The sequence below is a fragment of the Patiria miniata genome, unplaced genomic scaffold (assembly GCF_015706575.1).
Source record: "Patiria miniata isolate m_02_andy unplaced genomic scaffold, ASM1570657v1 HiC_scaffold_10, whole genome shotgun sequence".
NCBI classification, from domain to species: Eukaryota; Metazoa; Echinodermata; class Asteroidea; order Valvatida; family Asterinidae; genus Patiria; species Patiria miniata.
The window spans coordinates 405,725-477,813 of NW_024037048.1; the positions used below are offsets into that span (position 1 = coordinate 405,725).

At 42.1% G+C, this 72,089-nt stretch overlaps 1 protein-coding gene and 1 long non-coding RNA gene across 3 annotated transcripts; both read left to right on the top strand.

The window, feature by feature from the left end:
- Positions 1-24,081: 24,081 nt before the first annotated feature.
- On the top strand, positions 24,082-37,280 carry LOC119734717. The gene is made up of 2 exons (XM_038208259.1): positions 24,082-24,345; positions 35,934-37,280. Exon 2 carries the CDS (start codon positions 36,270-36,272, stop codon positions 36,789-36,791), a length of 522 nt encoding a protein of 173 aa, XP_038064187.1. The 5' UTR covers positions 24,082-24,345; positions 35,934-36,269; the 3' UTR covers positions 36,792-37,280.
- An 8,921-nt stretch (positions 37,281-46,201) lies between these two features.
- On the top strand, positions 46,202-60,184 carry LOC119734727. 2 transcript variants are annotated; one of them, XR_005272108.1, is made up of 4 exons: positions 46,203-46,471; positions 51,579-51,669; positions 54,065-54,235; positions 56,397-60,184. It is a non-coding gene; the product is annotated as an uncharacterized LOC119734727 (long non-coding RNA). The 2 variants fall into 2 exon arrangements; XR_005272107.1 differs by lacking the exon at positions 56,397-60,184 and having other exon boundaries at positions 46,202-46,471; positions 54,065-55,506.
- Positions 60,185-72,089: the final 11,905 nt, after the last annotated feature.

A 72,089-nucleotide genomic window follows, 5' to 3' on the forward strand; every position in this document is an offset into this window, starting at 1 on the left:
GGTTGGTGAATGGAATAAAGCATCAATTTCTTCTAGCTTCCGTACTATGCATGTCCAAACAAATTTTTCAACACGGCCGCTATGACGACTATAACGACTATCACTACTTTTAACAGACAGACGGGCAAGTGGTAGGCATGGCGGGGCCTTTACATTCCATGAAGCGAGGTTACGCAATGGCGTCTTTCCTTCAAGGGCAAAAGTTTGTAAAATGAAAAATCACCTGTATCCAAAATGGGTTTAATGAAACTTCAGCCATTTTTGCCACTTTCTGTCACAGCCATTCAAAGACTGCAGAGCATCGATTCTTTTCCTCAGATTTATTTTTACTAGGAAATTGGAATACATTTTTCGTTGAAAAACATTGTTCAACATAGTTGTATTTGCTATTACTGGGCTCTTTTTCACTCGGTTTTACAAGATTTTGTTCACTACTTTAGGATCGTGGGATTTTGCTTTACTTTTTAGCATCTGCAATTTATCGCCGCCACTGTCAGCTCAATCAGGCAGCCAGCATGAACCGAGGAGATCTTCATCGTATCCAGTCGCTGCCCCGCTTAGCGACACCACCCTGAAAGCGGCCAAGAAGAAGCCGAAGCACACTACCTTATGACCGGCGGTGACCAAACATCGTCATTACCACCGGCACCGTTTCCCCTATCCGGCTTGCAGATTCCGGGAGCTGCACGTCATCTTCTGCAGGAATTGGCTTCACTTCAGCGGACGCAACCCTGTTGTGTCCCAAAAGCATCAGTTTTTTCTGTGGGAACTTAGAGGTTTCCTCGAGGCGTCTTAAGGCGGGAAGGACCGCAGCCGCTCACCTGGCAAATTTGCATCAGGCATTCTCCAGCCCAGCAACTCCAATGGCCTTTCCCTCCGCGTCAGAACTGCTATGCAAGTTTCTGGATTTTCCTCAGCGTTTCCCACCACCCACTCGGCAACTGGCCAACCCGTCCATGATGTGATGTCGACTCCGATGACTGGACTCGTGCTACTAGTACGGCTGCCTCTCTCCCTTGTGCTCATCCAAGCATGGGACAATTTGCACTTCATCCGGTCATCTTTTTGCCGTCTGTTACTGCATCGAGCAGCGTGACCGGAGGAGCCCATGAAGCCTCTAACGCATCTGGAACCGGTCTAGCAACTGGTGGTGAGTTGGGTCAAATCACTACCGTTGTTGCTAATAGTAAGGTTCTGAACCCCCTAATATCACCCAGCACCCTGAAACATCGCCCTCAATTATTTGCCTCCGTCCTACCCCCCCCCCCCCTTCAGGCATCATGTTCCTCAAAATCTGAAAGAAAAAATATGGCAACAGATGATGCTGCCAGTGCAGTTCTCGCGAAGTCGGCCGACGCAAGTAAGGTCGATTACACATTGGCGGTAGAAGGGAGTCAACTAGTGGTAGAGAAACATGGTCCGCAATGAAAATGTGTAGACTCTTTTAGATATGTGGCAATCTTGCTATCACAAACCTTTATAGCACCCTCGGCTTCGCATTGGGTGAGATGTGCCCCTCGTATGTTCAAAACATCATATTCCACATCACAGCAGTCTGTGCTATTAATTTGTTCGATAGTAACAAACAGTATGTACAGTTTGAAAGGCTTTAATATATCATTGGTACCCTCGCTATTTTCACCATGTTTTCACACATGAGTGGGAGCAGCGAACTAGCAGACGATCAGCTGTTTCGAGCATGCGACATGCATTTGAGTGGGCGTTTGATTGTCATGATTGTTGTTTTTACTGCCGTTTATATTTTTTGATTTCTAAATCAAAATCAAAAGAAACAAAGACAGAGGTATAACAAAACAATCTTATGACTGATGTGATGTGGGATATGGCATTTTGAACACCCTCGGGGCATATAGCATGCGCCCCTCGGCCGTTCAAAACGTCATATCCCACATCACAGCAGTCAACAATTATTAACTGTTAACATTATAATATTAATACGTGTATAATAAATACATTTTAAAAAAGCAAATCGTAAGTATAAATTGAAAATAAAATCATTTTATCTTATTTTCCTTCTTTATTACTTAGATGTATGTTGTATTTTGATTTATGTAACAGCTTATTGATGCAACATTAGTGTTTTAATGTAATTGTGTTTCCAATGGAATATCATTATCCGTATTTCTAAGATGTGGAAAATGAAGAATCATTATCATTATCATTACAATGTACATCACACATGGAAATATGTGTATTTAATGATGAAAATAATGTTCAAGTTTACTTACAATGTATGGCAAGTTAGTCGGCGCAACAGATCTTCCTTCATGAAATCTCATGACTCCAAAACTAGAATCTTGTGTGTCATCTAGTGGATCTGGCATAGTAGTGCCTCCAGGTGCCCTGTAAATAAAAGCATAAATGTTGGTGAATGTATAAGTAAAGCTATTATTACCATTGGACTTTATTTTCTAAAAATTTAAAGTAAGTGATAGCTAAACATTCCATTTTTGTTATTTTTTTATACCCCGTAGCCATACTCTATTGACTTCAGGCGGTGGAAAGTTATTTGTTGCTACAGTAAATTTTCCTACCACAGAAGTGTGGTGGGAGTCTACGAGCAATACCTGTAGAGCCACTTCATTTGCATATTCCCCTTACCAGCAGGTTCCATTCGCTAAGAGTTTATACAACAGCACCCTCTATAATGCTACCCACACTGCCCTGCATCACGGGCGCCATGTCAGTTTCCTCTTTCTTGTGCTCTACAGGATTAAGCTCTTGTTATCGAACTAGTGGGGAGGAGGGAGGGATGCTCTACAGGTAAGTATGGCTCGTAGACTCCCACCACACTTCTGTGTTGGGAAAATTCACCGTAGCAACACACGCGTTACTCAATAGAGGTGATCAGAGGTGATCAGTTTTACAGTTTTCCTGCTCGGCTATGAGTTCAACCACATCAACTTCATGCAGATATCCAAGCGTTGTACCTGCCTGAAGTTCAATGTTCTCTGGTGATGTGTTCATAAGTTGGACAAGAATGCCGATGTCTCCTCGGCGGGCATCAATGAGTAAACAGCCTACCACAACGCTGTGACGAAGGCTTGCAGGTTCAATGACTACATACATGGAACTCAGTTTGTGATGATCAGCTATGCCCTCGCTGCATGCTGGAATTGTAGTGTTCTGCTTCAGTGCAATCTCAACTACACGGGGAGGGGCTCCTTGGACTGTCCACTAGACCCAGTTACCAGCAACTCATATGCCTTTGCGTACTTCCAATATGCAATCATAGTGGTACAGAAAGTCATAGCCAAGGATTCCTTCATCGCTGATGGGGGTGACAAATGCATCCCATTGGAAGTGTTGTCCACCAATCATCATGTTGATTGTGGCAACACCTTCAATGTAAGTGAGTTCCCTGTTTGCAGTTACTGCAGTTTTGTGCTTCACGTATCTCAGTCTGCACAAAACGGTTTACGCATGCACGTATTTTTTTTTTAAATGGCGGCCGTACGCGCGCGTATGCGCTCCTAATTATCGGCTCATGAATATTCATTTATTTATCAGCGCAAAAACTCACCGATTAAACTACCCCATATCAGCGATGACATCGCCTCTGACAGTTTCTAAGCACTCCAGTTGGTAAGGAGGTTTCATCAAAATGATAAATACTTTTTAAATTATGAAAATATCATTTTGTAAACCAATTTTATCCAAGTTTGAATTTTGGTATGATTTTGCATGAAAATTTAATTTCTTTCCTGATATCTCATCAAAAAAGGGCATATTTCTCAAAGTGGTTTTTTTTACGGAATTGTAACTTCTGAAGAAAAGTAGTGAACGAGGGTGTAATCTTCATTGTTTTCTATGTGGGAACTGAGCTAATATTTTTTTTTTTTCGTGAATTTTCGTCCTTGAAAATCACATTTTTGGTGACATTTCGACTTGAAAACGCATGTGACACGCATTGAGCATCAAGAAATGCACACCGGGAAGCTGCTAAACGAGTTCCAAAATGCTAAATCTTGCAGCAAAATAGAAGATTCTGTACTGCTTATGGCTCGTCGAAGTCAAGAAACCTCCCATCTCCATTCACACCACGTTATAAAGGACATGGCAGGCATTGCATGCCCGCACTCGTCATGCTCGTGGGAAGAAATCTGACACCATTCGGCGGCATCACGTGGTCGTCGCCGGCCAGCCGTGCCGGGAGTTCGAGCTTGAAACCCCACCACAAACATCGCTTGTGACAGGCACCGCTTTGGAGTCGAGGTTTAGGTGTAATATGCGGGTAAACAGGGATTTGGTTTTGTGCAGTTAATATGAAAACTGGTTCAATTTCAAATTAAATTTTGTGATTATGACTTGGTTATTCCTTCTTTCAATGTATTTTTGTGTCATATGTTTTTTAGACATTTTTATGTTGCGTTTTGCATTTTTTTTTTTATCTTGCTTTATTTCCTTTTCCATTTTTTTTTTTTGCAGCTGTAAATGGAGATGTTTTGATTGTCGTTCCTTCTGATGACGATACAGACCTTGGAATCTACAATGAGACATGATGAAGAACTCTGTGAAGAATAAAATATGGCCAGACTTAAACTGAATTTTAAAAATCCTTTTATTAATATACTTTAAAGATTTTTAATTATTTCAATAATGGAGACTAGACATGTATTAAACAGAAATGTAAACATTAACAAATGGACTCAGAAGAAATCAAAAGTAAGTTTACCGACTTAAAATAAAATTACAAGGCTTCTGCTGACAACCATGTACATGTATCATCAAGCCAATGCAAAACTAGAGACTTTAATTGTTTATTTACCAGTAGATATAAAATATCTCCTGATTAAATTGATATTGCAGCATACATGTAGTGAAAAAAAATTGCAGTATGGTTATAAGACAAAAAATGTTTGGGTCTAGTAACAGCGGCTGTTATATTGGATTCGAAATTAGGATTGCAGCAACTATTTAATTTTTCATTCTAGTGATTGTCTAATTAAAGTGTTTTCTTTACCAATTATTTTTTTGAAAGAACAAAAAGCAAAACACTCAAACTGGTCGGTGTTTAAAACTGAAATTGAAACTTAGGCTTTTCAAAAAGAAAGGGATGGAAAGAGAAAATTCAATGAAATAATTCTAATAACTTAAACGAAGAATAGGTCTACTAAATACCATTGCTACTTTTCATAAATAATGGATTATCTTGTAATTTAACAGTCTACCAGCTGCAACAATAAAAAATTTCACGGAACTGCTTAAACACTCGTGAATCTGCCTATAGCACGCAGGTAAGTTCCTATACAATTACACACAAGCTTCTCATGAAAAGCGTGAAATACGCGAACGAGATCAACGTCTGGTTGAGTGCAAAAAATATTAGCTCAGTTCTCATAAAATGGAAAAATTACAATAATTAATGGACTGCAAGGTCAGCCAAGGCAAATTTGCTGGAAAAAAAACATTTTCGGTATGATAAAGCAGAACTTTGAGGTTGGTTTTTAACGCGCGGAAATTTGTGCGCGTTTTTGCGTAGTGACGTCACAAACGCATGCGTACAGCGTTCTCCCGCGTGATTTCGGGTGGCCATTATCATAATTTATGTGCGCACGCTCAGACCGAGTTGACACAGTGTCATATTTCACTGACGTACGTGGCTTTTGCATGGGGGTTTGAGTTCAGGGCATTTTTCAACAGGGATCTGGCTGAAAAATGCTGAAGAAATGATGGTCACCGCTGCTCTGGTGTTGACTAAAAGTTTGCTGTGTTGGTCGCATATCTGCACTGGCAAAAATACAGACATGCCTTGAAATTGCTGTCTACCCATTCAGATAGTGTTCTGTTTATTTGGACGGACCGGTGCCAGGCCGGACTGCACGGTCCGCGTTAGTTTTCCGTCTGTATGACGACGACCTCCTTGGCCGCTATGTCGGGGCACTCGTTTGCAAAGTGGCAGGGCTTGCCACATAAACAAGTTACATCCATCTGCTGCTTCTTGGCTTCAGCAGGCTTGGCGGATTTCTACTTGTTGGCGAGCTTATCTTTGATCAGTTTAACAATTCCATTTAACCGTCGGTTGAGGTTGTCCTGGAACTGTTTAAACTGCTTTTGGTTGACGAACCCGGGATCAGCCTCAGATGCTGTCTGTACAGTGTTCACACGATGTCATTTTTCTGAGCTCGTGGTGTCACGGAGGCTCAGGGTATTTTCCACCACCACTGTTGCCTCCTCAAGGGACTGGGTATTCGCCATGCCAACAGAAACTGAAAGTTTGTTTGTTTGTTGGTCACAGCATGTATGTGACAGGAATACAACAACATCCAATTTACAAGTCACCCATTTTGTATGTGCACATGGCTAGTTTCCCTGGAGAAGTAGTCTAATTCTCTTGCCAGCAGGCAGAGCAGTCCTTCCTTTAAAGAAAATGCAGGAGAACTATAAATCGCTCTTCTCAAATCTTGGAGGAGAGCAAATGGATTTTCCACGGATAAACAGCGGTGAAACGATGGTAAACATTGTTTTTGTTTTGTTTTGAATATCAGGATTTATTCAAGGGGCTGTTTTTGTATTACTTTTGCATAATAATATGCTCAAGTGGCGTAACTTCTTTCGTTTTTGTAACTGTAAGACAAGGTAAAATTTATGTTTAAAAAAAACTAAATGGAGATTAATAAAAGGTTTGACTGCTGCTTATGCTTTCATTTTTTAATACAGTCGTCAGTTGGTTCATCACTTAATTATACTTGGAAAATGGAGTTAATAAATGGGACATAAACATGATAAAGCAACTGAATATTTGTTTTCAGAATCGTTAAAATTATATGAATATTTTCAGCCTGAACTATTTCCATTGCAGCTACAACAGCTATACAAAAAGGGCCTCAAAATTGACAAAAACTTGCCTTAAGTGTTATCAAAACTAATATACCATGTGCACAATGCTAGTTACGACGAGAAACTGGCTAACAATGTCTGAACTTCGCTTGGTACGAGCGTGAGATGATGCACTGTGTGTTGTGGACAGGCAATGGGCAGGCAATGAGCTTGGTTTTACGGTCGGAGATTTTGGTGAAACACGCTGCATCGATCGTGTCACTTCATATGTACCAGTAGTACTTCCTCGAAATAATTCATGAACACGGGAAATACATACACAGACAATTAAGAGAGATCAAGTTCTGTGAATATAAGCTTGCAAAGATCGTCTTTCTGAGCATCCATGTTTTCTTAGCATTTTTACGATGTCTATTCCATCCGGCCTGCATGCAAAACACTGTACTGCAGTGCACGCGTTGCGCGCCACTATTGGAACCGTGGAAGGGGCAGTACTCGGAGCGGACATCATTGGCTGTGACTCCTGGCGATTTCGCTGAAACATTGGCATCTGTCTGCTCAGCCGTTGATGGGCAGTAGCTGCTCAGAGTTGTTTCAGCTCTTTCTCCGCCTCCACTGAACGAGGCTTCAAAGTTTGAACTGTTGTTTAAGTTCTTGGAGTTCTGCACTTTCGGCATGTAGGCTTGAATACAGGTCGGTGTCATTATCATCATACAAAGACTGTAACCTGCGGGATGCCTTGAAATTGCTGTCTACTCATTCGGATAGTGTTCTGTTCAAGCTGGTAGATCAGTTCAGTGGAGGGGTGCATGAAGTGACTTATATTAAGAGTCATGGTATAGTTCGATGGTGTGTGTAAGTTCATATCCCACTGCTTGCCACCAGTGTGATGTCTCTCTTGGGTGGGAGACATACATGTATAAGATACAATATCTTACACATACTATTCTCTACTTTATTCAGGAATAATTACATCTCTATAGAGGGCGCACTACATACAATGTCTTGACTGGGTTATGAGTGGGAGCTCTGAGTGTGGGTCAGAGCCCACCTCAACAATCTACATCAGAGCCCAGATCTGCTGCATCATACGTGTAGGAGCTCTGTCTAGGTCAGAGCTCAGCTCAACAATAACCAAACTACCGTTTCTGCACGCTCTATATAGAGAATTGGGTGCGCATCTTAGCCAATGAGAGCACTGGATTCTGGTATTCATGAATAATGCATAATTTGTGTACAGAGTACATGGGAGGAATTTCTTTGAGAGATTTGTTCCCCGGCTGACTTAGACATTCTAGTAGAAGTCCGAGAGCAGTGGTTAGCGGGCCAACTACGATCACTCATGGGTGCGTTACGCGGATCGAACTGATCCTCAAGGAAAAGGGAAAGGGAATTTTCTCAGTACAAAGGCTTGTGTACAAGACTTAGTCTCTAGACTAGGTAGGATTCTACACACTAATTCTATGGAATAAAACTATGAGATGAAGGACATAACCTGACCTTTAGCTACCATAGGTCTTGGCCAGTACCGGTAGGTTAGCGGAATCTCGCTGGGGTGTCACTGAGGGGTGAATACACGGGTAGGTTTTAGTGGGCCACATTCGCTAAATGCTCGGGTCAATGTGGGTCGGATGCAGGGGTAAGGTGTGTGGGGGGAATTAGCACCGACTTCGGGGAGGGGAGGATGGAAAATGCAGGCCTCGATCTTTACCGCGGCCACCGCGGCCAATGGCTGCATGCCCTTCCAACTTGGCCGCAATGCCCTTTCAAAAAATACACATGTCGCGGCCAAATTGGCCAGCGTGCCCTTTTGTCATGTTTGTATTTTACCTCTGCATGTCCCGTCATGACAATCATACATCACGGATATTGTGTAGAGGATCAGTGCATACAAACACCATTCAACAAACGTCCAGTCGCGGTGAAAATAATATACGTCTTTTTATGGTTATCGTTGTTGTGTTCGTACGTACACACGCGGGTCATCTTATACACCGTACCCCGGGCCCGGCTCGCAGCCCTTCCCGATCTCCTGGCTACGGCCCAACATACGGCGCGGTGCATCCCATCCCACTATACGATGTACATTATGCACATATGCCAACGCAACAACCGCTAACCGGAGCGTAATTATCATAATACACTAATATATTCAACTACCAGGAAAACCTTGGCGTTGATTGATCAATATTGCAATGTTAATATCACGTGTATTTTCACAATTTATTGTAATGTTCGTTGTATCTTTTTATGGGTTTATCAAATTGATTTTGAGTCACTTTAAATAAATCTCTGACTCGTTCTTTGTCTAATCCAACGACGTTGTAATAACACGCTGCTATTAAAGATCTTTTGACGCATCCGTTTCCCCTCAATGTTTTGTAATCAACAATCGCGTTATATTGATTGATCGTTTCTCGAATGTCCTTGGGAGCTGTTTCTACGTCTATATTGTTGATCAATTGTTTAGTATTAGTCGACTGTTTTTTTTAAAACAGACCGATGGATATATTTTCCGTGTGTATACTCAGCCAAAAAATCCATATATTGTGCTATATGTAATCCACACTTTTTACAATAATACACACTCTGAATCTCTTGAGTGTGATATCATGCTTGCATTGATCTGTTTCGTCCGATGATGTTATTGTCGATAATTTATCTGGCGAGGTACCAAATACCTCGAGATATTCACTCTGGAAAGGATCCATTGATATATTTAATAAAAATGATATTATTTTAAATATTTTTTCAAGTAGTCGTCGGTCTGATTATATTTCTCTCCATTTTATTTAAAAAATAGCTTCTCTACCTCTTAAAAGGTAAAGAAGCTATTTTTATTTTTTGTTTACGCCAAATTTCAAAGTCAAGTTGGTAGACGTCACAAATTTAGACGTCCACTTCCTTTTTAAAAAAATTTGCCACGCCCCTTTTTCCCCTTTAAAAAAAAAAAAATTACACCCCTTTTTAAAATTTAAGCCACACTCCTTTTTTCCCTCGCCTAATTTCTAGCGTAACTCATCGTGTTTCAAGGTCGCGGTGTTCACGCCACAATTTTTTTAAGGTCACGTGGTGGTGGTGACGTCGTCATCATTTATTTCAGAGCGACAGGTCCTGACTTGCCACACCTTTTTCCCATTTTGGTCTCGTACCCCCACATCCCCTACTACTCAGGGAGCAGACAGGTGGCAAATACCTGCAGTGAATGGACACAATGGGTAGCAAAATAGTGAAGTTAAGGAGCCTCCTCCTCCTGGTGCTGGTGTGCCAATTGTCATGCTGCACACTTCACCACCACCACCAATGGATTACAGCGGATAACAATCATGTCAATCAAAACGCAGCCAATCAATCGTCGCAGTGGGCCTTCAGGTTTCTGCAAGGCAAAAACCCCCTACTACAGTAACTCCATGTCCACCTTCAATGTAACATTGGTACCGTGTGGTGTGACATTGAACCTAACCCAGGACCAGATACTGAGCTTTTTCATCGAAGTGACTATCATCCACAGCAATCTGATCTAGCATACAATTTAGCTAAACTCTTAGCTATTGGAGCTGCTTGCCCTAAGCTACCTATCTCTCAACATGCCTGGTCCACTATTAAAGACCTGGGGATTAACTTAAAGCCACCAACACACAGGGGTATTCGTGCTGGTACTTACAAGGCCAAACATCGTCAAAGTCACACACCCAACTTAATTCCAGTCACTACTCCTGATGGTCAGCTCTGTGTACGAGGAGGAAAACGTACCCGCACCTGCAAGATACGTGTAGATCTTGTGATTACTCAACAACCTCATTCACTCATACAGTCCATTACAACAGCAGACTTTATCTCTGACCACTGCACAATCCACTGCCAGCTTGACATGGAGAAACCCAAATACATAAGGCGTCAGGTTACCTATCGCAAAATGAAGGCAATTGACCAGGCCAAGTTTAAACGGACATTACAGCATCTTCTCTCATCACTGACCCAGTCAACCCCCTAATCGATCAGTATAACACCGTTCTCAGTATATTGCTCGACACCCATGCTCCAACCAAAACCAGCACGATCTTGGTCAAACCTAAGGTTCCTTGGTACAATGAGGACACAGCTTCAGCTAAACATCAGCGTCGACAACTTGAATGATGCTGGTGTTTATCTCACCTCCAGGTAGACCGTGATCTTTTCAAAACTCAGCGAGAATTAGTTAAAGCCAAATTCAACAACTACAAGCCAACTATTATTCTGATAAAATACGTGACTGTGAGGGTAATAAAAAAAACTTTTTCCAGGTTATCAACCATCTCATGCACAGGAAAACCACTCTCAGTCTCCCATCATTCCCAAACGCCACAGCAATGATAAACAGCTTCTCTGATTTTTGCAAAGACAAGAGCACCAAAATCAGAGATGACATACCCCTACACGCTGGCCCCCACATTGACCCATTTGAAGCAGATTTTGAGTTTCATCAACTCCCCCTCACAACCTTAACCTCCGCCTCTGACAAGGAAGTGATGAAGGTCATCAAGAACTCACCCACGAAAACCTGCACCCTTGATCCGATTCCAACATCCATGGTGAAGGAATACGTCGATGTGTTGATTAGGCCTATGATGGCAATAATTAACAGATCACTCACTTCTGGCCACTTCCCAGATTGCTTCAAGAGTGCTCTCATCACACCGGTCATAAAGAAACAATCACTTGACCATAATGATCTAAATAATTTTCGCCCAATTTCCAACTATCATTTATGTCGAAGGCTGCTGAAAAGGTGGTTGCTGCCAGGTTGAACGCCCATTCCACAGTGTAGAAACAGCTTTGGTGAAAGTCCACAATGACATCATGCAGGCCATTGACAACAAAAGGGCTGTACTGTTAGTTCTACTTGACCTTTCAGCAGCCTTCGACACCATCGACCATAACATCCTCTTGCATAGATTACAGTATCAATTTAGGGTTCATCAAATTTCTCTAGATTGGTTAAAATTATATTTACATAATTGTTCTCAGTCTGTTCATTTTTCAGGGGAATTATCCAAAGACTCCAAGCTCAGCTATGGTGTGCCACAGGGGTCTGTTTTAGGGCCTTTGCTCTTTACCTTATATATTTCCCCTTGGCCGCATTGCCCCACACCATGGCCTCCATCCCCACTTTTACGCAGATGACACACAGCTTTACGCCACCTTTTCTCCGAGTATACCCGGCGATGATAGCAACACACAAGATATCCATGAAACATGCTTAGACAACAGGTGGATGGCCAGGCGCGGATCCAGGTTTTAAGGATTTTTGTAAAACATACTCTTACTTTTACAATTTTTAAGTTACTGTGTGCTTGAAAGTCGAAAACCATTTTACGTCTTTATATTTTCTTGTTTTTTATTTTGGAAAAGGAATTGTATTGACTTCATTTTGTAAACTGTTGCAACGATGTGTTGTGGCATTTGCTCCGAGGACTAATGCGAGGGCGGATCACGCCTGTCTTACGGCGTGGGGTCCAGGGCCCGCTTAAGGGCCCCGGAAAATTTAGAATTCTAGATGCTCTGTGGTGTATTCTGAGGGGATTCGATCCTGACCCCATTTCCCCTGAGTTATTGAGCAAAACGTTTCAAGATTATAAAGATGTTTTTCATTGGTTTATAATATACTCTTGCGTTTACAAGCCTTTTCAGTTTCTTCTGTTCTTCACTTGTATAACCAAACATATTTTCGTCTGCATAGTTATTTCCGTGCTTATTTTTGAAAAAGAATTGTATCTTGCAAGGATGAGTATAGGGCATCTTTCCGAAGACCAATGCGGAGCGTAATCGGGCCCCGGGAAATTTTGGATTCTAGATGCTCTGTGGTGCAATCTGAGGCAATTCCTGGCCCCTCTTCCCCGGAGTTATTTGAGTAAATTGTTTTAAGATTATAAGATTTTTTCATTGATTAAAATATAATCTTCCTTTTACAAGCCTTCTCAGTTTCTTCTGTTCTTCACTTGATACCATGTATTTTCGTCTGCATGTCTTCGTGCATTATATTTTTTGAAAAAGGAATTGTAAAATCTTGGTTTGTAAACTGGTGTAAGGATGCTTTCTAATGTTTTGTTTCAAGTTGAAATTTTCAGTTTATCAACAAGAAGAAACCGCTTGAACAGGTTAATTGAATTCAAGTTTAGAATTAGTGTAATTTAATCAAACTAAAACAGAGGAGCAATTAACCTGCATTGTAACTTCACAGCTCAGTTTTATCTCATGACTACAGAAATTAATCATACGGTCATCCAAGTTTCTCCCTCTTTTTATTGCATGATGTAAAATGCCCAAACATTTTAAAGAAATGTTCTTTTAATTCAGTCCAGTTTCAATTTCAAGAACAGGGCCTATTACACGTGCATGTATTTGTAAATAAACCATTGGCAGATCGGCGGTGCAGCAAGACAAATTGTGTGAGACACTGCGTCTGGTCTTTACATTATAATAGACATTGGGTCTTTCGGCGCCATGATTGCAATTTCCACATGGTACAATTTTGAAGGTGGATTCGTCATTTAGTTATGTAAAAAAAAATTACAGTAAATAATTGTTGATGATAACGTTGAGAAATAGACATCGGGAATAGGTGTAGGCACGGATGCCGGCCCGCGTCGCCACCCGCGAACTACGATCAAATTTATCTCGCTTGCCATTCAAAAAGCAACACACTTGTGATTGGTTATGTACAGTGTACACAGGGATATCAGAGTGAACAAATGCTAAAATGGACCACAATTTGAGCTATGATTGTACCTTTTTCCAGTACTTTAGCATACCGCACACAGAAGGAACCCTTCACGTACACCCCTGTGGTCAAGCATAGTGTGACCCGTGAAGCGAAATGTTCATGGTTTATCTCAAGGTCGAAGCGCACAGCCCTGCGGTGAGCTTCGTATACTAGTTGGTGGGGATTTTATCAGTCTCGTTATGCTTACAATTTCCCTCAAACAAATTGATACGGTGCGAGACACTCCAAACACTCCCACTAGCTATCACGCAATCGGGTCCACAAGTCAAACCACCAAAGAGACTTGATCGGTGAACAGTTGTGCGAACATTATCAGTTTATCACCATCAATGTTTTTTTATTGTTACTCTTATTATTATTATATTGTTTAATTTCATGTATATTGAACAGTGTTAGACTTAATGTTTTGCAGATGACTAACACTAAACACATGTAAAACCAAACTTCTTCCTCTTTTTTAAGCTGCACAAGTCATGCAAAGATTGTATTATAAATTATTTCCTACATTTTTTTTTTTTGGCAGTAGAAACCGATTTTTTTTTTTCCCCTGGTTATTTAAAAAAGCTTTAGAGACAGATTCATATAGAACCAGAGAGCACTTTGTATTCTGGTTAACAGCTGATTGTTATTAGGTGTTGGGCCTTGAGCCCAAAACCTATTGTTATTGTAAGGATTTACTATTTTTTTTTTTTTTTAGTTCTCCTCAGCAAATTTATTTCCGGAACTTTTTGTCAAAATGGAAACATATATGAAATTCAATTGTCAATGTATGAATGCACAACCCACTGGAGATGTGCTTTTTTTGCAATTACGTCATCATGACGTCATCATTGGTCATGTGACGACACTTCAAAAATTAATAAATTTAATCTTTGAAATTCAATATAAAATCAACCATTGGAGACAGGAACTTGAATTTTGCGGGAATCGACATTATAATACATGCTTTTTATATTATCTTGTGCGCGTAAAATCACGTGACCCTTCCTTCCGGTCGAAACCGGAAGTGCCTAATAATTTGAAAGTGGAAAAAGATATGAACTTACTTTTAATGATTTTCGTGTCTGCCTGGAGTGAAATTTCAAAAAAAATAATGGGTGACGCCTTGAAGTGTTGAAGCGCCCTCTAGCGGCAGGTTAAAAAACGTCAAAAACGCATTTTCACTTGATGTCTGTGGCGAAGTTTGCGGTAATCGCTTCAAAATTAATGTACATGATGACCATAATGCAGACAACACATGTGCGCAAACAAAAATGATTACGTCATCAGACCGGAAGTTACAATAAAAATCCTTTAAACCTTAAAAAATTGCTAAGAAATCCACCGTGAGCAAGATTTGGCTATATATAGCACAGTTAACATAGCTCTTAAACTTTCTGGTAATAACGTCACAATGACGTCATCAAGTATCATATTACAGGCAATCAAAAATGTCTAGATTTAATCTTTGAAAATCAATATAAAATCAACCATTACAGATTTGATTTTGTTTCTTATGGCAATCGATACAATATTGCAGGGTCTTCATTTTCAGTGTTAAGTGCAAAATCACGTGACCCTTCCTTCCGGTCGAAACCGGAAGTGCCTTATTATTTGAAATTGGCAGAAGATGCGAACTTGCTTTCAACTATGTGAGTGTCTGCCTAGGCAGTACTGTACACAAATTGTACACATGACGTCATCAAATGTTAGAGCGCCCTCTGGCGGTATGTTGAAAAGTCAAACATGGATTTAAACATGCATTTTGAGTTGATGTGTGTGGCATAGTTTGCGGTAATCCATGGCCCAACACCGTGTGGTTGTTCCTACAACCTCTAGTTGTTTTTGTTTTTTATCTGTTCGAAGTAATGACACACGAGAAATTTACCATTAATTACTTTTCTTCTACAAAGACATTTCGTTACATTTTCAAAGTTATAATCTCTAGATAAGCTTATTCTTTTTTAATTAAGGGGGGATGTAATAGTATCATACCACAGAGGGCGCTAGTCATATTTCCAGATAGTTCTCAAGTTCATGTTGCTGGGCAATATAAGACAGCCGAAGTTATCACCAAAGTTGGAGGTCATCTCGACTCTATGTGAATCCACCAACCATTACAGTGAGCACATTACGGTTGTTGGATTTTTCGGGTGTTGAACATTGTACGGCAACCTTGCATGGCACAACATGAGATAAGGTATTTAGTTTCCCCTAGCTCATATGGGCCACTGATTTTCTGGTAGTTTTCTGGCTGTTAAACTAGGTACTGACAACAGCGTTTACCGATCGCCAAATTGTGCAGGCACTGCACTAGCTTCAGTGTGGCGCTCATATTTCATTACAATATTTTCTGAGATGTACAACCTTCAAGGCCATGTATTATGGGTGCAAGAATTTCACTGCTCCACAACAATCGCAATGCTTAGGCCTCCACAACCACATGGCTGTACTTAGTGCAGTGGATGTTGTGTCTACCTCAGTGTCAAATTTCCAAATCTGGCTGAAGAAAAATAGGGAACCTCTGTTTATACAAATGTATTGGAGGGGCAACTGAAGGACATCGAACATTTGAGGTGTTAATAAATAGCTATTCTCTCTTTTTCTGAAAACCACTTGTTCTTGGTTCTCTAGGAGTGTACATTCAACCAATATGGAACGGTATATTTCCTTCCCAATGGATATGCTCCTAACCGCTCGGGAATCTTTCAATACAGTTCCATCCCTAATGACTTTGATAGTGATCTTCAGTTCAGGGCCATTACGTCACAATATAATCATATACCCAAGCTGTTAACATTTAGATGAAGCGCAATTTACCATTTAGGCTACGGTGCCCTTGAAAATAATTTTTCAAAACATCTTCTACTTTTGACATTATCTACATATACGTAACAGATGAAGTTTCCTGATGTGGATTCCGCATTAAGTCTATTGGATAATTTACCCCAAAGTTAGTGATGTACAACATTTGTAAAACGAGGCGAAATCTCACCTTCTATTCTGTGTGAGCTGAAGTGACACATCTGTCCCTTCAGTGGTTTGCAGTGTCAGCCTGGCTGTAGTAAATCGCATGTACAGATCCCGTACCTCAGCTGTATAAAAGAATGCATAACAAAATAATTAAAACACGAGAAGCTAAATCTATATGAGTATGTTTCAGATACTGGGTCACTAAAGTGTGACAGGCATCTCAAAAATATGAGTACAAAAAACAGTAATTTTTCTGTGTTTATTTTAATCTATGATTTGTTTAGGAAGCACCTTAAAAGTACAGAGATAGTTTCCCAATCCAAAGTACAGTTTTCATAGTTATTTATTTTCTGAAATTCAAATCTAACGTGTGTACCATATGGTGTCCTGTTTGTGCTATAAACAACATTTATGAGGTTGATAACTTGTGATATTTGGTATGCGTTAGCATTAGTCAGGGAGCCCAACACTTGAAATATCGACCTATTTGGACCAGGGCTTTAGGTTATAGAGAAATGACCAATGGATTAATGTACCAAAAGACGCTGTTACATACGTTAGATGAAATGTACAGAAAACACTTCAAATTTTGCTGTTGGTCAGTTTAGTCACTAAACATCAATTTGTCATTTGAAGTACAGAAATGTGCTATAATATTGTACATACCATGTTGGGAGATATTTATTAGACATTATTGTCATAATATCTAACGTGCGTTAACAAAATACACCAACTTTCACAAAACATGTAAAACCGCAGTGACTTGGAATAGACTAAAAGTGAACATTAAATGAAGATTCTATACAATTGCAAGCTAAATAATCAAAATATGATGTAAAATGTAGCCTATTTTATTAATTTCACATTTTGCTCTGACGTATGTATCATGTATCTATTGTGTGGACACCAAAGTTCAGCCATGCACCTTTTCTTCATTTATATTTGAATGTTATGAATGGAGAATAGTACAAAATGTATGCATGGGTAGCTTCACTTCAAATATATTTTAAAACGTATTGTTTCAATTTGCTTCCATGTAGGAGGAAAAATGAAATCTGACGTATGTAACAGTTGGACACCATGCAAAGTGATTTGTGTCCTTAACATGATTTTTATGTACATGGAAAGCACATGGAGACAATAACATTTTTTTAACTATAGACTTACATTTCTACTACTAGTAATGGTCTCGATGCTTTTGGTCATTTAGAGTTCACACACAAAACCCTGGGCTGCCAGGGTTTTCAGTGTAAAACCCCATGAGTGCCCAATGAGAGACAAGCGGCAGTGTCATTTGCATACATGGGTCAGTCCTGCAGTGGGGCGGTGTCCAAGGGGGCCTGACCGCCAAACCGCAAAGCTAATACATTGCACATGTGCAGCCTAGCTGTGCTGTACACGTAGATGCATCATGTGTGTGTGGTGCTTGCATGTGATTGAAGTTCCTAATTCTCGGAAACATAAGGCATAACACACTGTTTAACTTTATTATAATCATAGAGCAAGGAACAGATTGTGAAATAAGTGGAATCATTAATGGTTCTTATGGGAGGCCTAGATTCACTGTTGCTGTATTCACCATATCAAACTTTTACAAACAAAATAATCCTTTTGATGACTGTCCCTAAGATTATTCCCACTTTTTATATACACATCAATAATAATGATTCCCTCATATGGCGCTCTACAAAGATCACATCGCTTCACAATAAACAGCAAAAAGTTACAGAAAAATTACGAAGAAAATATATACAAAAACAACAACATATCATAACTTGGGAAATAAGTGTGCTTCAAGTAGGCGGTGGAAGCTACACATTATTCTGAGATTCATCGATAACAAATCCATATGGTTCCTAATAGTTTGTCTCGAATGCAGATCCATCATGTCCATTATTTTTGCAGTGTGAATAGCCTCAATGTAGCCTGCCCTTAATCCCCTATAAGTTGCCGCATATGTAAATTAGATCATGGACAGTTTCTGGACCCAGAGTGCAGTTGACCACAGCTTTTATTACCCTGCAGTGACTTTTTCGTGCAATGCAGGGTCCTTTTCAACCCATGATATCCCTGGAAAAATAGCTCGGTCGGGCGGCCATTTTGGAAGTAAAGAAAGGGCCTCCTCCTTCCTTTGTTTCAGAAAAAACAGCTAGGACGCTAAACATGTTTGTTTTTTATTTGGCCTAAATCAGATTTGTGAAATTTAATGCCGATTTGTTTTAATTTAAATCAGAATATTATTTCTGTTTTCACAGTCAACATATTGTTCTTTTTAAAATGTGTCTAAACCTTCCCATGCACCTACATTTTATACCCATGAACAAAAGGTTCAAATTCCTATAACACCCATAATCCACTAAACTGATTCAATATTCAGAAATTTCCAAACCGGTTCCAATTGACTTTGATATATTGCCTTGAAACATTTGTATTGAATCAGTGATTAAAAAAAAATCACCTGATTTCATCTATATGCATAGTCAACCTCATTGGTACAAATGGGTACTGAAGACACTTTAAAGGTGATAGCTTGATTGATAAGGTTAAGATACGTTGTGTGTGGATATGAATGAAAATCATGTTATTTTTTATTTTTTTTTAAAGAAAAAACACTGGACTCTAAGTTTTCTTAATTGAGGGGGTCAGCCTATTCTTTCAAGGGAAATTAATGCACTCGACCCTTCCCCTCCCCTCCCCTTTTTTTCAAAGCAAAAATACTTGACCCTTCTGAATTAAGTTTTCTTATTTTAGGGGAACGGCCTTTTCTTCCAAAGGAAATTAATGCACCCGACCATCCTATTAAAAAAGGGGGGTTGGAAAATTTCTTCAAAGGAATAACACTCGCCCATAAATTTTCTAAAAAAAGTCGTCCGACCCCTCTTTTTGGAAAGGGGGGTCGAGTGCATTACTTTCCTTGGAAAAGAATAGGCTGACCCTCTCAATTCAGAAAACTTTAATAGGGTTGAGTGTTTTTCCTTTGAAATAAAAAAAATGTCCAAAGTCCGTTTTTAAAAAGGGGAATGGAGTGCAATATTAATTTCCTTAGCCTTGGTCAAGGCGCTAGTTGTTATTCATCCGGCCGTAAGGCAAAAAAAAAAAGTCTCTGGTTTCTGGTATGGAGCTTGCCCAAAAAGTGGTGCGGCGACGCGGCTTTTTTTTTTTTTACCTGATTTTTTTGCTTCAAATGTCGGCTGATGACTGCAAATGGTGCCCGACTAAACTTAGTGCAAATATATGTGAGTCCAGAGAGGCCACATAAAGCTTATTCTCGAGTTAAGGAATTTAAAAAAACAACCACCGTTTTAAGGGAATATATACAACATAGAAGATATTGTTAAACTGACTTGTTTCACGTTTTGGGCTTGTAGATGCTTGAAAAGCCAAGAAAACCTGTCATGTTCTTGTAGTCTGGTTCCCTGACCCCACTTAAGATAAAACGGAGCAATTAATACACTTTGGGGAATGTAAGGTCAACACGACCACTCTCTGTTATTGTTCTGATAAATCTTTCTTTTTTTCTGACAATACTTCTCCGCGGCTTTTCTCCTAAACTGTTTATGATATGAACTTGTAACTTTCAATATACATCGACCCTCATCCGTAGTGGTCATATTACTCTGACGTCATGATGACGTCATTGGGTGTCAAATTACAAGCGGTTTTAGCTGAAAAAGTGACCAATTACTTTCACCTATAACTCTTGAACAACATAATCAATAGTGTTTGTATTCTGCAATCAGATTTTTTGTTGTGCACGTGAACTCGTTTGACTTTTAAGTCCAGGTTTACCGGAAGGTCAAAGTTAGGTGAATTCAAAATGAAGACTTTAGCCTGAAATCAAAACAAAGCAGAAATTCTTCCAAAGGGTTTGCGGTATGATCCTGAAACCTAATGTGAACTTGTACCATGCTACGAAGATTTTATAAATTTTGTTACGTCATCATGATGTCATCAGGTTTCAAATTACAAGCAATTTTTGGGCAAATTCTGACAAAATAGTTTGCGCTATATCTTTTGAACTAAATAGAGTATTGTGTTTGTTTGTATGCCGTGGGAGACATATCTTGTCCCCAGACACAAAACCTTCACTTCCGGTGTTACCGAAAGTGCAATAAAAACCGAATGTAACTCAAAAGCAGAAGCATTTTACTACACACATATAAATTATGACAGTGTTTAGTGAGGAATGCCAGACAAAAAAAGTGTGATGACTTCATCTTTCGAAAGGGCGCCCCCTATAATAATTTTTTTGTAAAGAACAACTTAGCCAGAGCATACATCGTTGAAAGCAAGTTCATCGTTGAAAGCAAGTTGTAAACTCTCTCCAGCCCACATGCACTTCCTAGCTTACTCAGCAACACTATTCCCCACTATTGATCAATTCTGCCTTACTCGTTTGAACTATGAGCATTTTTTTTCTCTTACGTGTTAGCCCTTGTAAACAAAACAAGGAGGAAATAAGTACTGATTGCAATTTGGCGTTACTCCATGAGTGTGTTGGTGCTGAAATAGTGGGATAAAGTAAGCCGCATGCTTGTATGTTGCGTTCATTGCACTAGCTTTGTGACCGACTACAGTACAGCAAAACATTTTCTGTCCATATACATGCACCGGTATGTCATGCAAATGCTGGTTCCATTTTTTATATGCTCAGTTATCGTTTTAACCAATACATTGCAGGCCTAACCCTATTGGCCAAAGCTTCAAGCAATTGAACATCATAGGGCATGTTATTTATTTCTTAATAAAATGACAATTGGGTCTCAGTCGCAAAAAATGTCCATTACAGCTCGATTTTCTGTTAATGACATATGCCCCCTGCTTTCATAAAATGTGGCCCCACCCCAAAGAGGCAAATTTCTGGAATTTTTTTTTCCTGATGTAGCTCTTGGGTGGGCTGTCCAAATGCTAAAAAGTTTTTGCGCATGAAGCCCCCACCTTTTAAAGTCAAGGCCCCGCCCATAAAAGGGTCAGAGAAAAATGGCTTTAAGTGGTTTTGAACTTCTTGAGGTATCTATTAGTGATCCCGAGAGTTTCAAAGAATGTACCCAAAAATGCCTTTGGGCTACCACAAGCCCACTGACTATAGCCTGAGAGCGTTGACTTGCATGGTTTAAATCTCAATAAGCCTTTAACATTATAAGTTGTTGAAGTATCAGACAAATGTAAAGTCAGCTTACAAAAACCTAGTTTTAACTGTGTGATGCCTGTGTAACTGTGTTTGAAACAATCAGGGGCATAAATGCATATATCCCTTCTCCACTTTTTGAAAAAGGGGAGGGGATTGGCTATTGAATCATTCCCCCCCCCCCACTTTTTTGTGAGGAGAAACAAAAAAATGTTGATTATATGATGTATTTTTTTCGAAGTTTCCAACAACCAATATAATAATACTTAAAGGGAAAATACAACATTTGCAAACATCAAAAAATAAAACTACCAAATCATTTTGAAATACCTTGCTGGACTGTTAGTGAATGACAGTGTACAGCATCCTGTAAAATCATGGCACCTGGTATACTGTCATTTTCAAGAAAAGTGGTATTTTTGTATCAATTTCCAACGCTGGTCGGCCGACCAGCGTTGGAAAAAAAATGGCTTTTTTTTTCAAATACTGGCCCCAATTGACCATCGCACTTGTTTGCAATCGATTACACACCTATGAACGGGTACAAGCCAGCTAGACTGGTTCCCTGACCTTACAATTCCCCAATGTATGTAAACTGCTCTGTTTCTTCTTATATGGAGTCAGGGAACCAGACTACAGGAAAATGATTGTTTTTTTTTTGTTTTTATAGCATTTTCAAACCCAAAACCTCAAAAAGTCAGTGTAACTATATTTGCTATATATTTCCAACCCCCTAATTCCATCCATTTCTGAAAATTACAGCAAAAGCAAATGATGTATATTCCCTTTAGAAAAAAGTAACAACATAAAATGCACCGTTTTATGCAACAGTGCGTATACATAAAGATGTACATGAAAAATGTATCATGAACAGCGCCCCTAGTATAATGTGGTTTCCAGCCACCGCCAGCCAACCCCCCCCCCCCCCCCCCCACCATTTCGAATTTCCATGGTCGGGCAATTCTTTTTAGTTTGATCATCCCATCCCCCAACTCACCAGCACAGATTTATCTACTGGAAATAATTAGCAGCAAGACTGGCAATGTGAGGTATAAAATCCACACTTGATGTTTAAGTTAATTACATCACACTAACGCCGGTGTGACAGACAGGACAGTTGTACAAAACCTTTTCTTTTCAAAGGCCTGCCACAAACAATCTGTCACTTAATTTGTTTCGAACCCCGGGCTCCCTCCCCCCCCCCCCCCCCATCAAGTTTCTCAGTCGGGCAAGTGTACTTTGCTATATGGTCATCCCCGTCCAACCCTCCACTACCCCCCCCCCTCCCCCCCAGCAGACCCAGATTTACACCACTAGCAACTGTGGCCGCTAAACCACCAGCCGAAAACCTAGAGTCCTGTGATGGTACATAGTGGTCAAATTACCTTACCCGGCCTACTCAGAGTTTTACTCCATAGGATTGTTCGTACAGTCTCAACTACCGGTAGTAATTAAAGACTACCAGTACATTTAAGTGTTGTACACAACCTTATGTACCAAAAACGATTTCCCCTTTCCTTTCAGGATCAGCACCACGTAATGCATCCACAAGTTTTTTCCACTATACAGTTTGAATTATTTGTATTTTCAAGAACCCAATGCTCTATTTGGCTAAGGTGACCTCCATAAGTATATATGTTATTTAAAACAATACTCCTTACCATTTAAATACTCCATCTGTTTTCCATATACTCTGGCAACACCAAACATCAACTGTGAAGACAGATAAAGTGAGAGACGCGGGCGGGCTCCACGGGGTCTCAACGGTGGAGCTTCAAGGCATATGTACTGGACAATGTCATCACTAACATGATACAAAAAAGTTACTCCATTATTAATTACACTGTGAGTGTGAATTGCCCTATTTCACGGCAAAGATTGAAACAAATTTATTTCCAGCCAAATTTTGTGCACATTACTGAGACATGATTCTGAGAGCCCAGTCTGTATGGGCAATAAAAATATCATCGTAAGCTGAAACCTAATAGAAGAATGTAATTTGTCAGCATTTCATGTTAATAAAAAAGTACAGTAGACTCCCATATGTAAACAGACCTGTACAAACATCTTAAAAGGGCGTTTCTTACATGGCAGCCATTGCAGTCCATGGGACGAGAGGCCGAAAATGCTATAGTTTACGAGATAGGCGATCTGGTCCGCCGAATTTTATATTGCTATCCAGATATGTAGATTATGATGTACTATATCTAAGCAAATTTGTACCCTGATCCAAAGGTTGTTTTGGAATGAGAAAATCTGGGATAAAAACGCCAAAATTCTGCATGAGAAAAATTAAAAAACATGAGAAACAGCGCCCTCTATTGACAGTCAGAAACCTTTTCACACGCAATGAGTGCTTGCCAGATAACACTTCTTTCAAGTTTCATATTACATACATATTCAAGATTTTTGTTGTTATTTCTCATCAGGATGCCAAACCCTTTTCATTACAGTTTTGTAGAGGCCATGGAAATTGGTCAACCCCTTTTTCAATTTTGCCCCCTCCCCTTTTATAATGTAATAGTCCAGACTTTGCTTTACCTCTGAAAATAATGGACTGATCCAAGAGTTGCCACATCAGCAAGGGACAGGAAGTTGGCTTCATTGTTCTTACAAGCAATGACCCTGCCAACATCTGCAATAAAGTTGTCCTCATGCATTTCTGTATCTTTGGCTGACAACTCTCCATTATTTCTTACAGGTATGTTGATTTTAACTTTCATTTCTGATAATTCACATTCATAGATTTCCTTTGATTTAAGCCTTTGTATTGTGTTTAGTTGTTTTAATTCTTTAGACTGTTAATGTTGAGACTTGAGGAAATAAGTAGTTAAGTTCTGAAACATTCGATTCCTCAAAGTTTGTGAAGAAGTTCATTATTAAGTTAAGGTTCAAAGTTCCTTCATTGCATTCATTTATTCTGTGAAACTTGTATAAGTGTTGAAACATGAAGTTTTAGACAACTGTGAGATCATGTTTCTGATTGATGAATTAGTGTTCAGTTGAAGACAGTTGATTGAGGAAAGTTTCACTGTTAGACCCAGAATTAATTGCAAGGTTCCTTTATGCAAGAAGTAGGAGTGAAGATGGTTTCAGTTGAGATGGATTCTCTGAAGCATTTGTACACGTAGAAGTTTAGCAAATTGTAACGAAATTGGCCCGAGTGCTTGTAGCTTTCGCGCGTCATAGCGCTGAGGCGTGCCATACTTGCTGAGCATGCGCAGTGGGCTGCTTAGGTGACCTTGAGCTGTTTTGCGCGCGCTGTGCCTCGTGTGTGTACGTGGCGGGAGTTGCTGTGGAGCTAGCGGACTGAAGAGACGTGTGACGGCGGAGCTCTAAGAGAGTTGTTGTAGGGCGCTAGGCTTGTGTGCGTCAGCGTTGCTGTTGGTGTGTAGTGGGAGCTGGTAGCAGCGAGGCGGAGCGGTATAGCGACCGACCGCCGGATCCCAGAGCAGCGTGAGAGAGGCTGATCGGAGTGTCCGAGACAGCGGGACTGTCGGAGCCGTGTCAGAGAGTCCGTGGCGGCGGCGGTTTGCCGAATCTAGTTGCAGCAGCTCATAGCGCGGGGTATGTCAAGCTGACGTATTTGATAAAGTTAGTGATGAGCACAGTTCAGGACCGATATTGTTGAACCTCCCCACAAGTTATCACATTCAGTAATAATTTCTATTAAGTGCCTTCAGTAATAAACCTCTCTATCAGTAATTCTAAGGCTCAGTAGGAAACTCGATTATATCCCTTAAGGATACAGGAAACCCTTAAGGAACCTCAAGGCTATACCTTAAGGAACAGCAATCCCTTAAGGAATCTGCAACTGAACTGAAGTGATTAAGGCGTCTTAGTTATAATAAAGGGAAAACCCCGCGGCTCTTGAGTGATCTCTCTCTTTGTCAGATTATTGGGTTCCTGCGCTGCTCTGCCTGGTATTTATCTCCGCTCCATAGGGTCCCGGGAAAAAGTGTTGCGCGCGGCGATATATGGTTGCCAAACGACCTCCCCCACAGTGCTGTAGGGCTGCCGCTCGCCTGTGCAGTACCGAGTCAAACTTGACCCGGACGGGATTCGCCACATTGGTGTCAGAAGTGGGATAAGGCGTGACACTTTCAGGAGACTGCATCTGCAGTGATGGATTCTAAATGGATGGAGGAGGAGCTGGATGTTCTGAGGATGGAGGCACACCAGGCCGAAAACATGTACGACGATGCACTCAAGGAAAAACGGGAACTTGAGGAACAAGTACAGAAAATGAAATCAATCATCGAGGATAAGGAAATAAGCAGGACTGAAACACCGGAACTGTTCACCCCAACTCCTGCTGTCTCAAGCACTTTTAGTTCAATACTAGGGATACCAGGCACACCTGCAAACACTAGACAAACGGAGGAGACATCCTTGGTAACCGCGAAGGAAACTAAGACAAGTGAGGACAGAATTAGGAAACCGAATATTTGTCCTGACCGGTTCAGTGGAAAAGTGCCATGGAAGGACTATAAGGCACATTTTCAAGCTTGTTGCGTAGCAAATGGATGGAAGGACAGCCAGGCTGCTGTATTCTTAGCGGCCAGCCTTCAGGGACAGGCGTTGAAGGTGCTGGGATGCCAACCAGAGGGGAAGGAACTTTCACTTAAGGATCTTTTGGACAGACTAGATCAACGTTTTGGACCAGGACAACAGGCAGATTTCCATCTAATGGAGCTTCGTCATCTTCGTCAGGGCGAGACTGAAACCCTGCAAGAGCTCGGAGCCAGTGTGAGAGAACTTGCAGCATTGGCGTACCCGGAGTTCTCAGACAAGAGTAGAGAGAGACTGGCGAAGGGACATTTCATGGACGCCGTGAAAGACAGAGAAATCAGGGAGGGTATTTTCCGTTCAAAGCCTGCCACCCTTGATGATTCGATCAAGGCGGCGTTGCAAACACAGAGTTTCCTGCAGACAGAGGATCGTAGGACTAGCGATAAGGCTAGGAAGTTTGCTAGAGTACTAGAAGGCAAGGACGAAATTACGATGAAGGAACTGAAGGGAGAGATAAGAGAAACACAGGAGTCCATGGGACAAGCCTTTGGAAAAATCCAGTCGATGCTACAGGATATCAGTAAGGGTAGCCAGGAGAAACAAGTGGGTTATGATTCTGGACCGAGATCTGGAAAGGGATGGAAAGGCAGAACACAGGACGTGTGTTACAACTGCAAAGCTTCGGGACATTTTGCTAGGAACTGTCCTGCACCAAAGAACGACAAGTGTTACAGTTGCAAGGAAAAGGGACATATTGCACGGGACTGTAAAGCACCCAAACGTGAACAAAACGTAGAGTCGGGAAACGATAAACAGCCTTCCCTGGGGTCCAAGGGTGGGCTGACGATTCGAAAGGACCACAAACAATAGGAGGAATACCTCAGGGGATTACACTTCCCTCAAGGGACCAAAGGAAGGGAGGACTTTATGTGAGTGCACGTGTGAGGGGAGCAGAGACACTTATGTTAATAGATACAGGGGCGACAGACACAATAATTTCGACGGCGGTATACTACAAGATACCGAAGGAACAGAGGCCAACATTGAGCACGGAGGGAGTAGGACTGTATGGAGCTGACGGTCACTCCATAGAGACGATAGGTGGAGCGTGGTTAGAGGTTCAAGTTGGGAAGACTACCTCCCCAGTGCGGGCGATCTTTGCCAAATTGGAGATGGATGGAATCCTTGGGATGGACTACCTCCTACCGACAAGGGGACGGTTAGATTTTCAGGAGTTAGTCCTTGCCCTGAATGGACAGAAGATTAAGTGTGTGAATAAACAGGGCAATAATTTCTGTGCCCGGGTGGTCGTAGGAGAGACCATATCAGTGCCACCAGGGCACGAAGCACTTGTATCAGGGAGAGTGACTCGGAAGTTTACTGGGCTCGGGATAATGGAACCTGCGGAGAGTACAGAGTTGACGGCTAAGGGGCTGATTGTTGCAAGGCTTTTGGTAAAGCCTGAGGAAGATAATTTGCCAATAAGGGTTTTCAACCCAGGAAGGAGAGTATGTGTTGTTAAGGCCGGCAGTATGGCTGGTTTGCTTAGTCAGGTGGCGGAAGAGGACGTGCAACCACATCAACCCATACAAGGAGGACGACCTGACCGGTTGCCTGAACATCTGCAGGACTTGTTCAACCGGAGCATCGAGGGAGTGAAGTCCGAGTATCATGTGGAGGTGGCAGGATTACTTACCGAGTTTCAGGATGTATTCTCGAAGGGTAGTGAGGATAATGGACGCACGGAATGCGTAAAACACCATATAACGACAGAGGGCAAAAGGCCTATGCGAGAGAGACCCAGGAGATTTCCTGCAGTCGAACAGGAGGAAATTAATCGGCAAGTCCAGGACTTGCTTAAGGACGGAAGGATTGTACCCTCAAGTAGCCCGTGGGCTTCAAACGTAGTGCTCGTCAAAAAGAAGGACGGAAGCAAGCGGTTCTGCGTTGACTATCGGAGACTTAATTCCATAACGATCAAGGATGCCTACCCAATCCCCAGGATTGATGATTCCCTTGATGCGCTTTCTGGGGCCCAGTGGTTTTCTACGCTGGACCTCGCATCTGGCTACTGGCAGGTGGCCCTGGATGAGGAGGCACAGGAGAAATCGGCCTTTGTAGTAAGGGGCGGCCTTTACAGTTGGCGTGTGATGCCTTTCGGGCTATGCAACGCGCCTTCGACGTTTGAGAGACTTATGGAACGAGTATTAAGTGGCCTTCACTGGGAAACACTTTTAGTGTATCTGGACGATGTTATAGTGTTCGGCAAGACTATACTGGAGGAACTCAGTCGACTGAAGGTCGTGTTGCAGCGCCTGAGAGACGCAGGATTAAAGTTAAAGCCTGCTAAGTGTGATCTGTTCAAACAGAAAGTTCGCTACCTCGGTCATGTAGTAACTCCGGAGGGCATTAGCACGGATCCTGATAAGATCAAGGTGGTCAGGGATTGGCCAGTCCCCAAGACAGTAAAGGAAGTTCGCAGTTTTGTAGGACTAGCGTCCTACTACAGGAGGTTTATAGAGGGGTTTTTAGCGGTGGCGAAGCCTTTGCACAGGCTTACGGAAAAACACAGGGATTTCCAGTGGACCAATGAATGTCAGGCATCCTTCGAGGAATTGAAGAGGCGCCTCACGGAGTCGCCTGTCCTCACTTACCCGGAACCAGATGGAGAGCTGATACTTGACACAGATGCCAGTGACGCAGGGATAGGAGGGGTCCTAGCACAGAGAAAGGATGGCCAGGAGAGGGTCATAGCCTTTGCTAGTAAAGTGTTGAAAAAGGCAGAACAAAATTACTGCGTCACCAGGAGAGAATTGCTGGCTGTGGTGACGTTCTTAAGGCACTTCCGACCGTATATCTATGGACGAAGAATCACAGTGAGGACAGACCATGGAGCCTTAAGGTGGCTCATTAACTTCAGGGAGCGTGCAGGCCAAGTAGCACGATGGCTACAGTTAATCGGGGAGTATGATTTCGAAATCATCCATCGAGCGGGGAAAGCTCATCAGAACGCGGACAGTCTATCCCGTCGACCCTGTTCCCAGTGCGGGATGGGCGAGTGGGACACCAGTAGAGATGAGGAAACCATATGGAAGGAAAGGGGTAGAGCTCCTTTGACATCACTGAAGGGAGGAGAAACCACCTTAAGTGATGGAGGCGCTCAGGCAGACGTGAAGGAGGGCGTAGCAGAGGTATGTGCGGTTGGAGTGTTGCCAGAGGTAACATTGGAAGACTGGAGGAAAGCTCAACTTAGAGAAAGCTCCATGGAGTGGGTAATCAGAGCTAAGGAGGCAGAAAGACCTCGTCCAGATTGGGAGACACTGTCCGTGACATCTAGCGCAAATAAGAACTATTGGTTGCGATGGGAACAATTATCTGTTCGGGACGGCGTCTTACAGCGCCGCTGGGAGTCTGATAATGGCAAGGAGGTTCAGTGGCAAACGTTGGTACCGCAGGAATTCCGACAAAAGATACTGCATGAGCTTCATGCAGGAAGACTGAGTGGACTGAACGGACCATGGCAAAGGTGCGCACCAAATTCTATTGGAAAGGGATGGGTGCGGACATAAGGTCTTTCATTCGGGAGTGTGATGTGTGCGCTAGGAGGAAGTCGCCCAACAAGAAGAGAAGAGCGCCCGTACAGCAACACCTAGTGGGAATTCCAATGGAGCGGGTGGCAATGGACATAACAGGACCCTTCCCAGTGACAAGAAATGGCAACCGATATATACTAGTGATTGGGGACTACTTCAGCAAGTGGTTTGAGGCATACCCCATTCATGATGAGAAGGCAGCGACTGTCACGGACAGGTTTATCAAGGAATTCGTGTGCAGGTATGGCGTCCCCAAAACACTGCATACCGACCAAGGGAGAAATTTCGAGTCAAGGCTGATAGCTGAGGTGTGTAGGATGCTCGGGGTTGAGAAGACCAGGACCACTCCCTACAACCCGAAGTCCGACGGGATGGTCGAGAGATTTAATCGGACCCTGGTTAATATCGTGGCCATGCTCATGAAGGAGCACAAAATAACAAAGACTGGGATGAGGAGTTGCCATATGCAGCAGCTGCTTACCGAAGCACACCACAGGAATCCACGGGGGAAACTCCGAATATGTTAATGCTCGGGAGGGAAGTCTCTCTGCCCCTTGATTTAACAATGGAGGATCCTCCTGCAGGAGATACAGAAGAGATGAAGGAACCGGACTATGCCAAAGTGGTGCGTAGGAGGATGCAGGGCGCACATGACAGGGCTAGAGAACACTTGAAGAAAAGTGCAAGGCGTCAGAAACTCAACTATGACAAGGGCACAATCCAGGGCAACTTTGCTGAAGGCATGTTTGCGTGGTTGTTCAACCCGGTGAAGAAAAAGGGAGTGTCGCCAAAGTTAATGTGTAGGTGGGAGGGGCCCTACCTTGTAGTGAACAGGCTGTCAGACGTAACCTTAAGGATTCAGCGGAAGCCGGGGGCAAAAATGAAGGTTATCCACTGTGACCGCCTTAAGCCGTACCAAGGCACGCCTTTGAAGTCTTGGATATTAGAGACGGGCGGCAGGGGACAGGAAGCGCAGCAGCAACCTGCAGGAGATATTCCTGAGGGAGAGGAAGCTCAGATAGAAGTAGATAGTAGCCCAGTGGAACTGGGCCAGACTTTAGTACCAGAGATACAGTGTGATCGGGAAGCACCTGAAGGTGCAGGCAATGCAGGATCTGACCTAGAACCTGCACCCCTGAACATGACACATGTAATACCTGCACAGGCGAGGAGGAATCCTTTGCGCCAGCGACGGCAGCCACAGCGCTATCTGTAAATAGCTCAGGAATCTAAGGGAGATCGATTAGTTCTAGGACTACTTAAGAAGTTGGGTAGCTACAGTGAAGTAACTGTTCTTTCGTTTTGTTTCTTTTGCTTTCTTTAAAGGAGGATGGAGGATCCCAAGGCAGGTTGGAAGAAGCCAAAGGACTGGAGTACCTTGAAGGTATATGCATGCTCTGAGTGTGAAGACACATTCATCAGTAAGAGGAGCCTGGACAACCATCTCGGAACTCACAACAAGAAGAAGAGCCTCCTATACTTCTGCAAAAGATGCGACAGGAGATACGGGAGGAAGGACAACCTTAGAGTGCACTATCACAATCACCACCCCGCAGGAATGGATGACCTGAAAAGCGTATACCCTGAGACGGAAGAGGAAAGAAAAGCAGCAAAGCAGTCTGAAGACTCGGATGAGGTACCGAGTACTTCTTCTGCCCCCTCCGGACGGAAGAGGAAGAGACCCGAGACTGCAACCGTCGACAGACCGGCAAAGGAGGGCCGGAAGAAGGAAGAGAAACGAGCAATGAGGTCAGGTGAACCTGAAGAAGAGACGAGTCTTTTTGCTGCCCCCTCGGCAGGAAAGGGGATGGGAACGGAAGTTAAGAGTGTTGATAAGCCACCGAGGGAACCGCAGAAGAAGGAGGCCGAGGAGGAAGAAACTCAGGTCCCCTTGACACCTGGCAGGGAGTTAGAGATAGATGATGTGGCTGGGATATCCTTGTCACCAGCTTCCGTGTCTCTGCTCGACAGCGTGGAGCCGCGACGCAGGATGGTATATGGAGGGAAACCACAAGGGATGATGTCAATGAGGCAGGATGTCCAGGCAGAAGCTAGCGACGGGGAGGAAACAGACCTCAACGACGACGCCTCTATTTCTGTTAACCTTGGGCGAGCACTTCAGGGAAGCTCTCTACGGTATCAGGAGGGGGATCTTCGGAAACGCACCTTTCCACCTGCCACAGATATTCAGCCGACGGGCAGGCCAAGACGTCAGCACTGGAGGAACCACCACGAGCCAGAGTATGCAGGGTCAGTAGTGGCAACCCTGGGTGGCGACGGGCGAGTCCGATCGATACTGCTGATCTGGAAGTGATGATGGCCGGGAATGTTCGTCAAGTGAAGGAGGTCAGCACCAGGAGCCAGTTTCAGAATGGGTTGAAGGTATCTGAAGAGGTCGTAGAGAGGACCTACGATGTGGAGTTTACGGCCGGTTTCATCCTCAAGTAGAGTTTAGGTTTTCTTAAGGTTTACATTGTTGTTTTTAACTTAGTTTTGGAACAGTGTAAAAGTTTTATAAGAGAGTATATTTGTTAAAAAAAGAGACCGATCTTGCCTTCATTAGCTACCGCATTCCCTTAAGGAATACTGTATTTATTGATGATCTTTGTGTAAACTCCCTCAAGGAGCAGGGTAATTACTTTTGATTATATAGACGTCCTTGAGGTATGTTGTGATTGTATTTCATGTGTATAAACTCCCTGAAGGAGAAAGTGGATCCTTGTCTATTTTTGATAAAGCCGTATCAGGTGTGATTTGTTTTGGACACTCCCTTAAGGAACCTCAGAATCTTACCTTTCTTTAAATTTCCCTTAAGGAGACCACAGTAGCCTTAAAGGTAAAGGTGCTTATTTTGTGTATAAGTGAACTTTATATTTTCATTGTATAAGATGGCACCTCAGTTAATTTCGTTTTGGTTGTTTTTCAGTTTAACGGACCGGGACGGTCCGAACTTAAGGTTGGGGCTGTGTAACGAAATTGGCCTGAGTGCTTGTAGCTTTCGCGCGTCATAGCGCTGAGGCGTGCCATACTTGCTGAGCATGCGCAGTGGGCTGCTTAGGTGACCTTGAGCTGTTTTGCGCGCGCTGTGCCTCGTGTGTGTACGTGGCGGGAGTTGCTGTGGAGCTAGCGGACTGAAGAGACGTGTGACGGCGGAGCTCTAAGAGAGTTGTTGTAGGGCGCTAGGCTTGTGTGCGTCAGCGTTGCTGTTGGTGTGTAGTGGGAGCTGGTAGCAGCGAGGCGGAGCGGTATAGCGACCGACTGCCGGATCCCAGAGCAGCGTGAGAGAGGCTGATCGGAGTGTCCGAGACAGCGGGACTGTCGGAGCCGTGTCAGAGAGTCCGTGGCGGCGGCGGTTTGCCGAATCTAGTTGCAGCAGCTCATAGCGCAGGGTATGTCAAGCTGACGTATTTGATAAAGTTAGTGACGAGCACAGTTCAGGACCGATATTGTTGAACCTCCCCACAAGTTATCACATTCAGTAATAATTTCTATTAAGTGCCTTCAGTAATAAACCTCTCTATCAGTAATTCTAAGGCTCAGTAGGAAACTCGATTATATCCCTTAAGGATACAGGAAACCCTTAAGGAACCTCAAGGCTATACCTTAAGGAACAGCAATCCCTTAAGGAATCTGCAACTTAACTGAAGTGATTAAGGCGTCTTAGTTATAATAAAGGGAAAACCCCGCGGCTCTTGAGTGATCTCTCTCTTTGTCAGATTATTGGGTTCCTGCGCTGCTCTGCCTGGTATTTATTTCCGCTCCATAGGGTCCCGGGAAAAAGTGTTGCGCGCGGCGATATATGGTTGCCAAACGACCTCCCCCACAGTGCTGTAGGGCTGCCGCTCGCCTGTGCAGTACCGAGTCAAACTTGACCCGGACGGGATTCGCCACAATATTTTAGTTAAAAGTTAAGTTATCTTTGATTTTGCCTCATGTACTGCCTTTAGTTTAGAACAAAGGAATCTTGAGACATGCACATGGACCAGTCAAGACCATGCTGGGGCCTGTGTGAGTCTTGTTTGCTCAACCAGAGTTAATCCTCAATTGTTTATCTCTGCATCCTGTGCATGGAGCAGTAGGGCTGTGCGATGTTGCAGTGACATGGGCATACATGTATGTATGGACGTGTATGTCAGTAGTAAAGATATCGATTATCACCAGAGTCAGTATCAATATGGTGTTCCATTGATATTGTTGCGTTCCCTAATAGCAGTTCATGAAACATTATTAGAGTCAAAAATAATTCAATAAGTTGGAGGGAAACAGAGCTTTGGGGTGACAGTCACACATGTCAACACACTGATTTATTCATCTCTTCACTTTACATAACTTTGTTAGATTTCATCAACCTATAGGGTTTCTCCTTTTGATAGTCTTTGGTAGCGTTATAGAGATAACAGGTTGGCGTCTACAAAGTCTATACATGTACTATGTACAATGGCAAAACCATGTCAACCAATACGAACTGAGTGGGCACCGGCACGGTACGGGTTATCGACGGTCTGACCGAAGCGGGAGCGGACCGCTGCGGTGACCGGGGAGGCAACGGCAACTGGACGGGGCCAGCAAGTGTACCAGGCCGCACTACAGTTCGAACCAAAGTGTGCATGTGGCGTATTGGGTATCCAAGGTCAATCGTGGCACTATGCACCAAGGATAGTGTTTATGACAAGACCGGGCTAGCATAGCTGAACTACGGGGGGAATGGCTACGGGGAGCCGGCTGACCACAGCGGGAGCGGTCCGCTGTGGTGACGGGGATGAACTAGCTCTGGCTGGGCTAGAACACCAGACAACCGCACAACATGTTCAAGCTAAGACTAGCAGTCCAATGGCCATTCGAAACCGCACAGCACCATTGGGACTAGTGTATTACTATTTCACCAGCTTCTACACACTCCTCGAGGGATCTAGGAGAAGGATGCTTCATAATAACACTAGTACTAGTGATTGCACTATTACTTCACCGCGCCTCAACCACCAAGGGAGGCCGATGCTTCGTAGTGACAAGAGTCGCACAACAATTGGTGTCTCAGAGTCGAGTTCATCGCACATCATACGATTTACCGCACAACATATAAGTTCGCCGTACAACTTTGGGTTTAGGGTTCGTTCGCACTACATTGGTTTCGTGGTTCGCCGCACTGCCGAAAGTGAGGAAAACCTCCGGTATTTATAGGCAGTAGAAGTCTCGGGATTAAATAATGCATGAGCACTGATTAGGAATTAACCAATAGTAATCTTCCATGTCTAAGGGTCACATGACTAGTCACATGATTTACTAAGAGTGCCTAGTGCAAGAGACTAGAAACGTGTGCATTTACATAAGGGAAAACATGGAAAGAGAAGTGTGCAAATACAGAGAGAGATGTGTGCAAATAGTTAGATCAGAGTGCAAAAGTGTTTACACAACATCTCGAGCAACCTTGATGGAGTGAGTGACAAGCTAAAAGGTTACTGTGTCACAGGTTATTTACATCACAGGATGTCTTACCACGCCCAGCTACGCGACCACGCAAGGTAACATTCCATTCCCTCAAGCTAAGTACGGGACTGGAAAACGGGACCGAGAACTCCCGTTAGAGTTCATGGGTAACACACGGGGGAGAGAAACGCTCCGTGCCGCTGAGCAGTCTCTCGGAGAACGCCAAAGCACGCATGCTATGGGGAAAGGAACTTAGCTCGCTGGGGCGAAGGGAGGTGTGGTCAGTCGCGCACATGTACATCGCTACATGAATAATGCATACAGTAGCGCGCGTGGTATTGCATCATGCGCTGTGCTTGGTAAGAGACCCTGGGAATAAAAGTGCAAGTTGGCAATTTACGATAAATGGGTAAAATACAGGAACTATAAAAGACAACAATAAGATTGTGTACTTCATGGACAGAGTGAATCCAGAGGGCGCTAGATTTCCATAATCAAGCAATCTGGGTTCGTAACAATATATTAGATATCGATTATACAAGTGTGTCACAATTAATCGATATTGGTAGAAGGAATTGGTCTTTTGCATTTCGTGTTTCTTAACTAGAATTTGTGTTTTACTTAGGTTTTATACTTGTATTTTAAATGTATTGTTGGATTTGTTCTTACAAGCAATGACCCTGCCAACATCTGCAATAAAGTTGTCCTCATGCATTTCTGTATCTTTGGCTGACAACTCTCCATTATTTCTTACATGCAGGGTCACCAACTTCATCATTTTAATGTAACTCTCGTAAGTGCCATCTCTTGCAATTACACGGGTGTAACATTTGGAGGCACGAGAGGGGTAGGCGTGTCTGACGAGAATTACAGTAGACCAAATGCGCCTATCCAGTGAAACGAACCAAGACCAGATGCAACAGTAAACGGCATCTAGACAGCCGACGGGACCAGCGAGTTGACTGGGTGTGCGAGACCAGGGTGTACCACCAGCGAGAGGAGGGATCGCCTCAACAGGGATTGCCTCAAGCCGCTGTCACGACTCGACCCCAGTGACGTCACCACGACCATCGTTGCTGTCTATCAAGTGAACAACATGGATATCCTGGAAGTTGTCGAGAAGGTCAATGCCAGAGTACGTGTCCTTTCCACTCAAAAGCTCCTTGGAGTATGCGAGCACCTGGGGCTGGAGACCGGAGATACGGCAGAGAAAGTCAATGGTCATCAGAGGCTGGTGCAGAACACGTACAGTGATGAAGTCCTAGATCGCGCCGATGGAGGAATTGAGCTGCTCCAAGGACTGGACGGATTCATCGATGGAATTGCTGGCCCCGAGGTTGTTCCGGATGAGGCAGCTGTCTCAGCCAAGAGTGCAAAGCCTGACTCTTCAGACGAACCTTTGGAAGTCCAGCCAGCCCCTTTGAAGTTGGTCCCCGCTAAATCCGAGCAACCAACTGTGGGACCAGAAGTCCTGAGTCTAATGCGTCGTGAATTCAAAATTTTTGGACAGATCGGAGAACCCGGCCAGAAGGACAGGCTGACATTTACCAGCCTGGCACACCAAATTGAGACTGGTCGTGAGAAGGGGTACCGGACAGTGAAGTCGTCCAAGGCGTAATCCGAGCTATTGTGCCGGGAGCAGCGCTGCGGAGTTACCTGGAGGGACGCAGACAAATCACATTGCCGAGTCTTCGCCGCATTCTGAGATGCCATTACCAAGAGAGGGACGCCACGGAATTGTACAAAGAGCTGGCGCAACTTGCCCAGGACCCGAAGGAGTCGTCTCAGGCATTTCTCTTGAAGGCGCTTGACCTAAGACAGAAGGTCGTCTTTGCCAGTCAAGAGGCAGAGTCTGGACTGTTTTATGACCCCATTCTCGTGCAGAACATGTTCCGGCATGCCGTCTTGACAGGTTTGAGGAGCGACAGTATCAAAGCTGAGTTACGCCCTCATCTAGACGACCCAGATTTGACCGACGAAACTGTCTTCGAAAAGTTGAGCGTGAGCTCAAGTTTGGAAGCAGAACGGCGAAAGAAACTTCATCTCGCAAGGCCAGTCGCTGTCAACCAGCTTCAGGAGAACGAGCCTGCACCAAAATCTCAACCAAAGCCAGGACTGCTGACAACACAGATAGCAGAGTTACAGGCTGGGATGGCAGAGCTCGTGGCCCTGAAGACACAGGTCGCCGCCCTGACTGAAACGCTACAGAAGGCCCCGACAAGACATCCCCAATGACGAGCCCCCTCACTCCGACCCTCCACTAGACGCGGTTGCAGGAAGTGCGAGGAAGATGGCACTGGCTCATCCTGTGACAACTGCTTTAAGTGTGGATCGCCAGACCATTTCACACGTGGCTGTCGTCAAGGAAACACACAACGTCGCCAGGGAAACGACGATGGGTTGCACCCACGGGACAGGGTGTAACCAGGTCTGTAACAGCGTCCCAACCAATCCCACAGAATCCTGACCATAACAGAACTTTCATCTGCCACATTACCCCAAGACAACATCGGAAAGTGACAAACCTTGTCGGCCCCAGATGTACTGTTGATTGCCTCCTGAACCGTTTGCCCACGACAGTATTATGGGATACTGGAGCCCAAGTTTCACTGATAAGTACTGATTGGCATCAGGACAACCTACCCAGTACATCTGTCCGTTCACTTTCCGAAGTTTTGGAACATGAGAGCAAGCTTGACCTACGAGCTGCTAATGGCACACAGATCCCATTTGAAGGATGGGTAGAAATTGAGTTAAAGATGAGGACACCACAGATGTGCCCTCCAGTAGCTTTCCCCGCTCTCGTCACCAAGAACCAGCTACAGCATCCCATCATAGGCTACAACGTGATCGAGATGGTTGTGCAGCATTCCGGCAAAGACGCGAGCTGCATTCTTGGTGGTGCAATGAAGAACTTGCAACAGAGTAGAGCTGAAAAGTTAGTTCAACTCATCCAAACAAATGACCCGGAAGAAGTGTGCAGTGTCAAATCGGGACGACAAGACATCGTAATACCCCAACAGAGCAGTGTCGGTGTGCGGTGTCGGACCCGTGCAGGACCACTAGACTGCAAGATTACGGGACTGTTTGAGCCAGATGTTGAACGTCAGTGGCCTGAAGGTCTTCAAGTTGAAGAGTCAGTAGTCAGTCTAACGCCAGGTACCTGTTGTCCCTTCATCATTCGAGTGACGAACACCACTGACAGAGACATTACTCTGAGACGACGGAGCCTGTTGGGCCATATTCAGCTGGTCCATTCTGTCTACCCGATAGAGCCATCCACTTTCAAGGAGTGGACAACATCCCAACGCAACTGCCCCACAAACAGCGGAAAAGCTACAGTTTCGAGTATAACCAGTGATGACCAATGGATACCACCAGTTGACCTGAGTCACCTACTACCTCTCCAGAAGGCTGCAGTGGAGAAACTCCTCAAAGAAAATTCGGCAGCTTTTGCAAAGGATGACTCCGACCTGGGTAGTGTTCCTGACCTAAAGATGAAGATCGACTTGAACGATACAACGCCAGTCCGAAAGACTTACATGTCCATGCCCCGCCCCCTGTACCAAGAGGTACTAATCAGCCGTGAATGGATCGCCAAATCTACTTCACCTTACTCATCACCGGTGGTTTGTGTCCGTAAGAAGGACGGGAGCCTGAGACTGTGCGTTGACTACAGGGAGCTGAATAGGAAAACTATTCCTGATCGTCAACCAATTCCAAGAATCAAGGATGTGCTGGACAGCCTTGGGGGCAACTGCTGGTTCTCAACCCTTGACCAAGGGAAAGCCTACCACCAGGGTTTCATGTCTGAAGAGAGTCGCCCCCTCACAGCTTTCATCACTCCTTGGGGACTTTACGAGTGGGTCAGAATACCCTTTGGTCTCACCAATGCACCCGCAGTCTTTCAAAGGTTTATGGAGACCTGCCTAGATGGTCTAAATGGAGAGATTGCCATGACGTATCTAGATGATGTATTGGTATTCAGCGACGACTTCCAGCATCATCTGGGACACCTACAGAAGGTCCTGCAGCGTATGCAGATCCATGGTGTCAAGCTACGACCAAACAAGTGCGAGCTGTTCCAGAGTGAGGTACGCTACCTTGGACGACTTGTATCAGCAGATGGCCATAGGTTAATTAGACCCCTCTGATGTAGCTGCTGTCAAGTCCCTCAGCGAAAAGAGACCAGAAACTGTAGGTGACCTTAGGAAGCTGCTAGGCCTACTTGGGTACTATCGCAGCTATATCCAGGACTTTTCTCGTATTGCCAGACCTCTCTACGACCTACTGAAGGTGGAACCAAGTTTCGAGCAGAGTAAGCAGAAGATGAAAACCAAGACAAAGACCAATCTCAAAACGAGGTCAGTGCAAAAGCTCTCCAAACAGAAGATTGACTGGGCAGATCATCATCAACAGGTACTGGATAAGATCCTGGGTTGCCTAGTCTCTCCTCCAATCATGGCGTTCCCAGATTACAAGAAACCATTCATCGTCCACACCGATGCTTCATGTGAAGGGCTGGGTGCAGTGCTGTACCAGAGGCTACAAGGCAAGATGCGTGTGATATCCTATGGTTCCCGCACCCTCAGTCCAGCTGAGAACTACCACTACCACTCAGGAAAGTTGGAGTTTCTGGCACTCAAATGGGCCATAACGGAGAAGTTTAGGGACTACCTATATTACTCTGCCCCATTCACCATGTACACAGACAATAATCCCTTGACATATGTACTGTCTTCTGCTCGTCTCAACGCTACTGGACACCGATGGGTTGCAGAACTTGCAGATTACCACTTTACAATAAAGTACCGCCCTGGGAAAAACAATGCAGAGGCAGACACCTTGTCCAGAATGCCCCTCGACATAGATAGCTACATCAAGGTATGCACAAGTGAAGTCTCCCGGGATGAGATTGGCACCACTGTCAATGCTCTTCAAGCTGTAAACATGGATGAAGTCACCTGGGCTGCAGCAATCAATGTGAACCCTGATTTGTCAACTCCTACTACCAGTGGCCAAGTGATGGACAAAGGAGACATTCAGAGAGCACAGCAGGAGGACCCAGTAACTGCAAGAGTTATCCGGTACCTCCAGAGAGGAACACGCCCAACGCGGAAGGAACTGGCCAAGGACCCCTCAGATGTTGTTGCGTTACTCCGCGACTGGAAACATCTCAGCCTTGAAGATGGACTCCTCTTTAGGAAGAAGGGAGTGCGGGCCCAGATGATCCTTCCAGAAACACTGCGACCAGTTGCATACAGGGAGCTCCATGACAACATGGGACATCTTGGTGCAAGTCGTGTCCTCGACCTTGCCAGAGATCGTTTTTACTGGCCCCATATGCAGCGTGACATCGAACACTACTGCATGAAAGTGTGTCCATGCCTCAGAGACCGAAAGCCTGCACAACACACCAGAGAACCCTTGGGTACGATTGTCACCACAGCACCATTTGAGGTCATCTCCATTGACTTTGTTCATCTAGAGAGGAGCAAGGGCGGATTTGAATACATCCTGGTGATTGTTGACAACTTCACAAGATTCGCCCAGGCATATGCAACCAAAGACAAATCTGCCAGAACTGTAGCTGACAAAATATTCAACGATTTTGTCCTTCGTTTTGGCTATCCACACCGCATTCATCATGACCGGGGGTGAGTTTGAGAACCGACTTTTCAAACACCTTCAGCAACTCGCAGGTGTGGCAAGTTTGAGAACAACACCATACCACCCCTAGGGAAATGGACAGTGCGAAAGACTGAACAGGACACTACTGACCATGTTGAGGACCCTTACCATGGAACAGAAGGCTAATTGGAAAGAATCTCTCCAGAAAGTCATTCATGCATACAATTGCACAACAAATGCAGCTACAGGGTTCTCCCCATTTTTCCTCCTGTATGGACGATCTCCCCGCTTACCAGTTGACGCTGCCTTTGGGCTGAACCCACAACTTGGACCAGGTGCTGAAGACCACAACCAGTTTGTGAGGAAATGGAAGGCGCAAATGGAAGAGGCCTACTCCATTGCATCTCAGCATGCAGCCAAGTCTACTGAAAGAGGCAGAAAATACCATGACCAGAAGGCTCGCAGCTCTGTTCTTCAACCTGGAGACCGAGTACTCGTCCGCAACGGGCTGACCCATGTGGGCGTCATATGGGATAAATCTGGGCACGCTCATATGGGCAAAATACGGGCTGGCCCATATGGGTGTCATTAGGAAAAAAGCTGGGCAAGCCCATGTGGGGAAAATACGGGCTGACCCATGTGGGCGTCATATGGGATAAACCTGGGCACGCTCATATGGGCAAAATACAGGCTGGCCCATATGGGTGTCATTGGGGAAAAAGCTGGGCAAGCCCATGTCGGGAAAATACGGGTTGACCCATGTGGGCGTCATATGGGATAAACCTGGGCACGCTCATATGGGCAAAATATGGGCTGGCCCATACGGGTGTCATTGGGGAAAAAGCTGGGCAAGCCCATGTGGGGAAAATACGGGCTGATCCATGTGGGCGTCATATGGGATCAACCTGGGCACGCTCATATGGGCACAATACGGGCTTGCCCGTATGGGTGTGATTAGGAGAAAAGCTGGGCAAGCCAATGACGGAAAAATACTGGCTGACCCATGTGGGCATCATATGGGATAAACCTGGGCACGCTCTTATGGGCAAAATATGGGCTGGCCCATACTGGTGTCATTAGGGAAAAAGCTTGGCAAGCCCATGTGGGGAAAATACGGGCTGATCCATGTGGGCGCAAGGGCGGATCCAGGGGGGGGCCAAAGGGGGCCATGGCCCCCCCCCCCAAAAACGAAACCAATTTTTTTTATTTTTTAATGTGACATCGCAATAAAGGCAGGCAATGAGTACACCACCATCTTTTCCTCAAAAAAATTGGTTAAAGTGTTCAGAAATTGCCTCAGATCGCACCACAGAGCATCTAGAATCCAAAAAAATTTTTAGACCCACTTTTTTTGGGGGGGGACCAAAATTTTTTTTGGCCCCCCCAAAAATTGTGTTCTGGATCCGCCCTTGTGTGGGCGTCATATGGGATAAACCTGGGCATGCTCATATGGGCACAATACGGGCTTGCCCATATGGTCGGGATTAGGGAAAAAGCTGGGCAAGCCCATGTGGGAAAAATACGGGCTGACCCATGTGGGCGTCATATGGGATAAACCTGGGCACGCTCTTATGGGCAAAATATGGGCTGGCCCATATGGGTGTCATAAGGGGAAAAGCTTGGCAAGCCCATGTGGGGAAAATACGGGCTGACCCATTTGGGCGTCATATGGGATAAACCTGGGCACGCTCATTATGGGCAAAATACAGGCTGACCGATATGGATGTCATTGGGAAAAAACCTGGGCAAACCCATATGGGGAAAATACGTGCTGACCCATGAGGGCGTCATATGGGATAAACCTGGGCACGCTCATAATGGGCAAAATACGGGCTGGCCCATATGGGTGTCATTGGGGAAAAACCTGGGCAAACCCATGTAGGCGGAATACTAGTACTGGCTGGCCCATGTTTGTGTCATAATGGAAAAAATCTGGGCAAGCACGTGTGGGCAAAATACGGGATGGCCCGTATGGGTGTCATAATGCTGGGCAACTCCATGTAGGCAGAATACAGACTGACCCATATGGGGGTAAATGGTAAAAATCGGGTGTGTGGGCAAAATACGGGCTGGCCCATGGGTGTCATTAGGGAAAAAGCTGGGCAAACCCATGTTCGCGGAATACTGGCTGGCCTATAAGGGTATCACATGGGAAAACCGTGGGCAAAACCAAGTGGGCAGAACACCGCCTGGCCCATTATGGGTGTCACATGGGGAAAAGCGGCAATCCAATGTGGGTTGAATACGGGTGGGCTCATGTGGGTGTCACATGGGAAAAACCTGGGCAAACTTATGTGGGCAGAATATGGGCCTGCCCATATGGGTGTTACATGGGGAAAAGCTGATCTAAGTTTGAACTTCTGGTCGAGCCGGAAGTAAACGTCGAAGGAGGTTATGTACAGTTCGCACATGTTGATCTATGAATGTAGCATCGCATTGCAAAGTATGAACACGATTGGTGATATTGTTGAACAGTTATAAGATAAATAATTGATCATATTTCGAACATCAGGTAGAGCCGGAAGTTAAGGTCAAACGAGGTCGTGTACACTGCCAAGTTGTTGTTCAGTGAATTGTCTATGGAATGGGAAAGTATTCACAAGATCGACAGTGTTAGTCAAGAGTTATAAGCTAAAGAAGTTGTTTAGAAAATGTCCTGTTGATCATTAAGAGTTGGTATGCAAATAGTCATGAATATTTATTACGTAACTGAGCATGCTCACTTGTGAAACAAAGCTGTGGGAGGAGCTTGAAAATTTGCTAACTGTGATTTAGAAAATGGAAATTATTGGGCATATATATATAGGAAGTGTGCACACAAAAGATGTAATTAGAAAGGACAGAGAGGGAGGGATGATTATGGGGGATGTGATTACGGGTATAGGGGATGTGATTACGGGGTATATTACACCGCGTTCCCACTTAAATTGGGAAAAGGTGGATCAAGATCCAGCATTTTGGTGTGATCGTTATCTAACCGCAACGAAACCGCAAGACGCGTTCCCACTTATGCTTGATCCACCTTTTCGTACGGAAATGTCGAGTCCGAAGGGTCACTGAGTTCAGAATTGCGCGCGCTCTGTGGGAGTGCCATTGTTGCATGGTTGCATGCTAGGCCAGGATGGGTCAGTTTTCAAACAGCACTATCAGAATTCACAGACAAAAATTACGCGAATTCACCAACATAAATCACGGATCCGTAGAGGATCCGTGCGTGCATAAATTAAAAGGTGAAATCCAACAGAGCCGCTCACGTGTGACATCACGGCAGAAACCAATGCATCGATAAGGGATTCCCTGGTTCTGAAGCTTCTCATTGGTTAGAAACGGTCACATGATGTACTACGACATCATTTTCCAATTTTCTATATTCAATACTTCAGATTTGTCACCTCCGTACGTACCGCGTTATCGGCACTATTCTCATCGCATACTCGTAAGCTTTTCAATGATTCTGTACCAAAGTGAAGTCTTTTGGTGAGTGCGGACTCAGAGTCATTTATGGATGGACAGATAAGTAAAATTTCAGGAATGAAAAAGGTTTAGTAATGGCCGAACACGCAACAAAAATAAGGCATATAGTGTAGTTTTAGGATACCACGTGCGCTTTTGCATGCGCGGTGCTAGCCCGTAGTTCAGCGGTTGTTTATTGTGCATGTTGTAAACGCTGGAAATGTTCACATGAGCTACACGCCTGAAAACGTGTTTCTTCGTTCATGAGACCGCAACATTTTCGCGCCATTCGTGCACCGGGCGGATGTTAACAGGTCAAATTGCCGGATCAGATCCACCTTTTGCGTTCCCATCTGATCGTGATCCGGCAATTGCCGGATCTGATCCACCAATTGGGGGATCTGTATCCTGGTCCAGAGGTGGATCAGAAAAGGTGGATCTGATCCTGATCCACCTTATAACGGTTAGCGTTCCCACTACACACAATTGCCGGATCTGATCCACCAATTGGGGGATCTGATCCGGCAATTTGGCAAAAGGTGGATCAGATCCCCCAATTGGTGGATCAAGTGGGAACGGGGTCTTATGGTTGTAGATGTTATTTGGGAGGATTAAGGGATTAAGTAGGAGAAGTAAAGTTGGAAAGTTAGATGGAGCATTGTGAGATGTATTAGCGAGGAATGTGACTAGGGTATGCAAGTGATTTAATGGAAATATAACGTGATTTGGACATTATGGTGAAAGAGAATGTAATAAAGTAAGATTCAGGATTAAGATTAGGATTAATATGTTTTGGACAACCCACATTTTACCCAGATGGGCCCCACAGCTAACCCATATGGGTTATCTGGGCTGGCCCATATGGGTCCCATAAGGATCTTGGGTGCAAAATTATCTGGGGCCCATATGGGTCCGCGCATATGGGACCCATATCTTGACCCAGATGGGACCCATTAAAGCTTCCCCATATTTTACCCAGATGTTTGCCCAGATGGGCCCCAGACATAACCCATGGCTGGCCCATATGGGTCCCATAATAAGAATCTTGGGTGCAAAATTATCTGGGGCCCATATGGGTCCTCCCATATGGGACCCATATCTTGGCCCCGATGGGGCCCATATGCCACCCATATGGGCTTGCTTCCTGGGCAGTTTAGCAGAGCCTGGTTCCCAGATGACAGCTCCAGATGTACCAGTCCCCCCTCATCACCATGAACAAGCCGAACAGCAGCCGCAGCTGGAGCCAGCAGCACCTCCTGAGCAGCAACCGCATCCGCAGTTGGAGCCAGCAGCACCTCCTGATGAAGGCAGACCATGCAGACAGCGTCATCCCCCAAGACTGTTCGAGTATGCCCGACTCGGAGAACCATCATACCAACAGATGGATCCTCGAGTCACAGCTGTCCAAAGTTTTGCTGCACCTCCCTGGGGAATGCCGATGTATGCAATGCACAACACTGTGGCCCAACCGGGTTACATGCAATTCCCACCAATGATGCCGCCCAGCTGGATGTGGACCCACCCGCCACCTCAGCCAGGTGGGGTTCCTAGAGTGTAACCCTCCGATGAGCAACAGCCAGTAACGACGCCCTAGAAGAAACCCCTATGCAGTGCACACTAGGGGGAAGAGATCGTCGGCCAGTAGCATTGATGTGAGGTCAAACCCACCACGAGCTGTAGACGAGATACGTAGCCTATAGACAAAGACGTTACTGTGCTTGTCATCAAGTTCCAGTCCATTTCACTGATGATCTTGGACATAAGATCCGGAGATGAAGGGAAGTGGAATTAGCTACTTCATCCACCCTGAGTCCCACAAAGTTACTTTGCTGAGGAGAAACCGCCTAGTAACTGATGAGTGTTATGCTCTTGAAATGGACACACAATGAACCGTTTCTCTGATGAATAGGATCAGATGTAGTTATAAGTTTGTAAATGTTAGAGACAACATTTCTTTTTGCAGGGGTGAGTGTAGAGGCCATGGAAATTGGTCACCCCCTTTTTCAATTTTGCCCCTCCCCTTTTATAATGTAATAGTCCAGACTTTGCTTTACCTCTGAAAATAATGGACTGATCCAAGAGTTGCCACATCAGCAAGGGACAGGAAGTTGGCTTCATTGTTCTTACAAGCAATGACCCTGCCAACATCTGCAATAAAGTTGTCCTCATGCATTTCTGTATCTTTGGCTGACAACTCTCCATTATTTCTTACAGGTATGTCTATTTTAACTTTCATTTCTGATAATTCACATTCATAGATTTCCTTTGATTTAAGCCTTTGTATTGTGTTTAGTTGTTTTAATTCTTTAGACTGTTAATGTTGAGACTTGAGGAAATAAGTAGTTAAGTTCTGAAACATTCGATTCCTCAAAGTTTGTGAAGAAGTTCATTATTAAGTTAAGGTTCAAAGTTCCTTCATTGCATTCATTTATTCTGTGAAACTTGTATAAGTGTTGAAACATGAAGTTTTAGACAACTGTGAGATCATGTTTCTGATTGATGAATTAGTGTTCAGTTGAAGACAGTTGATTGAGGAAAGTTTCACTTTTAGACCCAGAATTAATTGCAAGGTTCCTTTATGCAAGAAGTAGGAGTGAAGATGGTTTCAGTTGAGATGGATTCTCTGAAGCATTTGTACACGTAGAGGTTTAGCATATTTTAGTTAGAAGTTAAGTTATCTTTGATTTTGCCTCATGTACTGCCTTTAGTTTAGAACAAAGGAATCTTGAGACATGCACATGGACCAGTCAAGACCATGCTGGGGCCCTGTGTGAGTCTTGTTTGCTCAACCAGAGTTAATCCTCAATTGTTTATCTCTGCATCCTGTGCATGGAGCAGTAGGGCTGTGCATGTTGCAGTGCCATGGACATACATGTATGTATGCACGTGTATGTCAGTATCGATATGGTGTTCCATTGATATATTAGATATCGATTATACAAGTGTGTCACAATTAATCGATATTGGTAGAAGGAATTGGTCTTTTGCATTTCGTGTTTCTTAACTAGAATTTGTGTTTTACTTAGGTTTTATACTTGTATTTTAAATGTATTGTTGGATTTGTTCTTACAAGCAATGACCCTGCCGACATCTGCAATAAAGTTGTCCTCATGCATTTCTGTATCTTTGGCTGACAACTCTCCATTATTTCTTACAGGGTCACCAACTTCATCATTTTAATGTAACTCTCGTAAGTGCCATCTCTGGCAATTACACAGGTGTAACAGTTTGTCCAACTTGAAAAGATAAGGTTTTAAGATCGAATGTTATAGCTAACATAAAAATTGATTGGTAACAGCTTTCAGTTCTGCATGCTCCCACATTTTTTTTTGGGGGGGGGGGGGAAGAGATCTGTCAAAAAGAAAAATGGCCATAAATGAAGTTGTTATCAACAGACTTTACGCAGCTAGCATTTTAAAAAGGGATTCAAAAATACTGTTAAGAACCCAGAATGCTTGATTATGGAAATCTAGCGCCCTCTGGATTCACTCTGTCCATGAAGTACACAATCTTCTTGTTGTCTTTTATAGTTCCTGTATTTTACCCATTTATCGTAAATTGCCAACTTGTACTTTTATTCCCAGGGTCTCTTACCAAGCACAGCGCATGATGCAATACCACGCGCGCTACTGCATGCATTATTCATGTAGCGATGTACATGTGCGCGACTGACCACACCTCCCTTCGCCCCAGCGAGCTAAGTTCCTTTCCCCATAGCATGCGTGCTTTGGCGTTCTCCGAGAGACTGCTCAGCGGCACAGAGCGTTTCTCTACCCCGTGTGTTACCCATGAACTCTAACTGGAGTTCTCGGTCCAGTTTTCCAGTCCCATACTTAGCTCGAGGGAATGGAATGTTACCCTTGCGTGGTCGCGTAGCTGGGCGTGGTAAGACATCCTGCGGTGTCAATAACCTGTGACACAGTAACCTTTTAGCTTGTCACTCACTCCATCAAGGTTGCTTGAGATGTTGTGTAAACACTTTTGCACTCTGATCTAACTATTTGCACACATCTCTCTCTGAATTTGCACACTTCTCTCTCCATGTTTTCCCTTATGTAAATGCACACGTTTCTAGTCTCTTGCACTAGGCACTCTTAGTAAATCATGTGACTAGTCATTTGACCCTTAGACATGGAAGATTACTATTGGTTAATTCCTAAATCAGTGCTCATGCATTATTTAATCCCGAGACTTCTACTGCCTATAAATACCGGAGGTTTTCCTCACTTTCGGCAGTGCGGCGAACCACGAAACCAATGTAGTGCGAACGAACCCTAAACCCAAAGTTGTGCGGCGAACTTATATGTTGTGCGGTAACTCATATGATGTGCGACGAACTCGACTCTGACAGACCGATTGTTGTGCGACTCTTGTCACTACGAAGCATCGGCCTCCCTCGGTGGTTGAGGCGCGGTGAAGTAATAGTGCAATCACTAGTACTAGTGTTATTATGAAGCATCCTTCTCCTAGATCCCTCGAGGAGTGTGTAGAAGCTGGTGAAATAGTAATACACTAGTCCCAATGGTGCTGTGCGGTTTCGAATGGCCATTGGACTGCTAGTCTTTAGCTTGAACATGTTGTGCGGTTGTCTGGTGTTCTAGCCCAGCCAGAGCTAGTTCATCCCCGTCACCACAGCGGACCGCTCCCGCGGTGGCCAGCCGGCTCCCCGTAGCCATTCCCCCGTAGTTCAGCTATGCTAGCCCAGTCTTGTCATAAACACTATCCTTGGTGCATAGTGCCTCGATTGACCTTGGATACCCGATATGCCACATGCACACTTTGGTTCGAACTGTAGTGCAGCCTGGTACACTTGCTGGCCCCGTCCAGTTGCCGTTGCCTCCCCGGTCACCGTAGTGGACCGCTCCCGCTTTGGTCTGGCCGTCGATAACTCGTACCGTGCCGGTGCCCACTCAGTTCGTATTGGTTGACATGGTTTTGCCATAGTACATAGTACATGTATAGACTTTGTAGACGCCAACCTGTTATCTCTATAACGCTACCAAAGACTACCAAAAGGAGAAACCCTATAGGTTGATGAAATCTAACAAAGTTATATAAAGTGATGAGATAAATAAATCAGTGTATTGACATGTGTGACTGTCACCCCAAAGCTCTGTTTTCCTCCAACTTATTGAATTATTGTTGACTCTAATAAATGTTTCATGAACTGCTATTAGGGAACGTAACAATACCAAGACAGTTTACGCATTCCTATTGGTCGAGAGCCTGTCACGTGGCCGGTCTTAAACGAATGATAAAGACATGCCTAGCTGGTCTTAAACACTTTCCAGTGTCACATGAAATTTGGACTCCCATGAAATTGGGTGCCTTAAGTTTTAACGTTTCATTGGTTGAACGTGCACATCCTCACGTATGCATGCGCAATACTACCAGTGAATCAGTATTTCATATGGTCCGAAATTCACACTACACCAGCCCAGCTCCATTTTACACGACATCACGTACTCAAGCGATGCGCACGCCAATGTCCTTATAAGGTAATGAGTTGTGGAGGGGCATTCCATATTATAGTCAGAGGGGTATTTCGTAAAACATGAAGTAAAATTGTTGAACAAAATGGTTGGCAACGTCTAGTTTTTCACTTGTTTTGATTTTTGGACTGAAAAGATTCTGGGTTTTTTTACCAAAAAGGTTTTTATGAATGGGAATAAATATGTGCTCGGTCGGTATTGACCACTCTGTTAAAGAGCAGTGGGAGTCTGCATGGGTGATAATTACCCATCCAGACTCCCACCGGTCTTAAACATAGTGTTATAATACCTCCCGAACACACATTTATGCCCTTATTATATACATGTTTGTATCAGACAAGTTGAAGCGTCTTATTACAAAACCACTCAAAAATGACATCTCAAGTTCTCACACATGTACTTTATATGTTGATTTTATTTCTGATTACACTTTTGTTAAGAAAACATTAAAAAAAAATCATAAAAATACAGAAAGACATCAATGACTGCAAAACTGTTTTGGTATTTTCTTACATACTTCAGGCACAATGTGGTTTAAGTAATCACCAAGAGAAATACAACAACTGATTTCTTTATCATAATCCAATTGTATTATATCTATTTTGGGGAGCTGGGGGGGGGGGGGGCAATTTAAACCGGCACAGTTTTTACCCACACAAGAAGAATGGTATTTAGATGACATAATTTTGTTCAATCTATACTGAATGAGCATTACTCATTTATTTTCAACTGACAAAATGAGCTGTATGAGCACTTTTATACATCACAGGCCAATTACATAATTGTTGCATATAACCATGCCAAAAGTCTCATCAATTTGAAGGACTCACTTTTTGTTTGCAAACTTTTTTTAAGAGAAACTTAATTTATATTCCCCTATTTGGAAGCTTTGACTGGTAACATTACAACTGCAATTTGTTTCAGCTGAAACCGCCTTACAGTTTTTATGATTGTGGCGCAATGGTGTGCTTGCAACGAGTTATTTATAGCGCGAGTTATTTATAGCACCCTCTGTAGTGGGGTCTGTTCGCGCGTTCCAAAGCAGGAGTGGATCACAGTGCGTCGTTGAGAACGGACGTGAATTGCGGCGTCTCGTGGAGAACGAACGTGTGTGTGCGTTGTCGTGTTGCTGCACTGACGTGCTGACGACTGGGCGAGGACAGGAGGTTAGTAGCTGGAGACACACCGGGGATCTGCTCTATGGTCTGTGTGTTAATTGCTACTTCGTGGGCTGTATCCACTGGGGCCTCGGGAGTCCTGCCGCCGGTAACTCGGGGTAGCCCGATAGTAATTAAGTCGCAAAAGAGCGTGGGGAGCGCTGCGAATAGTCCACCCTCGACGCAGGTGCCGTTTCATTCAGTAATTATTGTTGATTAACTCTTACAATATTTCTTACATTCTAATTGAACCTAATAGAGAATTAAAAGAACTTGATTCTCGTTGTTGTTTGGTAAATAAAGGTATCAGTGTCTGTTCCTTCATCGTTTGTTCAGTCTGCCAGTCAGTGTCCCTCCCTAAAGTGAACACCCTAAAGGAGACTACTTTGTACGTGTTGGCGGCATATGGCCTTCCGAATGGTCGCATTCCGTAGGTCACCTAGATTACCGCTCGTCTAGGCTTACCAAAGGTTTAGTCAGGAGGCCAGGGCGACCTGAGTTTGGGGAGCCCCAGTTCAATCAGCGCCACATTATTTTGAATATTGTTTTAAGAATCAATTCATGTTTTGTTGTCGCTCCATCTATTCCGTGAAAACCACCCCAAAAAAATGGCCCACCGGCTTCCTTTTTTGAGGTTGAATCAAATTGTTATTATTATTTTTTTAATTTCAGGGATAATCTTTTTTAAAAGATGTTTCAGGAATTCAGATGCTCCACCAGATGTCATGCACTTCTATTATAGTTGAAAACATGTTACCATGAGGTAAGAGTTCGCAAACTTATTCTAATCTGGAGGTTTAACCATATATTGATGTTTATAAAGCTAATACACAACATTCCATCTTAAATTTAAAACTTTATCATTGTATGTTGGACAAAACTGTAACGAAGATATTTATGCATCCCGATGAGAAATAACAAAAATCTAGAATATAATATGTAAGAAGTATCATCTAGCAAGCAGTCATTGGCCGAGTTTAGGCAGGTCATGTTCTTGACACGAGCATATCATTCTTACAAAACCCAACATATCATGGTGTGAGATCCTGTTCCGAGTGCAGTGTCCCTAATTTTGTCTTATGTTGTGTAATTCAAGTCAGTTGTGTGTATAAAAAGCGTGTGGTCAGCCCTGTCAACCAAAATGGCAATAGCGAAAAAATTACACATAAGTGGATTTAAGTTTTAGCACAAAACGTGTTCGACAGCGACTAAGTGAAATTCAAGCCCTGATAAGAACACCTTTATACTTTGCATAAAGCCAGCAAGGTGATACATTGTCCCAAAAGTTCAAAAATTATTTTCGTCTTACCATGTTTTGGAGACGCTAACTGCACAGTACTCTCTCCGTGATAAAGGTACTGATGTGCACTTTGTAGCAGCAAGCCTACATGAATGAAGACAAAGAATAAAAAAAATGATACTTATAGCTGAAATTTGAACATGGCTTCACCCAAATTTCTGCTACCTAAGGCCCCCCCCTCAAAAAAATTATTCTGCTTCCGATTACATGCCTTTCAAAAATATGGTCAGCAGGTCGGATTTTTTTATATTTTTTTGCCAATTTGGTTTTGTGCTGACTGAATGGGGTACTCAATTTATAAGCTAAGTTTCAGCCTGAACTATTTCCATTGCATTACAAAAGCTATACCAAAAAATGTCCACAAAAAGTGATTAAAACTTACCTTTATTATTGTAAATATGTTTACGTTCAATAATTTATAAAAATAATGGAAAATTCAGGCCGTACGCACCATATGCACAACGCTAGTCAAGACAGGAAACTTGCCAATATTGTCCGTACATCGCGCGGTAGCATGCGTGATGCACTGTGTGTGACTGGCGGGCAATGAACCTTTTTTTTTTACGGGTAGAAAATTTTATGGGAAACACGCTGCATCGTATCACCCCAAATCTGAGTAGTACGACCTTGAAATGAACTCTTGAACACGGAAAATATATACACAGACAAGTTAGATCAAGTTCTGTGAATTAACTTGCAAAAATGTTCTTTCTCCATCTGTGTTTGCTTGCCATTTTTACAATGTCAAACCCAACCAGTTGACAATGCACCGCTGCCAGCCATGCATATACCATGCACAGACTGGTTACCACATTTTCATCATGTCTTCTAAATTGGCCGTTGTGCGCAGCGCGGCGGAAACCAGTCATCACTGTATTGAGCTAACATTACGCTGGTGTTTATAGTCAACACGACATCGAATTGTGAACTAGTTATCGGAACTTATAAAACAGAGGGAACTTATAAAACAGAGCTTTCTTTTTAAAAAATAAATAGCAAATGTAAGTAGGAAAACAAATAAATACAAACATTTTTTACACAAAAGGGTTGTTGAGAGGTGTTTTGTAAAGAAAGAAAAGACAACAGGATTTTTTATTTATTTATTTATTTATTTATTTATTTATTTTTTTTTTAAGGGTCGGTCAGGTAACCGGAAGCAGAACAATTTTTTGGGGCCTAATGTGCATGTATTTAAAGAAGGCAGTGTTTTTGTTTGCTTTTTTACTTCCATGAAATACATTTTTTATCATTCATGGGCTACACACCAAATGTTGCGAAGTTTGGATGTTTGGACCACATTAATTTCAACCAAAGGGTGTACTTTCGTCAGACCAAATTCCATTTTTCCCCGTTTCTAAATTTTGCAAATACAATTTTCTTTTAAAAATGAAATACATTCAGTTTTATTTATAGAATGTCAATAAAACATTAACAGTACCGTGAATGAACCAAATAGGTTTCTGCATAGCACTTGCCTCGAGGGGTATTGTCATCGCCCTAGGCGATGACAATACCCCTCGAGCCTCTCGGCTGAGGGGTAAAAATCAGTTCTTGGAAAAGATTTGCACAAATATAAAGACGTTATAAATTATTCCGTGAACGTTCTGACTTCATATTGCAAGACAGCTGACAAGCAATTTGTGATCTGGAGAATTCGTCACGGGAGGAACTGTGCAAAATTCTATGCAGGAGTTCGCCAAACCAACGGAGAATTGTATGCACATAATTATATCATTGATAACTATTCGCTATGGATTGCAACGTTACATCCAACGTGCGTCAGGTATTGACATTGTTGCAAATGAACAATTCAAACCAGCTAACAATGTCTTCTTTGCCATGCTTGTAAAACTTAAAGCTGAAGGAAAGGGAGCAGTGCAGCACAAGACTCCTATCAGCAAAGAAGACATGGACCAAATTATGTCAGCATCAGCCCGTGGACCAAGCAACTCCCTTGGCACTTCAAATCAACGTATTCGTTGACATAATTATGCATTTCTGCAACAGCTAGGGCAGGAAAATCTTCATGGTATGATTTAATCCCATTTTGCAATTCAGACTGACTCAAAAGGGCTGAAATTATGTGCCAATTGCTTGTGACAGGTCTGCAAACAAAGAATCATCAAGATGATATGGGTGATGGTGAAGCAAGCCAGGCAGGAAGAATGTTTGAAAAACCCAGCAAGTTCTTCTTAATTGTCCGCTCAAGTCATTCGTGCTGTACTTTAGACTGAACCCAAACTGTGACATGTCATGGCAACGTCCAAAAAAGAACATTGGGTGACAAAATGAAGAACATATCCAAACAATCACAATGCTCCAAAGTGTACACAAATCACTGTCTGGCAACAACGATAACCACACTTGATGCCAAAGGTTTTGAGGCATGCCACACCACGAGAGTGGGTGGAATAAGAGTCCAGTATCAGGAGCTACAGCAGAGTAGGTGAAGAACAAAAAAGGAAAAATAGCCTGGCCCTCTCAAATAATGTTTGTGGAGATTCAACAACAGACACACACTGTGAAGCTATCAAGCAACAAGCACACATACATGTATACAGCTAGTGGCTCCAATTTGTCCATTGCTGACCATGTCACAAGGGGAGAACATTCTCAATGAACTTGCAACATTTCCCTTTGAGACCTATGAACTTTCTTTCTCATCATGATATGAATATCAACTAAAAAATGTTAACTACAACTTTCATGGATGCGTGGTTAATATTCATAATCACTAAGTGTACATTCACAGTAACACCGATCAGCAACTCAAAACAATCTAGGGAAACTTAAAATTTAATTGTTGAAAAGTTTAATTGTTTATTGTTGAATTGCTCCAACTTCTCTATTGCTGACCATGTCACAAGAGGACCACATTCTCATCGAACTTGAAACATCTCCTCCCAGAGCCTTAGACCTGTGAATTTTTTTTCTCATCATAATGTAAATGTGAATAGTCATAATCATTTGTGGGTACACCCACATGAAACAAACACTGAACAGCAACTCAAAAACGAAATCTAGGGTAACTAAAAACATTCCTTTAATTGAATAGCTAATTGTTGAATTGCTTTAATATGAGATAATTTTTTAATTAAAACAGTTCAATTATAAATCCCTAAAAAGTTTCATTTCTTATTTTATATTTTCAACTGAGGTGTGTTATAAAACGGGGACATTTCTATAGTCCGAAGTACCATTAGTCCGACGTCCCATTGCTCTATACGTTCCATGGGTATAAACGTCCCATTGGTCCAACGTCCCATTGGCCCGAAGTAACATTGGCCCGAAGTCCCATTGGCCCGAAGTCCCATTGGTCCGAAGTCCCATTGGTCCAAAGTCCCATTTGTCCAATGCCCCATAGGGTTAGGGTTAGGGTTAGGGTCACCAACCTGAACCAGTGGAACTAAACAGTATTATGTTTCGTTAAGGACGAATGGGACTTCGGACCAATGGGACGTCAGACCAATGGGACCTCGGACCAGTGGGACTTCGGACCAATGGTACTTCGGACTATCGAGACGTAACCTTATAAAACACATATGAACTGGCATAATTCGGTCACTATAGTGCACGTCTATGCCCCCCTCGGGCCTGTGAGTGACCAGAAGAGGGTGCTATTTCCCGAGGCCGAAACACCCTCTTCTGGTCACTCACAGTCCCTCAGGGCGCATAGACGTGCACTAGTGAACACATCGCCAGTTTATGTGTATACTAGAGATCTATGTCTGTTTGCAACAGAACATATATACATGTATAGGGCTTTTATGGGGTTTTTTTAACAGGTCCCTGACTATGCATGTACAAAGTTTCAATTGAATTTGTCCTATGGTTGTTCAGATGTATTACTTAAATATGCACCTTTAAGACTACACCACAAGACCCGTGATCCCGTGCTCAAACAATGCATGAGGTCACCGGTCAGATTTGTGAATAGCCTAACCTTTCCACAGACTAACATCCAAGAAAGCAAGTTCATTTCATTTACCAATTGCAAAAATTATTGCACTTCCAATTTTAACCGGAAAGAACGGTTAAATGCAAATTTGCACGTTAATTCAAATTTTAAGATGCTGGATTATTCTAGTAATTCCCGTAAAAAGCAAAATCAGATCTGTGTTCCTTTATTATGTTCAGGTTTGGCAGATGATATGTTTCCATTATTTCACAAACCTCCATTTGTTCCCCAGAATGAAAAAAGACAAAGAAAACTACTTGTGACCACGGGAACCGGCTCTTCAAGTTTAGAGATGGAAATATTACTGCTTTTATTTCTCATCAGTGGCCGCATGGCAGCAAAGCGCAGCCAGCGCTGTAAAACGACTTTTACAACATGTGTGTGCTCTTCTTGGTGGCTAACACAAGACTGAATCAAGCTAATCTAAACCACAGGAGTGCCTCGCATTCCTGGGCAGACCACATAGGGATTATGAATAAACATTCATTGCTAAAGAGGTGATAAAACAAAGTAACTGGTGTAGAAAAATATTGATTTATTCGGTTGAGTACTGGGACGAATTAAAATAAATCTGCTTTATCATTGATATGTAAATGAGACACGGTAGAGTGGTTAAGGGCGGGTAATTTGAATAGGGAGTGGCACAGGAATGTGTGCGTGGTTGGATTGAAGGTAGATCACTTCACGCTTGCGAGCAGCAACGACAACACACAATTTTTGTGGCGCTGTACTTCCATTGCGTTATATCAGCAAATGGGAGAGACGGCAGTTTTGCTCTCCTAAAGTCAATTTGACATCTCATTTTAAGAAGCTACATTACATTAAAGGCTACTGACAACAGAGCTCGCCCCTACATCGGTATCAATCAAGACAAGACAGTCGTCAATAGCAGAGGGACCGAAGATCGGAAAGCAGAAAGCAGAAAGCCAGTTTACGAAGCTAAGTTAAATTACAGTCTTTTTAATTTGCAAAAATGTAGTTGCAGATGTTGAAATTCACAGAAGATTTTTTTGAGAACGGAGAGAATTCTGGTTCCAAACGAAGAGGGTTCTGGAGATTTACTTTCCCACCGTGAATTGTGGGGACTTTTACACTAGTTCTTTTGTTATAAGATGTAACCAGTCCCAGAAAATGGTCAATTTCTGAAAACCCACACTCTACTTGTTTGAGACGAAATATAGGCCCTAGATTGAATCGATGTTCTGCCATATAAGTTGTTGGAAACCCATAATAAAGCCGTTTATCATTAATCCTTTGTAAGTTTCAATTCAGTGACAACATTTGAATGTCGTCCGAAAAGGGAGTAGATAGCCCTGGCATCACTATCAGTCAAATTTGGTGATACGCCCATATTTCTTTGTTCCTTGACAATGCATTGATTCACGTTGAAGTTTGATCTGAAAATCTTAATATCACCTTGTGAGCGTTTGACCAATCAGGTTTTCCTGGGTTTCACAGAAATCGGTTTTTCCAATTGTTCCAATTCCTACCATCATATGTGTCTTTAAATTGAGTGTACCAAAATAGTACGACCGCTGGAAAAGGGGGCAATTGCAAGAACAAGGATAGTTGTCTTAGAGGACGGCTTGGAACACTCCAGTTTCCTTCAGAAAGCCATAGACTAGAGAGCACAGTGCTCAAACCAAAAGTGGTTGGTTCTAAAAATGCGCAAAACGGGGTTGAAGTGGTGAGGAAGTTGGTTCAGAAGGTGAGAAATGCAGAATTATGCATACATGTCATGTAGCCCCTATAGATGACTTGCTTAACGATGGTTTAGAGATTTTGCCATCTTATTCCATCTTATAACAATTGCTTTCAGAAAGTCAGAGAGCACATGCTCAAGATGTCTTTTAGACAATGATTGAGTTTGCCAGTTCCTTCAAAACCAGAGAGAAGATTTAGTTCTAGTAGGCTTAACTTGAGATTCGTAAGTCCAAAGGTATTTAGAATCCCGTTTCACTGATGTATTTACATCTGTTCTCAACAAAGTTCACTAGTCTTGTTCGGAGTAAAGTTCCTTCAGTTTCAAAACTGTTCCACCGACGCTGGACGCACTGGCAGTACAAAAGGGATTCAATAGAATATTTGGGCATCGGTCAGATAGCGAGATGACTCGAAGCTCGACTCGGAGAGAATCGAAGACAGTGAAATTGGCCTCAAGTTAACCCTTCTATAGAAACATGCATGGTCAGCCTAGTTTATTACTTGGCCTAATCTTGGCCAAGATAACCACATTGGTTTAATATGAAAGCCACGAGTATCACCATACAAGAGTTTAGTGGTTTACGTGGCAATAAAGTTAGGGTCAGAGTCGTTTCTGACAGAAGTGTAAAACGAGATGCGTTCAGAACGCCAACAAGACAGTCTCAGCAGACTTACACCAAAATATGGTGATATCCTCAGCAGATGTTTGGTATTGTAAAAGTTACAATTGATCTCCCCAGCGGATGTTGATTCAGATTTGGCAAATAAGCTTTTATTTGTATTCAGAGTATAGTTGTAGCAATAAGCAGTGAGAAATGCGCTTTTAATTAAATGCACTTAATAAAGAAAGTGTTTAATAAGTTGACGCATGATTTTAATCTCGTTAAAGTAACAATCATTGTTATTTTCCTTTCTGGAAGCTCATCTTAAACAGCGATAATTGGAGGCAGCGGATTCCTCCATCAGCCAAAAGTCAAGAGCTGGATATAGTCTCGCCAGTCAACTGCCTTCCATGCTACTCGAGTCACAAGCCCCATCAACAGTCTCGCAGTACAGATCATCCTTCACGAGATGGCGACAATGGGCAGAGTTGCATGGAATATCATCCCTACCCGCAGATCCTTACACGGTAGCCTTATACCTGATCCATATTGGAACTCTGCAACATCACCATGCACCTACAGTCACAAACTCTTTATCTGCCATGTCATGGGTTCATCTCATGGCTAGTTGGGGACCATGATACAACCAAAGACCCTCTCGTGTCATACACCGCGCTAAAGGTCTGACAAGAACACTGGTTAAGCCAAAGAAAGATCCAATTACACCAGATATTCTTTCTGAGATGGTGCCAAAATAGGGTAAAAACCGTTCAGTACACATCTTATTTTATATAAGAATCATGGTCAAGGCCCTTATTTCATATACCGGGTCTTACCGGGTCTTATCGACTCAGTGAGTTAGCCGCACTTTAATTGACGTATTTACGTGTTATCTCATGCACTCGGCAATGTGAATTCAGTTATTATTGAGAGGTAATTATTGTCAACATGTACAGTTGCAATGTTGAAATTGTATGTTAAGTGAGTCAAAGTCTTCCCTTCAGATAAAGACCTTCTTTTGTGTTCAGAAACTTAAACAAATGTTAAAGAAGAGTATAAAGTGATTTCACAGAGGTATAAACCGATGAAGTACTCGAGAGTTTGAGAGGGAAGGTTCGAGTTTTCCTAGAGCAGCCCCATGCTGCTGTTGGAGTCTTAGCGGCTATCAAAGCAGATATCCAACAGGCTGTTCAAGCCTCATGGACACTATATCAGAGACAGCGAAGGATACTTTAATATATCCAAGAGAGTGATTGCAATATGATGTTAAATATCTAAATCCTTTTGGGGATTCAGCATTACAGACCCGTTCTTTATAGTTCATACCGGTTGCTGCTGCAAGCACAAATACCAAAATCAGGATGATTTGATTGTTTATTGTGTAGAATGGTGTTGAAATGATAAGCTACCCTTAGAGTCTATCTAATGAATGATAATGAGGTATGAAGTCAGGCCTCCTGCCTGGAGTTGATTACTTTTCCAGAAACTTTGAATGTGTGGCTGACCCATCCAGGGCCAAAGGACAGGTTTTCTCATGGTGGTTCTTAATAAAAAGAACAAAAATATAACATGTACATAAAACAATGTAGATAATAATAATTTCAATACTTGGAAACATGAAAACAATTCCAAACTTGTGAAAAAGCAATCCCACATACATCCCACATACTGACTGTTGGGATATAAAATATTCAGAAAACTTTCAGTAGAAATAGGAAAAACCAAAGGTGCCAAAAAAGATAACATTGAAATATGTTTCAAATATTTCACCGGTTACATACGGAAACCTGACCGAAAAGGAAAACAGTGTTTCTGCCACAAGAAGGCGCTGCTTGCTTTTCACAAACAGCAGTGTTCATCAGAAAGATGAAATCGACTGGTTACAAATATGGACTTTGTTTTAATTTGAATCTGATATAAAATCACATAAAACATATAACCAGGCCTCTCGACCTTAATGCTAGCCCAGCATACAATGTCTAGTAAAAACTGCTGCGGGCTTGTGATTGGTGCTTAATTATGAGGCGCCAAGTGTAAATAAATTATTGAACAAAATTATTTGTATATAATTCATTATTTATTAAATAATTCATTTTTCAGCTTATTTAGGCTTACTTATTTAGGCCTATATATAATGCATTATTTACATATCATGAATTTCTCCTCGGACAATTATATATAAATAATCGTTTGGCAGTTTGCATTATATTTAAATTTATATGCCACTATCATTTACAAATATTTTTTTTGCAACCTAATTTTTTACATATAATTTGTCAATGTAATGTTAGTATTTATAATTTTTGGCAACATAATTATTAACAAATAATTTTTGCAAATAACTATAATTATTTATATATAATTTTTTTGACGTGTCACATGTCACCAAAAGACAGTGTGTGGCTCTTGTACCATTGCGGTAAAGGGGTGTGCTTTCTTAAAAACAATAATTACCAGCATTTGCACTGTTTTAAAATATATGTTCAAATAATATAGGTTTTCCCGGCCGAATTCAGCAAAACAGCAGTCAAATTCATTAACGTGCATTCGTTTTCGAGTGATTTTTCTCAGCTCGTTGTTCTCATGATTCATTTTCACACTTTGAGCCTTCAATTTCATTTGCAGACTTTGAATTGTGTACTGTCACGCATTCAATTTAGAACTAGCTTCATTCAATTAGATGATGCATACCCGTCATTCAATTTCACGCCAGTCGACTAGAAGAATTCCCTCCTGAATTTTACTTTCGTTTTCGTGGGCAATCATTTTCGCACTTCGAGCCTTCAAATTGAAAAAGGAAAGTACAATATTTATGAGGAAAACTGAAATGGACGATGCTTATATTGACCAAATGGAGTTTACTGAATAATTTGTTATTTTTACATACAACAAACACACACCCACACACCCACCCAGACTTGTTTCACATACGTAGTGTGGACTTTCCTTTCTTTTCGTGTAGTTAAGGAACACCAGTGGAAAAACTCATTTTTCTCAAACTGTGAAAACTCTTACAACCCAATTTTTTTTCAATGATTCCCTTTAGTGTTTCTCTTCATTCTGCTACAGATAAACCTAACCCAAAAATGCCTCTAAACCTGTTTTCCAGAAATGGGGAAACACTGTGTGGACGTGGGCAAGTCCACACAACGTCGGTGCTACCTACATTATGTGGACGTCTTTTGTTCGGAAGTCCACACTGCGTATGTAAGACAAGCTCACACATACACATAGGCATGGAAGTGGGTTACTTCCTTTGTTCTCGTGTACTAAAATTTTGCAACGTCGCACACTAATTTCAAAATACTCTTATTTTAACCTGAATTAATTTCCTGGGCTGAAATTCGGACTTAATGTCCCTTTTCTAAAACTCTTCCATTTGCGACGGATCAACCCACCTTGGAAATTCCTAGTTTTTGAGTAAAATCCATATTTCTATTTCATAAAAAAACTTGTGGGGTACCAAAACGGTACCCCGCAAGTTGATGGGCATTCCTTGTGGGGTACCTCCCATTGTTCCGGTACCCCATAAGGCAGTGGTTGTACACGCACCCAGACGCACCCATCTCATTGTTATACTCATGAGGACCTGATCCTTTTGTTTGTACTTCCAACTTTTTTTTCAACAGCTCCCATAAGGTTTTTACACGAATTCTCCCGAGGACCTGGGCCCAGCTAGGTCCTCAGGCCCATTAAAATTGCACACACCCCATTGTCCCAATTCCTCAGTCGGAATGGATAACCAACCCACGCAAGTGTGCATTTGCCTGAAATTGGGGACTCCTATTGTCCCTCTTTTGCTTGTACACTGTACATTAACTTTTTAGGAATATCTCCCACATGTTTTGTACACATCGTCAAATTAGAGACCTTCGGGAAATGGGGACCCTATTGTCCTCTATTGTTCAACGTCCCCTATTGAAGGTAGAAACAAACTCAATGACACACACCCACATTTGTTTATGATGTAAATCAAGGATTTTCTATTGTTCCTCTTCCATTTTCCTTTGTTTATACGGTACTCTAACTTCTTTGCAACAGCTCTCATTGGTTTTGAATACGTTTTCTAAACGAGGAGTCCTCGATTTGGCTCCTGTCCTCGATTCATCAATGATGTTGCACATGTGTGTCCTCGATTTACACCATAAACAAACGCACATCTGTGTAAACACCAGCAATCATGGACCCCCTATTGCCCCTAATCCTCATTTCTTTGTTTGTACTCTTTTTAGCAACAGCTCTCATTGGTTTTGTACACGAATTTCAATCGTTGACTATCGGTCAATCGTGGACCCTTTGTTTGTGCCCTAACCCTTTTGTCTGTAGTGCCGGTGTTTACATACTCACACGTGTATGATTTATGTGTGATGTTCCAATTAAAATTATTCGGAATTCGTTCGCAATGGCTTAATTTCTTTGTTTATCACATTTTGCAAGTACTTCTTTGTCTCTCCATTTTTCATTCATCTTTTGTTTCTCCTTTTTGCATGCCCCCTCCTTTTTCCATTTATTAATCCTTTCTGTTATAAATATATACCGGTATTTTCGGCTGTTTTATTTCATTTTACTTATAATATAGGTGTTGTTCTTTCTTTTCATAATTTTAAAACGAAACAAATTACGTATCAGAAAATTAACTTTAAATGAAAAACATTGCACAAATGTCCCAAATGCTTGCCTATTCACGAAATTGAATGCCAAAAACACTTACCGCGGAGAGTCCGTGTGAATTTGAACGCCATATGCATGTTTTTCCAAATTGAATGCTGACTCTTCAATTGTTTTACAAATGTGTGCAATCGTGTGCTCATGAAGTTCAATGGAATGATCCTTTTTGCTCTTTGAATGGAGATCTAGTTCATCAATCAATTTCGTCCTAAATTGAATGAACCTATCGTTAATTCAGATGCTAAGCTTACGAAGTTGGGCAGGAAAACCTCTACTTTTTATATGGAGTTTACAACATTTCCTTGTTTGAAAATAAGTTGTTCAGCTTTGCAATATAATTTCCTTAAATAATTTATTCAAGATATGATGTAAAACTCCAAAAAGGGTTAAAACACCCCTTACGAAATTAAATGACATGTCCATAAAGATGGTTGCTAATATTTATTCTTTTTCATAGAAAAGGTCAACAATTTTCAGTGACATTACTTCTCCTCTTTTTCAAAAAGTTGATAAGTATGGTAGTGAAAAGGGACCTGTTTGTTCCTGACAAAACCAATCAGATCTCAAAGCAAGATTTTAGCGCTCCAGGCAGATGGCACATGTTGTGTTGCTCCATGAATCTTTTTAAGCTTTTAAAAAAAGCTTAAGGTCGAGGCCTGTATAACATTTCCTCAATGATTACAGCTTACAAGTAGGTGTAGTTATTTGCACTAATTGATCAGTATTTCAATCACATGTAAATTCTTTGGTGTAAAATTAAATATACAGTGCTTAAAGAACTTGAAAGGCTAATTTCATGAAAAGGTGGACAAACAACAAAAAAATAAAAATGTGTTGTATCTTTAGAACTACAAGTATAACAACAATAAGTGTGGTATCAAATTAAAGGAGACCATAAGATCTGTTGTTTGATTTGTGTTGCAGCAAGATGGAATGAAGTAAAGTGTGAAGTTTGGTAAAAAATAACTGTTTTTTCTTGATTATGGATTTTTGGTACTAATTTTGGCACCTCGTTTTAACATGCAAAACTTGAGTGGTAAGTTTTGTATTTTAGAGAAAGGTGCAACTTCTGTACAAATAAAGCTCTTTTGTTTGATTATTTCTTCTCTGTATGTTATAACTTGTCCCAAAGATGGGCGGACAAACTGTAACATATACGCTACATAAAAATGTAACTAACCAACGTTTTTGAGCACTACGTTTTAAACTGATGACAGGCATTGAGAAATGTTATTACATGTACATGTACCGGTATGTCAAAGCAGTAGGCCCCTACAGTGTAAGTAAGCAAATACAGAAGAACTATCATTTATTTCAGCTGTATCCCACTTTGAGGGAACTTTTTATGCAGAGATGCATATTTTTTTCCTTGTCAGTGTTTTGAAATGTGCATGTAACTTACCAAGACTGCATGTCCCATTACAACTCACAAAACATTAAAAAAAAGAAGATATTAATAGTGCAAAAATGGAGAATGGATAGCCACCCATGTTGAAATAAGTACCCAAACAGTAGTGTTACATTGCTTAAAATGTAATGAAACTGACCGTGGAAATGCCATGAACCACATCAGTTTACCTTTAATATCAATTTTTTCTAAAAGTTTCATTCTAAAATTGATTTTCAATTATTACATGGGATACTGTGACTGTACTGATGTGGTTTTGTCAAAAATAACAAAGCAAACAGATTAAACCTTTATAGCAAAGTTTGTAGAAATTGATGATCTGATTGCGATGTTAACATCATGTAACGTCAGAAACATGATGATATATTGTCTTTTGTACCATAGTAAATATGCAGTTCAGTATATGTTTTCATTTTTTTCCAATGATTACCACTGCAATGAAGTTCATATTTTGCAATTTTCCATATGTGCAACATCATGTTCGGAAGTACAAATTAGATGGATCTAGTTTACAACAAGTGCATGTACCGTACCGTATACCGTATGGTATATATTTTAGTTGATAGAATACACTGCTAAACTACTTGTGTGGCAATTTGAATACAGAGTTTACATAAAAGTTAATATGTTAGTATATTTTCTGCCTGCAAATAAGCTAACAGGACAATAATACTAAAGCAAATCCATAAAATGTGAGAAAAGTTGAGATGTCAACAAAGTGTAACGTCCGAAACATAGCAAGGGACACAGGTAGGAAAATTATCTGCCAATGTACTTTTTTCAAATTTATTTGTCATATAACCATAGTGTATCCTCCATTGTCTACATGCAATAAGTTTGACCCAAGAAAACCCTATTCTTCCGGACCGAACAAAAACTTTAAATGGTGAAACCCGGTATTTTAGGCTATTTTTGACTTGTAAAAACACAATTTTTGCAATGTAAAAACGTAATTTTTTTGTGATAGAAACTCAAAACTTAGCATAAATAATCTCTGAACCATGCTCTTAACATTAACATTCACTGCTAAAGTAGTTGGTAAGGGATGAGTTCAATATCACCATTTTGAGATATGTAACAGTTTGTAGTAAAATGTACAAATGTTGTTATGTTAATGGATGTTTCATAAGTTCAGAGTTAGATTTAAGCTCAGGCTTTTACATTTCTTATAAATAAAACTAGTTTTGAAGCCTGCTGACATATTTTCATTATTTACCCTCTTGGTTGACACAAATTAGACCGGGAGCTACATGTAGGTTGAGTTTAATTAACAATATGAGCACAAAAGGTTTGATGGTACCAATCGATTGCCCGTCAGGGGGTAGTTCTGAAATGGCCATTCTTAAGTTGCCCTAGGTCAGATGGGGGTCAGGGGACCATGGTCAAGTGTCCAAAATTTCGAGTTTGATTAACATGTCTCGCACAAGTGCTGTTTTTGGACTTAAGTGTTGAGATTGACCCCCTGATACCAAAAATGCTACTCAAGAATGGAAAAAAGTTGGATAAAGTTACTTAAGAATGAGTTAAAGATTGCATGTTTCTATATACATGTATACTGTATACAAATGTACACGTATATGTCCTGGCCAATAGTAGAGCTCCTTATTATGCCCATTCAGTGATGTAGTGCCTTGATGCTGGGCCTTGGCCTTAAGGCTGCCTTAAGGCTGGATTTTAGGGCCTTGGCCTTGAGGCTTGAGGGCAAAAGCCTTGGCCTTGGCCTTGGCCTTGGCCTTGGCCTTGAGGGATCACGGCCTTGCAATTTTGAGTCAAGGCTCTTTAAGGCCCATAGATTTTTGCATTTTCCAGATAAATCTGTTCGAAATTTTGCTGTTACCATTTTAATCGTATTACCATGGAGGAGGGAAACCCCTTGTAGATTTGTGTGTTGGGCACACTCCCACTTTTATAGCATCACATGTTGTTACCATTGTAGTAGATTTGCTGCAAAAATATTCTGTACACTTGTGGGGCTAATGAGATGATCACTTAAATTGCATACAATTATGGAATAGATATGATTGGTTGTACATGTATGTCTCTTGTTAAGTGCTAAATATTTGCATGTATCTGTTTTAGATAATGCTGATATTTCTGACCATGTTGGCCCAGCAAATAAAAATTTCCCAAATCAGTTTCTTGGATCCCCCTTTTGTTACACTCGGGAGAATTGTGCGTCAATATAGAAGTAAATCTTTATTTTGTTTTAGTTAAACCAAATTGAAGACCTGAACTTATACTTTAATAGATCTAATACAGTCATAAAACGGTGTATGCGAGCATGTTGATTGCAATTTAAGACATGTTGTTCTTCTTAATGGGCGATTCGTGATGATGTGTCATGTGACTATAATTAGTTCTATATCGGTGGTCATTTTATAAAACAGGGCCTTGGCCTTAGCCTTAGCCTTGAGGGTTAAGCCTTGGCCTTGGCCTCGAGGCTTGAAGGTCTAAGCCTTGGCCTTGGCCTTGAGGGTCAAAGCCTTGGCCTTGAAGGTTTAAGCCTTTGCTCCAACACTGTGCCCATTATTTTTGGCCAAAACCGTGCCCAAATTTGTGCTAAGAGCATGAAATACGGCGTGCAGATCCAAAACGGTCTGAGAATCATTTTAAGAGGTGGACCCAACTTAAAACCTGCTGATTTTGGGGCCGATTCTCTTGAAGGGGTGAAAGGAATAAAAACTCAGAAGATGTGTATTTATTCATTTCCCTTCTTTTTCCATGCCTTGAAATGAATTTGGACATGACATAAAACATTGTAGCATTCTAGCATCATATTTTCCGCCCAATTTGTGGGCGTGGCCTTAATGAGTAAAGGGGTGGTGTATACGAGTAGTTTAATCCAATTGTGACAAATATCGTGCATTTTCATGGCAAAACCATAAAAATTGGCAGGCATGGTTGAACTTAAAATGGGCTGAACATATCTTTACGAGAGGGATCCACTTTGGAATATGCCTACTGTGGGGGCAGAGCACAAACTCCAAAAAAAACCTGTTGATCTGCAGCATTCAGTGTTCATTATGTATAATTCAAATAGGCGTAGCATATGAAATAAAAAACATTCTAACGTTAAACCACTAGGTACTGTCACCCATTTGGTGGGCATGGCTTAAATTATAGGTGATTTATGGAAGCACCTTGATTCAAATGATGCCCAAATCATCATTTTGGTGGTAAAAACACACATTCTGCATTCGTTAACTATATCTTTTACAATAGACTATAAACCATGTCAATGGTATAACATTTTGCCCCTTTTGTGGTGCTACATTTTAAAGTACATGGTTGGAGAAGAATAGTATGCATACTGACTCAAAGTAATTTAATCTACTTCAATTAAATATTTCTGATTTAGGGCTTCTAGTATCCTGTGGCAGTATATTTACATTATATTACTTGTCAAGAGTCTACATACATAAATGCAGTCAGATTCCCGTCGTGGTTTACTTGATAATTCGTCACTGTCACCACGAAGTGACACTAACATCGAAAAATCAATATTTTACGATTAAGATTTTTTTTCTTTCTGATTTGTGATTAATTACACATAATCTATAACCTCAAGAAGTTACTAAACACATAGTTAATTAGTTTTGTCAAAACATTAATTAACATTCATAAATACCTAAGACAGTTTACGCATTCCTATTGGTCGAGAGCCCGTCACGTGGCCGGTCTTAAACGGATGATAAAGACATGGCTAGCTGGTCTTAAACACTTTTCCAGTGTCACAATAAAATGTGGACTCCTAAAAATCCAGTGCCTCTTATCGTTTCATTGGTTGAACGTTCACAATCCTCAAGTAGGCATGCGCAACACTACCAGGGAGTAAGAATTTTAAAGTTCTAAATTCAAAACGCAACGCGCCAGGTGCGTTCTGCGCGACATCGCGCAGAACATGATACGCGCGCGTCAATCTCCATAAAAGGGTTGTTTACATCTTACTTGCCAGCTGAACACTCCATTATTTTGCAAGAGGGATGTTTCAAAAAGCATAAAGTGAATTTGTTGAACAAAATCGGGATGTTTTGAACGAATTATATGATTTTTTCTTACCGAAAAGGTATTTATGAATGGGAATAAATATGTGCTCCGTCGGTATTTATCACTCTGTTTAAGACCACTTAGAGTCTGGGTGCTGATAATTACCCTCGCCTCCAGCTCGGGTAATTATCAGCACCCAGACTCTAAGTGGTCTTAAACAGAGTGATAAAAACCTCCGAAGCACACATTTATTCCCTTATTAATGAACATTTGCAACTTAATGAGTCAAAACCGGAAAATGCGTTTTCACGAAGTGTACCATTCTTTCGCGTGTAAAGTGCCTGCACACTACGCATCAAAAACGGGTTTTGTGTTTTCACGAAGTGACACAAATGTCACATGATATGCGCGACTCACATCTGGCGTTATCAGGAAGTAGCGCTAACCCATTAGCTAATACACATGGTTAGTGATACTTCGTGAAAACTCGAACACAGCGTAATCTGAATTTTGAGTTTTCACGAAGTGACCTTATGGTTAATTAGTTTGATAACTCATTAAAATTATTTGTTTTCAATAAAAATCATACATTAACGTGATATTATCAAGATCCCAGCATTCAGACAATGTAAAAAAATATGAATTTTGAGACTAACGATGTTCAGATCCCCGTTTCAAAACATTGCCAACTCAAATCGCTTGTATCTCGAAACACACATTTTCCACTCCCATCATTTGCAGCTATCCAAAAACTAACTGACGTAATTATTGTTGAAAAACATACTTGGTTGAAAGATAGTAAGGGGACTAAACTCCCTGTGAAATTATTCTTTCTGGCAAGCTGTCATTTTGAAGAAATCAGCAAAAGAAGGCCTTTCCAACGGTTCTTCTTAAGAAGCACCGTTGGAAATTTCCATTATCGAGTTCGCTTTTTATTCGGCGCAATTAGCGTTGACAAAATGAGTATGCGCGCGTCATGCGTGGCTGCTATAATTCGTCGGATCGGTGCGCAACATCCTGTAGCTGCAATCAGCTCAGTGAGAACGTGTCTCGGACGCTGAATTCAGGCCCAATTCCAAACATGATTCAGCAACTTTTGATTTCTAATCGACATCCTAGAATGTTGTTTTTCTCCAAATATACAGCTGAAGCTGAGCTGAAACTTAATCAGGTTCGTTGTTCAGCACCCTTCTATAGATTTTGAGCACTTCTGTTGCTTCCCAGCAGTCACTGACCGTCAGACTGACGTTGTATAATGGTTGTTTTATGGTCGCAACGTCGGATCAACCATACATAACCGAAAATCAACGTTGTTTTAGTCGACCAAAAGACGGCGTTGTCATTATAACGTCTGCCAGACGTTGCTTTAGTGTCGACAACTTAACGTCAGAATTTTACGTAACAACAACGTCGAAATATAGTTGGAATTTGGTCGGAAATATTACCAAACGTAATTTCAACCACGGTATGACGTTGTTTTGTCAATTAACGTCTATACAACGGACTGAAAAACAACGTTGTTTTATTGTTATTTTTGCGTTTCCCTTCGCGACGTCGCAATTATGTCATGTTTCCAACCAAGATATGACGTTTGCTTTCTAACGTTGTTTCAACAACTCAAAAACGACGTTGAATTGTGGTTGGCCGTCGGTTATAATATCCGACGTCGTACTTATGTCATGCTTTTGACTAAAATGCAACGTCTGTTTTTGAGGTTTTTTCAACGACTCAAAAAGTGACGTTGAATTATGGTCGGCTGTTTGGTTATAATATATGACGTCGTTGTTTGGTCATGTTTTTAACCATTATTTTACGTCCGTTTTCTAACGTCGTGTCAACGAATCAAACAATGACGTTGACTTCCGGTCGTTTGATGGTTAAAATATTTAACGTCATTATTAAGTCAAGGTTTTACCCAAACTATAACGACAGTTCTCTAAGGTCTTTTCAGCAACTCAAAAATGACGTTGGATTATGGTCAGCCGCTGGTTATTATATTTGACGTCATTTTTAAGTCATGTTTTCAACCATGATATTACGTTCGTTTTCTAACGTCTTTCCAATGACTCAAAATCGACGTTGTATTGTGGTTGGCTGTTAGTTATAATATCTGACGTCGTATGCCTTCAACCAAAACACAACGTCCATTATCTGACGTCATTTCAACATCTTACAAAGCGACGTTGAATTGTGGTCGGCTGCTGGTTATAATATTTGACGTCGTTATTAGGTCATGTTTTCAACCATGATATTACATCCGTTTTCTAACGTCATTTCAACGAATCAATTAACTACGTTGGTTCTTGGTCAGTGGATGGTTACAATATTTAACGTCATTGTTATGTCATGGTTTTACCCAAAATATAACGTCCGTTTTCTAACGTATTGTCAGCAACTCAACGTTGAATTGTGGTCGGCTGTTGGTTATTTACATTAAGTCGACAGTGTCATGGTTTCGACCAAAATATAACGTCTATTTTTCACTTTTATTCAGCAAATAAAAAAGTCATTAAACCGGAATGCATGTGCAACGTCGTAATTTCCAAACGAAATTATCGGATGCCTTTTTAATTTGAACGACTAAAAAAAAGACGTTGAATTATGGTCACCTAGCTGATGGTTATAAATTTGATGTCCAATCGTTAGCATCATTGTTTTAACCAAAATATATTGTCCATTTTGACGATTTTTCCACTTAGCCGCAGCGCGCGCCTATTATAATTACTTGGCCCAGAGCCAAGTGCCGCGCGCGCGAAAAAAACGTACTATAGCCAAAACGTATTAGGCCTACACGTAAGCATATGTATGCCCTGTGTGTGACCTTGCATTCCAACGAACTCCACTGCTGTACGAGTCTGGCCAGTTTGAATCATCCTTTAAACCAACAGTCACAACTGAAGCAGCTTTGGGAAGAGACATATTGGCCAAAAATGAACAAGGTTTTGGCACCTTTTGTGCACAATATTGTCAAGATTCGGTTCTGCGATGGAGTACAGTTAACATTGGAGATGTTCCCACCCCTGATCTATAACTCCAAGTCAAGATACGACATCAATATGTATAGGACAAGCACAAGTCAAGATTTCGATTGAACCGCAAGCAAGATGATCTGATTTTACCATGTCTGAAAATGGTAAGTTTCAAACGCGAATGTTTCCGAGTTAGTGATTTGCAATTTCTTTGAAGGTCAATAGTTTGGAAATTGTATATTTATTATTATTATGTACCCTACTAGTCATGTCAGTTGTAACTTTAAAATTCCATCAAAATACCTTAACTTCATTGTAGAAAGTTATTAATGTTAGACTAGACATGTTGGATGCTATTGTCATTCCTTATCTTAAAAAGAAAGTTACACTAACGATGCCCTTTGTTTAAACATTGAAGATGTAGAAAATCCAAACTAATCAGCAGTCATGCTAGTTCTGCCTGCTTTCTATCATCATGGCCAATCTTTATTTAGGCCTAGGAAAAATGAGGTCATTCTAAAGCATATCTCATTATGAGACGACTTCCCACACGTACTGTGTTGATTGAAGATTTAGAATATTAAATT

Bases quoted from the DNA above. Each gene is read 5' to 3' on its own strand.
- LOC119734717 (XM_038208259.1), top strand. From the start codon at position 36,270: ATGGATATCCTGGAAGTTGTCGAGAAGGTCAATGCCAGAGTACGTGTC.